This window comes from Phoxinus phoxinus (genome assembly GCF_949152265.1).
Source record: "Phoxinus phoxinus genome assembly, chromosome: 15".
Taxonomy (NCBI): domain Eukaryota; kingdom Metazoa; phylum Chordata; class Actinopteri; order Cypriniformes; family Leuciscidae; genus Phoxinus; species Phoxinus phoxinus.
In genome coordinates this window covers 5,013,726-5,085,814 of record NC_136890.1, presented here as the reverse complement: position 1 = coordinate 5,085,814, position 72,089 = coordinate 5,013,726, and positions in this window count along the sequence as shown.

Sequence of the window (72,089 nt, the reverse complement as noted above, 5' to 3'; positions counted from 1 at the left end):
TTCAAGAACATGTTAATAACATTTGTTCACTTCAAGTAAAATCTTTATGACGATGCTTTGTCAAGCCAACATCAAAGTTTGTTCATGAGATCTAATTTTCATATTTGATATATAAGTAATTTCCCTTCACCAAACTAACTGCACTCAACAATCAGTTAATTTTTACACTTAATAGACAGTATCAGCAAAACAGCAAAAGGTTTCTGAAGGTGATTGACTCCATGAATCATTTTGATACTGTAGGTCATCCTTGAATTAATTATCAACCATGAACTGAGTGGTTTAAGAACGTAAGCTATAATTGTAATCCAAATATATATTTAAATCCAATTGGAACACCTACTGTAATTCCAATAATATTAGTCATCAACTAATATCAACTAATGAAAAGTAAACAACACCTGCATGTCTTGTTGAATGCAGAGATACAGACAGACAGACAGACAGACAGACAGACAGACAGACAGACAGACAGACAGACAGACAGACAGACAGACAGACAGACAGACAGATATAGTTTGTTTATGTGAGCAGGCACAGGAATTGTAAAAATGTGCAAGACGATCTCTGAAGGAAACAACAGCTTGAACACATTGTACTTTTATGTTATGTTTGTACTGATGTTCCATGGCGCTCCTCAAGGATAAAACTCATTAATCCATACTGATCACAGGCTTATATCCCAGAATTCACTGTAGTACAGCTGCTCCTGTGGGAAGTTAGGGCTTGTTCTGAGCATTACAGGCAGGATACACGTGGGAGGCATTACGGCAGGAGCAAGGAAGTGGCGTTAAACTTGGGAACTACAATGTCGTGTAAGGAATGTGTGGAGTTTGTAGGTCTTAATGTCTCCATGTCATGTGTGAGAAGGGTGAATGTGATTTTGCCAAGTATGACAAACATCATTGACGGTTCTGGGAGAATATTTTGTCATCATATTTTAGGACCAGGGAACCATCGGGTATGTTTAGGGCTGAGGTTGAGGCCTCAACAACATTCTTATCAACCTATCATTTCCCTTTGATTTTAGTCATAATTGATGGTTTGGGTTGGGGTTAGGCATGTTTCTCTGACAGGAATGTGGATCCAGAAACATGGAGACTGTGTGAGTAGATCAGTATAAACTGCAATATTTTAGAACAAAAGATAAAAATCTAATATTGCAAGAGCTGTATCTGATATGCTCTAGCTTTCTCCTAACACTTTAGCCAACAAGTTCAGCCTTTTTGGTTTCTATATATGATAACAATTTTCCTCAAGGCAACAAACATATTTATTTACTCAGATTAGTAAAACTGTTCCGAGTAGACTTTCAAACATGTCCTGCCAAAGAATGTACTCCTTTAAAGCCACAGACATCTAAATTAATGCTATCAAATATTTTGCCATTCATTTGAGGCATTAGTTCTGGGCAGCAGGACTAAAAGAATCAGTGAGGAAAGTATTGACTATATTGATGTTTTAGCACTGATATACAGCCTTTCCTGTAGCTCAAACAGTAGTGTGGTGTTAGTACAACCAAGGTCTGGGTTCCATTCCCATGAAGTGAAAAAAAAGGAAATATAGCTTCATTATAGTTAAATATATTTGGATAAAATTGTCTGACAAAAGCATAAAAAAAATGAAGTTTGACAACTATATCACATGGCAAAATCTGTCTCAAGGGCCAGTGTTCATCAATACATGCGGTGGAAAGTCCCTTTATCATTTTGAATTTTAAGATGCCATTTTAGCATTTGAATCCCAGTTCTACCAGAAAGACTCGGGAGATAAATTGATATAACAGCGCATATTTATTAACAGCCCAGCAAGCATGAATTTATAAAGTTCTTTGGCGTAGGCCCCGTCCTTAGAGAGCAATGCGAGGGTAGCGGAATCTGCATATCCTGCCTGAAGACGAAGGCAGGGGCGCAGCCGACCCCCCCTGGAGGTTAAGGAAGGGACCATCCTGGTGGTGGTGGGGAGGATGAAGGGGAAGGTACCATCTTGGTGGTGGTTGGGGAGGATGGAGGTACTTGGCAGCGTCAGCATCTGCGAACTCAGACGAATGTAAGTACCGATCTTTTATACTGTAAGTGTTAGCACATGATTGGTTAGAAGAGAAGTAATACGTGGCACGCTGATTGAGTCTTCCTGGCAGAACCTACGCTAAAGCTGTCATTTCCATGAAATTTCCCTCAGTTCTTCTTCAATGTAATCAGACACTGTCCTACGGTCTGGATTGAAAATCTTGGCCACACAGCAAAGAAATGCCTGTTATGTAAGAAATTAAATTATTAGCCTACTCAAAAAGTCACTTCAGTGAAATGCATTCTGTGCAACCAAGAACATGGTGAATGTTTCTGTTTGTTTATTTGGTGGGAAATAACAGGAGGCAGTGAAAAAAATGATTTATAATTGAGTCGTGTTGTACAGCTGTTGATCGAGTTTGATAATAGCAGCCAAAAATCTGGTCTCAACAAATGAAAGAATGTCCCACAGCTTAGCACATAATGAGAAAACAAAATTACTGACATATAAATTGACAAAACAAACATGATGAGAAGCTGCATCTTGTCACGGACTGCATTCCCCATGTTCATCGCTGGCTCTTAACAATGCACACTCTGTCACTCATCAGCCCTCATCACAAGCACTATAGAACCAGAGCCCGTCTACAGAGAGCCTGGCCACTTCCTATTAAGTCCTATTGTACCGAATTTTTGTTGTAGTTCCACCAGAGTTCCACTGGGGAAGATCGCCCATGAGTGCAAAATAAATGGGAGTCTATGGAGCTAGACGGCTAAATTTGTCTCTTTCATCCGATTGCCGTTGATAAATCTCAGATTTGATTGTAGGTTTTGCAAGTTCAACATGGGTTATAGGTCGAAAGTTGAATGAAAGAGTTCTTATGTCCTTTTGATTTCTTACAGGTTGAGTTGTTGTTGCCCATAACCCGCTAGCATTCTGCTAATAAACGCTGATTGGTCAGTGAAGGACTGATTACGACCAGAGTTACCGCTTGATGGCATCGTGGCATCCGAAGCGGGACCAGAATGTCTTCTAGCAGAAACTCTTTTAGCATGTGTGTTTACCTGTGTCAGCTGTGTTGTGTGTTTACCTGTGTCCACTGTGTTGTGTGTTTACCTGTGTCAGCTGTGTTGTGTGTTTACCTGTGTCCGCTGTGTTGTGTGTTTACCTGTGTCTGCTGTGTTGTGTGTTTACCTGTGTCCACTGTGTTGTGTGTTTACCTGTGTCAGCTGTGTTGTGTGTTTACCTGTGTCCGCTGTGTTGTGTGTTTACCTGTGTCCGCTGTGTTGTGTGTTTACCTGTGTCCGCTGTGTTGTGTTTACCTGTGTCAGCTGTGTTGTGTGTTTACCTGTGTAAGGTTTGTTGTGTGTTTACCTGTGTCAGCTGTGTTGTGTGTTTACCTGTGTCCGCTGTGTTGTGTGTTTACCTGTGTCAGCTGTGTTGTGTGTTTACCTGTGTCAGCTGTGTTGTGTGTTTACCTGTGTCCGCTGTGTTTTGTGTTTACCTGTGTCCGCTGTGTTGTATGTTTACCTGTGTCAGCTGTGTTGTGTGTTTACCTGTGTCCGCTGTGTTGTGTGTTTACCTGTGTCCGCTGTGTTGTGTGTTTACCTGTGTCAGCTGTGTTGTGTGTTTACCTGTGTCCGCTGTGTTGTGTGATTACCTGTGTCCGCTGTGTTGTGTTTAACTGTGTCCACTGTGTTGTGTGTTTACCTGTGTCCGCTGTGTTGTGTGTTTACCTGTGTCCACTGTGTTGTGTGTTTACCTGTGTCAGCTGTGTTGTGTTTACCTGTGTCCGCTGTGTTGTGTGTTTACCTGTGTCCGCTGTGTTGTGTGTTTACCTGTGTCAGCTGTGTTGTGTGTTTACCTGTGTCCGCTGTGTTGTGTGTTTACCTGTGTCCGCTGTGTTGTGTTTTTACCTGTGTCCGCTGTGTTGTGTGTTTACCTGTTTCAGCTGTGTTGTGTTTTTACCTGCGTCCGCTGTGTTGTGTGTTTACCTGTGTCCGCTGTGTTGTGTGTTTACCTGTGTCAGGTTTGTTGTGTGTTTACCTGTGTCCGCTGTGTTGTGTGTTTACCTGTGTCCGCTGTGTTGTGTGTTTACCTGTGTCCGCTGTGTTGTGTGTTTACCTGTGTCCGCTGTGTTGAGTGTTTACCTGTGTCAGCTGTGTTGTGTGTTTACCTGTGTCAGGTGTGTTGTGTGTTTACCTGTGTCAGCTGTGTTGTGTGTTTACCTGTGTCAGGTGTGTTGTGTGTTTACCTGTGTCAGGTGTGTTTTGTGTTTACCTGTGTCCGCTGTGTTGTGTGTTTACCTGTGTCAGCTGTGTTGTGTGTTTACCTGTGTCCGCTGTGTTGTGTGTTTACCTGTGACCGCTGTGTTGTGTGTTTACCTGTGTCAGCTGTGTTGTGTGTTTACCTGTGTCCGCTGTGTTGTGTGATTACCTGTGTCCGCTGTGTTGTGTTTAACTGTGCCCGCTGTGTTGTGTGTTTACCTGTGTCCGCTGTGTTGTGTGTTTACCTGTGTCAGCTGTGTTGTGTGTTTACCTGTGTCCGCTGTGTTGTGTTTACCTGTGTCTGCTGTGTTGTGTGTTTACCTGTGTCCACTGTGTTGTGTGTTTACCTGTGTCAGCTGTGTTGTGTGTTTACCTGTGTCCGCTGTGTTGTGTGTTTACCTGTGTCCGCTGTGTTGTGTGTTTACCTGTGTCCGCTGTGTTGTGTGTACCTGTGTCAGCTGTGTTGTGTGTTTACCTGTGTCAGGTTTGTTGTGTGTTTACCTGTGTCAGCTGTGTTGTGTGTTTACCTGTGTCCGCTGTGTTGTGTGTTTACCTGTGTCAGCTGTGTTGTGTTTACCTGTGTCCGCTGTGTTGTGTGTTTACCTGTGTCAGCTGTGTTGTGTTTAACTGTGTCCGCTGTGTTGTGTGATTACCTGTGTCCGCTGTGTTGTGTGTTTACCTGTGTCCGCTGTGTTGTGTTTACCTGTGTCAGCTGTGTTGAGTGTTTACCTGTGTCCGCTGTGTTGTGTGTTTACCTGTGTCCGCTGTGTTGTGTTTACCTGTGTCCGCTGTGTTGTGTGTTTACCTGTGTCAGCTGTGTTGTGTGTTTACCTGTGTCCGCTGTGTTGTGTTTACCTGTGTCCGCTGTGTTGTGTTTACCTGTGTCAGCTGTGTTGTGTGTTTACCTGTGTCCGCTGTGTTGTGTGTTTACCTGTGTCCGCTGTATTGTGTTTAACTGTGTCCGCAGTGTTGTGTGTTTACCTGTGTCCGCTGTGTTGTGTTTACCTGTGTCCGCTGTGTTGTGTGTTTACCTGTGTCAGCTGTGTTGTGTGTTTACCTGTGTCCGCTGTGTTTTGTGTTTACCTGTGTCCGCTGTGTTGTGTGTTTACCTGTGTCAGCTGTGTTGTGTGTTTACCTGTGTCCGCTGTGTTGTGTGTTTACCTGTGTCCGCTGTGTTGTGTGTTTACCTGTGTCCGCTGTGTTGTGTTTTTACCTGTGTCCGCTGTGTTGTGTGTTTACCTGTTTCAGCTGTTTTGTGTTTTTACCTGTGTCCGCTGTGTTGTGTGTTTACCTGTTTCAGCTGTGTTGTGTTTTTACCTGTGTCCGCTGTGTTGTGTGTTTACCTGTGTCCGCTGTGTTGTGTTTACCTGTGTCAGCTGTGTTGTGTGTTTACCTGTGTCAGGTTTGTTGTGTGTTTACCTGTGTCCGCTGTGTTGTGTGTTTACCTGTGTCCGCTGTGTTGTGTTTACCTGTGTCTGCTGTGTTGTGTGTTTACCTGTGTCCGCTGTGTTGTGTGTTTACCTGTGTCAGCTGTGTTGTGTGTTTACCTGTGTCAGCTGTGTTGTGTGTTTACCTGTGTCCGCTGTGTTGTGTGTTTACATGTGTCAGCTGTCTTGTGTGTTTACCTGTGTCCGCTGTGTTGTGTGTTTACCTGTGTCAGCTGTGTTGTGTGTTTACCTGTGTCCGCTGTGTTGTGTGTTTACCTGTGTCCGCTGTGTTGTGTTTTTACCTGTTTCAGCTGTGTTGTGTTTTTACCTGTGTCCGCTGTGTTGTGTGTTTACCTGTGTCCGCTGTGTTGTGTTTACCTGTGTCAGCTGTGTTGTGTGTTTACCTGTGTCAGGTTTGTTGTGTGTTTACCTGTGTCCGCTGTGTTGTGTGTTTACCTGTGTCCGCTGTGTTGTGTGTTTACCTGTGTCAGGTTTGTTGTGTGTTTACCTGTGTCCGCTGTGTTGTGTTTTTACCTGTTTCAGCTGTGTTGTGTGTTTACCTGTGTCCGCTGTGTTGTGTGTTTACCTGTGTCCGCTGTGTTGTGTTTACCTGTGTCAGCTGTGTTGTGTGTTTACCTGTGTCAGGTTTGTTGTGTGTTTACCTGTGTCCGCTGTGTTGTGTGTTTACCTGTGTCCGCTGTGTTGTGTGTTTACCTGTGTCAGGTTTGTTGTGTGTTTACCTGTGTCCGCTGTGTTGTGTTTACACCTGTGTCAGCTGTGTTGTGTGTTTACCTGTGTCAGGTTTGTTGTGTGTTTACCTGTGTCCGCTGTGTTGTGTTTACACCTGTGTCCGCTGTGTTGTGTGTTTACCTGTGTCCGCTGTGTTGTGTGTTTACCTGTGTCAGCTGTGTTGTGTGTTTACCTGTGTCAGGTGTGTTGTGTGTTTACCTGTGTCAGGTGTGTTGTGTGTTTACCTGTGTCCGCTGTGTTGTGTTTACCTGTGTCAGCTGTGTTGTGTGTTTACCTGTGTCCGCTGTGTTGTGTGTTTACCTCTGACCGCTGTGTTGTGTGTTTACCTGTGTCAGCTGTGTTGTGTGTTTACCTGTGTCCGCTGTGTTGTGTGATTACCTGTGTCCGCTGTGTTGTGTGTTTACCTGTGTCCGCTGTGTTGTGTTTACCTGTGTCAGCTGTGTTGAGTGTTTACCTGTGTCCGCTGTGTTGTGTGTTTACCTGTGTCCGCTGTGTTGTGTTTACCTGTGTCCGCTGTGTTGTGTGTTTACCTGTGTCAGCTGTGTTGTGTGTTTACCTGTGTCCGCTGTGTTGTGTTTACCTGTGTCCGCTGTGTTGTGTTTACCTGTGTCAGCTGTGTTGTGTGTTTACCTGTGTCCGCTGTGTTGTGTGTTTACCTGTGTCCGCTGTATTGTGTTTAACTGTGTCCGCAGTGTTGTGTGTTTACCTGTGTCCGCTGTGTTGTGTTTACCTGTGTCCGCTGTGTTGTGTGTTTACCTGTGTCAGCTGTGTTGTGTGTTTACCTGTGTCCGCTGTGTTTTGTGTTTACCTGTGTCCGCTGTGTTGTGTGTTTACCTGTGTCAGCTGTGTTGTGTGTTTACCTGTGTCCGCTGTGTTGTGTGTTTACCTGTGTCCGCTGTGTTGTGTGTTTACCTGTGTCCGCTGTGTTGTGTTTTTACCTGTGTCCGCTGTGTTGTGTGTTTACCTGTTTCAGCTGTTTTGTGTTTTTACCTGTGTCCGCTGTGTTGTGTGTTTACCTGTTTCAGCTGTGTTGTGTTTTTACCTGTGTCCGCTGTGTTGTGTGTTTACCTGTGTCCGCTGTGTTGTGTTTACCTGTGTCAGCTGTGTTGTGTGTTTACCTGTGTCAGGTTTGTTGTGTGTTTACCTGTGTCCGCTGTGTTGTGTGTTTACCTGTGTCCGCTGTGTTGTGTTTACCTGTGTCTGCTGTGTTGTGTGTTTACCTGTGTCCGCTGTGTTGTGTGTTTACCTGTGTCAGCTGTGTTGTGTGTTTACCTGTGTCAGCTGTGTTGTGTGTTTACCTGTGTCCGCTGTGTTGTGTGTTTACATGTGTCAGCTGTCTTGTGTGTTTACCTGTGTCCGCTGTGTTTTGTGTTTACCTGTGTCCGCTGTGTTGTGTGTTTACCTGTGTCAGCTGTGTTGTGTGTTTACCTGTGTCCGCTGTGTTGTGTGTTTACCTGTGTCCGCTGTGTTGTGTTTTTACCTGTTTCAGCTGTGTTGTGTTTTTACCTGTGTCCGCTGTGTTGTGTGTTTACCTGTGTCCGCTGTGTTGTGTTTACCTGTGTCAGCTGTGTTGTGTGTTTACCTGTGTCAGGTTTGTTGTGTGTTTACCTGTGTCCGCTGTGTTGTGTGTTTACCTGTGTCCGCTGTGTTGTGTGTTTACCTGTGTCAGGTTTGTTGTGTGTTTACCTGTGTCCGCTGTGTTGTGTTTTTACCTGTTTCAGCTGTGTTGTGTGTTTACCTGTGTCCGCTGTGTTGTGTGTTTACCTGTGTCCGCTGTGTTGTGTTTACCTGTGTCAGCTGTGTTGTGTGTTTACCTGTGTCAGGTTTGTTGTGTGTTTACCTGTGTCCGCTGTGTTGTGTGTTTACCTGTGTCCGCTGTGTTGTGTGTTTACCTGTGTCAGGTTTGTTGTGTGTTTACCTGTGTCCGCTGTGTTGTGTTTACACCTGTGTCAGCTGTGTTGTGTGTTTACCTGTGTCAGGTTTGTTGTGTGTTTACCTGTGTCCGCTGTGTTGTGTTTACACCTGTGTCCGCTGTGTTGTGTGTTTACCTGTGTCCGCTGTGTTGTGTGTTTACCTGTGTCAGGTTTGTTGTGTTGTGTTTACCTGTGTCCGCTGTGTTGTGTGTTTACCTGTGTCAGGTGTGTTGTGTGTTTACCTGTGTCCGCTGTGTTGTGTTTACCTGTGTCAGCTGTGTTGTGTGTTTACCTGTGTCCGCTGTGTTGTGTGTTTACCTCTGACCGCTGTGTTGTGTGTTTACCTGTGTCAGCTGTGTTGTGTGTTTACCTGTGTCCGCTGTGTTGTGTGATTACCTGTGTCCGCTGTGTTGTGTTTAACTGTGCCCGCTGTGTTGTGTGTTTACCTGTGTCCGCTGTGTTGTGTGTTTACCTGTGTCAGCTGTGTTGTGTGTTTACCTGTGTCCGCTGTGTTGTGTTTACCTGTGTCTGCTGTGTTGTGTGTTTACCTGTGTCCACTGTGTTGTGTGTTTACCTGTGTCAGCTGTGTTGTGTGTTTACCTGTGTCCGCTGTGTTGTGTGTTTACCTGTGTCCGCTGTGTTGTGTGTTTACCTGTGTCCGCTGTGTTGTGTGTACCTGTGTCAGCTGTGTTGTGTGTTTACCTGTGTCAGGTTTGTTGTGTGTTTACCTGTGTCAGCTGTGTTGTGTGTTTACCTGTGTCCGCTGTGTTGTGTGTTTACCTGTGTCAGCTGTGTTGTGTTTACCTGTGTCCGCTGTGTTGTGTGTTTACCTGTGTCAGCTGTGTTGTGTGTTTACCTGTGTCCGCTGTGTTGTGTGATTACCTGTGTCCGCTGTGTTGTGTTTAACTGTGTCCGCTGTGTTGTGTGATTACCTGTGTCCGCTGTGTTGTGTGTTTACCTGTGTCCGCTGTGTTGTGTTTACCTGTGTCAGCTGTGTTGAGTGTTTACCTGTGTCCGCTGTGTTGTGTGTTTACCTGTGTCCGCTGTGTTGTGTTTACCTGTGTCCGCTGTGTTGTGTGTTTACCTGTGTCAGCTGTGTTGTGTGTTTACCTGTGTCCGCTGTGTTGTGTTTACCTGTGTCCGCTGTGTTGTGTTTACCTGTGTCAGCTGTGTTGTGTGTTTACCTGTGTCCGCTGTGTTGTGTGTTTACCTGTGTCCGCTGTATTGTGTTTAACTGTGTCCGCAGTGTTGTGTGTTTACCTGTGTCTGCTGTGTTGTGTTTACCTGTGTCCGCTGTGTTGTGTGTTTACCTGTGTCAGCTGTGTTGTGTGTTTACCTGCGTCCGCTGTGTTTTGTGTTTACCTGTGTCCGCTGTGTTGTGTGTTTACCTGTGTCAGCTGTGTTGTGTGTTTACCTGTGTCCGCTGTGTTGTGTGTTTACCTGTGTCCGCTGTGTTGTGTGTTTACCTGTGTCCGCTGTGTTGTGTTTTTACCTGTGTCCGCTGTGTTGTGTGTTTACCTGTTTCAGCTGTTTTGTGTTATTACCTGTGTCCGCTGTGTTGTGTGTTTACCTGTTTCAGCTGTGTTGTGTTTTTACCTGTGTCCGCTGTGTTGTGTGTTTACCTGTGTCCGCTGTGTTGTGTTTACCTGTGTCAGCTGTGTTGTGTGTTTACCTGTGTCAGGTTTGTTGTGTGTTTACCTGTGTCCGCTGTGTTGTGTGTTTACCTGTGTCCGCTGTGTTGTGTTTACCTGTGTCTGCTGTGTTGTGTGTTTACCTGTGTCCGCTGTGTTGTGTGTTTACCTGTGTCAGCTGTGTTGTGTGTTTACCTGTGTCAGCTGTGTTGTGTGTTTACCTGTGTCCGCTGTGTTGTGTGTTTACCTGTGTCAGCTGTCTTGTGTGTTTACCTGTGTCCGCTGTGTTTTGTGTTTACCTGTGTCCGCTGTGTTGTGTGTTTACCTGTGTCAGCTGTGTTGTGTGTTTACCTGTGTCCGCTGTGTTGTGTGTTTACCTGTGTCCGCTGTGTTGTGTTTTTACCTGTTTCAGCTGTGTTGTGTTTTTACCTGTGTCCGCTGTGTTGTGTGTTTACCTGTGTCCGCTGTGTTGTGTTTACCTGTGTCAGCTGTGTTGTGTGTTTACCTGTGTCCGCTGTGTTGTGTGTTTACCTGTGTCCGCTGTGTTGTGTTTTTACCTGTTTCAGCTGTGTTGTGTTTTTACCTGTGTCCGCTGTGTTGTGTGTTTACCTGTGTCCGCTGTGTTGTGTTTACCTGTGTCAGCTGTGTTGTGTGTTTACCTGTGTCAGGTTTGTTGTGTTGTGTTTACCTGTGTCCGCTGTGTTGTGTGTTTACCTGTGTCCGCTGTGTTGTGTGTTTACCTGTGTCAGGTTTGTTGTGTGTTTACCTGTGTCCGCTGTGTTGTGTTTTTACCTGTTTCAGCTGTGTTGTGTGTTTACCTGTGTCCGCTGTGTTGTGTGTTTACCTGTGTCCGCTGTGTTGTGTTTACCTGTGTCAGCTGTGTTGTGTGTTTACCTGTGTCAGGTTTGTTGTGTGTTTACCTGTGTCCGCTGTGTTGTGTGTTTACCTGTGTCCGCTGTGTTGTGTGTTTACCTGTGTCAGGTTTGTTGTGTGTTTACCTGTGTCCGCTGTGTTGTGTTTACACCTGTGTCAGCTGTGTTGTGTGTTTACCTGTGTCAGGTTTGTTGTGTGTTTACCTGTGTCCGCTGTGTTGTGTTTACACCTGTGTCCGCTGTGTTGTGTGTTTACCTGTGTCCGCTGTGTTGTGTGTTTACCTGTGTCAGCTGTGTTGTGTGTTTACCTGTGTCAGGTGTGTTGTGTGTTTACCTGTGTCAGGTGTGTTGTGTGTTTACCTGTGTCCGCTGTGTTGTGTTTACCTGTGTCAGCTGTGTTGTGTGTTTACCTGTGTCCGCTGTGTTGTGTGTTTACCTCTGACCGCTGTGTTGTGTGTTTACCTGTGTCAGCTGTGTTGTGTGTTTACCTGTGTCCGCTGTGTTGTGTGATTACCTGTGTCCGCTGTGTTGTGTTTAACTGTGCCCGCTGTGTTGTGTGTTTACCTGTGTCCGCTGTGTTGTGTGTTTACCTGTGTCAGCTGTGTTGTGTGTTTACCTGTGTCCGCTGTGTTGTGTTTACCTGTGTCTGCTGTGTTGTGTGTTTACCTGTGTCCACTGTGTTGTGTGTTTACCTGTGTCAGCTGTGTTGTGTGTTTACCTGTGTCCGCTGTGTTGTGTGTTTACCTGTGTCCGCTGTGTTGTGTGTTTACCTGTGTCCGCTGTGTTGTGTGTACCTGTGTCAGCTGTGTTGTGTGTTTACCTGTGTCAGGTTTGTTGTGTGTTTACCTGTGTCAGCTGTGTTGTGTGTTTACCTGTGTCCGCTGTGTTGTGTGTTTACCTGTGTCAGCTGTGTTGTGTTTACCTGTGTCCGCTGTGTTGTGTGTTTACCTGTGTCAGCTGTGTTGTGTGTTTACCTGTGTCCGCTGTGTTGTGTGATTACCTGTGTCCGCTGTGTTGTGTTTAACTGTGTCCGCTGTGTTGTGTGATTACCTGTGTCCGCTGTGTTGTGTGTTTACCTGTGTCCGCTGTGTTGTGTTTACCTGTGTCAGCTGTGTTGAGTGTTTACCTGTGTCCGCTGTGTTGTGTGTTTACCTGTGTCCGCTGTGTTGTGTTTACCTGTGTCCGCTGTGTTGTGTGTTTACCTGTGTCAGCTGTGTTGTGTGTTTACCTGTGTCCGCTGTGTTGTGTTTACCTGTGTCCGCTGTGTTGTGTTTACCTGTGTCAGCTGTGTTGTGTGTTTACCTGTGTCCGCTGTGTTGTGTGTTTACCTGTGTCCGCTGTATTGTGTTTAACTGTGTCCGCAGTGTTGTGTGTTTACCTGTGTCTGCTGTGTTGTGTTTACCTGTGTCCGCTGTGTTGTGTGTTTACCTGTGTCAGCTGTGTTGTGTGTTTACCTGCGTCCGCTGTGTTTTGTGTTTACCTGTGTCCGCTGTGTTGTGTGTTTACCTGTGTCAGCTGTGTTGTGTGTTTACCTGTGTCCGCTGTGTTGTGTGTTTACCTGTGTCCGCTGTGTTGTGTGTTTACCTGTGTCCGCTGTGTTGTGTTTTTACCTGTGTCCGCTGTGTTGTGTGTTTACCTGTTTCAGCTGTTTTGTGTTATTACCTGTGTCCGCTGTGTTGTGTGTTTACCTGTTTCAGCTGTGTTGTGTTTTTACCTGTGTCCGCTGTGTTGTGTGTTTACCTGTGTCCGCTGTGTTGTGTTTACCTGTGTCAGCTGTGTTGTGTGTTTACCTGTGTCAGGTTTGTTGTGTGTTTACCTGTGTCCGCTGTGTTGTGTGTTTACCTGTGTCCGCTGTGTTGTGTTTACCTGTGTCTGCTGTGTTGTGTGTTTACCTGTGTCCGCTGTGTTGTGTGTTTACCTGTGTCAGCTGTGTTGTGTGTTTACCTGTGTCAGCTGTGTTGTGTGTTTACCTGTGTCCGCTGTGTTGTGTGTTTACCTGTGTCAGCTGTCTTGTGTGTTTACCTGTGTCCGCTGTGTTTTGTGTTTACCTGTGTCCGCTGTGTTGTGTGTTTACCTGTGTCAGCTGTGTTGTGTGTTTACCTGTGTCCGCTGTGTTGTGTGTTTACCTGTGTCCGCTGTGTTGTGTTTTTACCTGTTTCAGCTGTGTTGTGTTTTTACCTGTGTCCGCTGTGTTGTGTTTACCTGTGTCAGCTGTGTTGTGTGTTTACCTGTGTCAGGTTTGTTGTGTGTTTACCTGTGTCCGCTGTGTTGTGTGTTTACCTGTGTCCGCTGTGTTGTGTGTTTACCTGTGTCAGCTGTGTTGTGTGTTTACCTGTGTCAGGTGTGTTGTGTGTTTACCTGTGTCAGGTGTGTTGTGTGTTTACCTGTGTCTGCTGTGTTGTGTTTACCTGTGTCCGCTGTGTTGTGTGTTTACCTGTGTCCGCTGTGTTGTGTGTTTACCTGTGTCAGCTGTGTTGTGTGTTTACCTGTGTCCGCTGTGTTGTGTGTTTACCTGTGTCAGCTGTGTTGTGTGTTTATCTGTGTCAGCTGTGTTGTGTGTTTACCTGTGTCAGCTGTGTTGTGTGTTTATCTGTGTCAGCTGTGTTGTGTGTTTACCTGTGTCCGCTGTGTTGTGTGTTTATCTGTGTCCGCTGTGTTGTGTTTTTACCCGTGTCCGCTGTGTTGTGTGTTTACCTGTTTCAGCTGTGTTGTGTTTTTACCTGTGTCCGCTGTGTTGTGTGTTTACCTGTGTCCGCTGTGTTGTTTACCTGTGTCAGCTGTGTTGTGTGTTTACCTGTGTCAGGTTTGTTGTGTGTTTACCTGTGTCCGCTGTGTTGTGTTTACACCTGTGTCCGCTGTGTTGTGTGTTTACCTGTGTCCGCTGTGTTGTGTGTTTACCTGTGTCAGCTGTGTTGTGTGTTTACCTGTGTCAGGTGTGTTGTGTGTTTACCTGTGTCAGGTGTGTTGTGTGTTTACCTGTGTCCGCTGTGTTGTGTTTACCTGTGTCAGCTGTGTTGTGTGTTTACCTGTGTCCGCTGTGTTGTGTGTTTATCTGTGTCCGCTGTGTTGTGTTTTTACCCGTGTCCGCTGTGTTGTGTGTTTACCTGTTTCAGCTGTGTTGTGTTTTTACCTGTGTCCGCTGTGTTGTGTGTTTACCTGTGTCCGCTGTGTTGTGTTTACCTGTGTCAGCTGTGTTGTGTGTTTACCTGTGTCAGGTTTGTTGTGTGTTTACCTGTGTCCGCTGTGTTGTGTTTACACCTGTGTCCGCTGTGTTGTGTGTTTACCTGTGTCCGTTGTGTTGTGTGTTTACCTGTGTCAGCTGTGTTGTGTGTTTACCTGTGTCAGGTGTGTTGTGTGTTTACCTGTGTCAGGTGTGTTGTGTGTTTACCTGTGTCCGCTGTGTTGTGTTTACCTGTGTCAGCTGTGTTGTGTGTTTACCTGTGTCCGCTGTGTTGTGTGTTTACCTGTGACCGCTGTGTTGTGTGTTTACCTGTGTCAGCTGTGTTGTGTGTTTACCTGTGTCCGCTGTGTTGTGTGATTACCTGTGTCCGCTGTGTTGTGTTTAACTGTGCCCGCTGTGTTGTGTGTTTACCTGTGTCCGCTGTGTTGTGTGTTTACCTGTGTCAGCTGTGTTGTGTGTTTACCTGTGTCCGCTGTGTTGTGTTTACCTGTGTCTGCTGTGTTGTGTGTTTACCTGTGTCCACTGTGTTGTGTGTTTACCTGTGTCAGCTGTGTTGTGTGTTTACCTGTGTCCGCTGTGTTGTGTGTTTACCTGTGTCCGCTGTGTTGTGTGTTTACCTGTGTCCGCTGTGTTGTGTGTACCTGTGTCAGCTGTGTTGTGTGTTTACCTGTGTCAGGTTTGTTGTGTGTTTACCTGTGTCAGCTGTGTTGTGTGTTTACCTGTGTCCGCTGTGTTGTGTGTTTACCTGTGTCAGCTGTGTTGTGTTTACCTGTGTCCGCTGTGTTGTGTGTTTACCTGTGTCAGCTGTGTTGTGTGTTTACCTGTGTCCGCTGTGTTGTGTGATTACCTGTGTCCGCTGTGTTGTGTTTAACTGTGTCCGCTGTGTTGTGTGATTACCTGTGTCCGCTGTGTTGTGTGTTTACCTGTGTCCGCTGTGTTGTGTTTACCTGTGTCAGCTGTGTTGAGTGTTTACCTGTGTCCGCTGTGTTGTGTGTTTACCTGTGTCCGCTGTGTTGTGTTTACCTGTGTCCGCTGTGTTGTGTGTTTACCTGTGTCCGCTGTGTTGTGTTTACCTGTGTCCGCTGTGTTGTGTTTACCTGTGTCAGCTGTGTTGTGTGTTTACCTGTGTCCGCTGTATTGTGTTTAACTGTGTCCGCAGTGTTGTGTGTTTACCTGTGTCTGCTGTGTTGTGTTTACCTGTGTCCGCTGTGTTGTGTGTTTACCTGTGTCAGCTGTGTTGTGTGTTTACATGTGTCCGCTGTGTTTTGTGTTTACCTGTGTCCGCTGTGTTGTGTGTTTACCTGTGTCAGCTGTGTTGTGTGTTTACCTGTGTCCGCTGTGTTGTGTGTTTACCTGTGTCCGCTGTGTTGTGTGTTTACCTGTGTCCGCTGTGTTGTGTTTTTACCTGTGTCCGCTGTGTTGTGTGTTTACCTGTTTAAGCTGTTTTGTGTTTTTACCTGTGTCCGCTGTGTTGTGTGTTTACCTGTTTCAGCTGTGTTGTGTTTTTACCTGTGTCCGCTGTGTTGTGTGTTTACCTGTGTCAGGTGTGTTGTGTGTTTACCTGTGTCTGCTGTGTTGTGTTTACCTGTGTCCGCTGTGTTGTGTGTTTACCTGTGTCCGCTGTGTTGTGTGTTTACCTGTGTCAGCTGTGTTGTGTGTTTACCTGTGTCCGCTGTGTTGTGTGTTTACCTGTGTCAGCTGTGTTGTGTGTTTATCTGTGTCAGCTGTGTTGTGTGTTTACCTGTGTCAGCTGTGTTGTGTGTTTATCTGTGTCAGCTGTGTTGTGTGTTTACCTGTGTCCGCTGTGTTGTGTGTTTATCTGTGTCCGCTGTGTTGTGTTTTTACCCGTGTCCGCTGTGTTGTGTGTTTACCTGTTTCAGCTGTGTTGTGTTTTTACCTGTGTCCGCTGTGTTGTGTGTTTACCTGTGTCCGCTGTGTTGTGTGTTTACCTTTGTCCGCTGTGTTGTGTTTTTACCTGTGTCCGCTGTGTTGTGTGTTTACCTGTTTCAGCTGTGTTGTGTTTTTACCTGTGTCCGCTGTGTTGTGTGTTTACCTGTGTCCGCTGTGTTGTGTTTACCTGTGTCAGCTGTGTTGTGTGTTTACCTGTGTCAGGTTTGTTGTGTGTTTACCTGTGTCCGCTGTGTTGTGTGTTTACCTGTGTCCGCTGTGTTGTGTGTTTACCTGTGTCAGCTGTGTTGTGTGTTTACCTGTGTCAGGTGTGTTGTGTGTTTACCTGTGTCAGGTGTGTTGTGTGTTTACCTTTGTCCGCTGTGTTGTGTTTACCTGTGTCCGCTGTGTTGTGTGTTTACCTGTGTCCGCTGTGTTGTGTGTTTACCTGTGTCAGCTGTGTTGTGTGTTTACCTGTGTCCGCTGTGTTGTGTGTTTACCTGTGTCAGCTGTGTTGTGTGTTTATCTGTGTCAGCTGTGTTGTGTGTTTACCTGTGTCAGCTGTGTTGTGTGTTTATCTGTGTCAGCTGTGTTGTGTGTTTACCTGTGTCCGCTGTGTTGTGTGTTTATCTGTGTCCGCTGTGTTGTGTTTTTACCCGTGTCCGCTGTGTTGTGTGTTTACCTGTTTCAGCTGTGTTGTGTTTTTACCTGTGTCCGCTGTGTTGTGTGTTTACCTGTGTCCGCTGTGTTGTGTTTACCTGTGTCAGCTGTGTTGTGTGTTTACCTGTGTCAGGTTTGTTGTGTGTTTACCTGTGTCCGCTGTGTTGTGTTTACACCTGTGTCCGCTGTGTTGTGTGTTTACCTGTGTCCGCTGTGTTGTGTGTTTACCTGTGTCAGCTGTGTTGTGTGTTTACCTGTGTCAGGTGTGTTGTGTGTTTACCTGTGTCAGGTGTGTTGTGTGTTTACCTGTGTCCGCTGTGTTGTGTTTACCTGTGTCAGCTGTGTTGTGTGTTTACCTGTGTCCGCTGTGTTGTCGATGCCTCGAGAGAAAAGAAAGTGCAGAGCGCGAAAGCACCAAAGTGACTGAAGGATTGCTGTAAAGCAGTATCTCTGGTCGTACGATGTGTGACATCATTGACATTTTAAAAGACTTTTTAAAGCAAATAAGTGACTCTAAAAAAATCGAACACCCAGCAATGTGTACTTTCTTTCCATCTCCTTTCGAATACAACTTTCAAATTACTAGACAAAAAATTATATCCTGAGAAAAGTGGATTTTGAGGGGTATAGCTCCATAGACCTCCATTCATTCTGCACTCGTCCTGTGAGCGCCCTCATATGGAGCCAGAGTGGAACTGCAACCAGTTCAGAAGCCGGAAGTTTACTGAGAGTGGCAGTTCTCCCCTTATTCGACATTCTCTGATCGCACACACACACCATCACAAGTTGTCTGGCCTTGTCAAGAGAACACAGACTCTACCTGAGAATATCCTGCCATAACCTTTTGTGATCTTCTGCAAACTCTGTTATGCCGGGTTCAGACTGCACGATATCAGCCTGAATTTAGCACGAAACATTTGACATTGTTGTGATTCATAAACAATGGGCGTCCGAACACAAGAATCAATAGTTTTATCTCGTATAGTGAGTCATAATGGATTACAACTGACTCTGCGTCTGAGACGCTTCACAACGTCATGACAGAAATACGGTCCTCTTTTTCCCCCAGTACTCCACAACGGATTCCGTCACTAGCTTGACCAGTAAGAGCACAGAAGCTCTTCAGTACACATCTTTAAATCATGTCAAAATGAAAGACAGACAAATGATATTAGTCCTGCTAGGTGGAATAATGCAATAGAGGAAAGGATCATGGAGCAATGGAAAAATAATCCTGCTGTTATGATGTTTCCTCAAGGTAGTACCACGAGACAGAGTGAAAAAGATCAATGTGCAACCGGATGAGTACTGGGATTAGCATTAAGCTAGCACGCCGCTACAGTAGCCTGTTTGTTTACGTTCTTGTTTACGGAAGTCAGTTGCTTGTTCCGCCTTCTTGATGACATCACGCATTTAGGAGTCAAAATCGCATAATCAGACACAGTGACTATCGTAATAGACAAAAATATTGTGCAGTCTGAACCTGGCATTACCTCACTCCAAGTCATCTTATGGTCATCTCCTCGTCATCCAAGTCAGATATCTCCTTGTCACTTCTGCTCTCTTGTGTGCAGAGGTGGAAAAAGTACACAACTTCTTTACTTAAGTGAAAGTACAGATACTACTGGTCAAATATTATTCCGTTACAAGTAAAATTTGTAAAGACTGATTTTTACTTAAGTAAAAGTACAAAAGTACTTGTTTTTTAAAAAGTATTTAAGAGTCAATACATTGTTTTATTATTGTTGCATTGTTGTATGTAATACGTACAGTAGCCTACCTCATGCCTCTGAAGCAACCTAGTAAATGCACCTACCAGTTAGTAGAATCTGTGGAAAAAAGAGCTTTTAGAATGTTATAAAACCTATAGAAATTAAACGACTCAATTGACCAAAAAAAGACATATAATCATCTTCATTTTTTTTAACACTCCTACCACCCCCCAAAAAGAAGTACACATCTATGTGTTTCCATTCATGCACATTTCAATCAAGTGGTCTGTAAAAACCCAGCCTGCTTTAAAACCCAGCTACACCACAGCTGTAACTGCCCAACAGCAATAGGCCTACTGCTTTAACAAACAGCAAAACAGAAAGATCTCTCTGCCATGGATGTGCGCACTGCGCCAAGGATCTGTCTTCGTCCATTTTGCCACCAGTTGATTAGTGTTCAAAGAAAAATATAGGAAAACGCTGAAATGAAGCTCTAGCGTAAGTTCTGCAGGGAAGATTCAATTGTTATGTAACTTATACCTTCTCATCTATCCAATCATATCCTAATACTTTTGGTATAAAAGGTTGGTACTTACACACGTCTGAGTTCACAGATGCTGTCGCTCCATTCACCTCCACCCTCCCCACCACCTCCAAGATGGGACCTTCCCCCTCCCCACCACCTCCAAGATGGGACCTTCCCCCTCTCCACCACCTCCAAGATGGGACCTTCCCCCTCCCCACCACCTCCAAGATGGGACCTTCCCCCTCCCCACCACCTCCAAGATGGGACCTTCCCCCTCCCCACCACCTCCAAGATGGCACCTTCCACCTCCCCACCACCTCCAAGATGGGACCTTCCACCTCCCCACCACCTCCAAGATGGGACCTTCCCCCTCCCCCCCACCTCCAAGATGGGACCTTCCCCCTCCCCCCCACCTCCAAGATGGGACCTTCCCCCTCCCCACCACCTCCAAGATGGGACCTTCCCCCTCCCCACCACCTCCAAGATGGCACCTTCCACCTCCCCACCACCTCCAAGATGGGACCTTCCACCTCCCCACCACCTCCAAGATGGGACCTTCCCCCTCCCCCCCACCTCCAAGATGGGACCTTCCCCCTCCCCCCCACCTCCAAGATGGGACCTTCCACCTCCCCACCACCTCCAAGATGGGACCTTCCCCCTCCCCACCACCTCCAAGATGGGACCTTCCCCCTCCCCACCACCTCCAAGATGGGACCTTCCCTTCATCTTCCCTATCACCACCAAGACGGGTCCTTCCCTCCATCCTCCACATAACACCAAGATGTCTTTCTCCTCCATCCACCCCACCACCATCAGATGGCCCCTTCCCTTACTTCGCAGGGGGTCGGCTGCGCGCCTGCCTTCGTCTTCAGGCAGGATATGCAGAGTCCGAACCCTAGGATTGCAAGCTACGGACGGGTCCTATACGCCAAAGAACTTAATTGCTTGCTGGGCTCTTAATAAATGTTAATTGTCACAGTATTTATTCTCCCGAGTCTTTCTGGTAGAACTTCACGACACGTGACCCTACAAGAGTGATTACTGATAGACTATCTGTCACCTGCAAAAAAAACCTATCATGTTTTAAAGATGAAAAAAAAATAATCTCCTGAGTCCTGACTGACGTTACTACTCTCTACTCAAGGACCTTGACAGAAATGTAGTGAAGTAAAAAGTATGATAAGTGTGTGTGTGTGTGTGTGTGTGTGTGTGTGTGTGCGTGCGTGCGTGCGTCCGCATGTCCGTCTGTCTCCATGTGTCCGGATCATCTGTAAGACAGAACCAGTTATTTACACTTGGCATTAACATGCGACCTGTATCCGGATGTTGTCCACACACACATTGAAAAGACAAGTGTAAACGCGTTTCTGATCAGAATGTTATCCGATCAGCGTGTCCTGGTCCAGAGGTAGTGTAATGGATCTCAGTGTAATGTAAACGCAATCCAGCCGTTGTGTCTGCATTCACAGGTGGACGTCATATAAATCCCCACCCAGTCTCGCCACGTGCTGTCAGAAAATAATGGCCAGACGCAGTTTAGACAAATGAAACTTATTTGAACCTTACAATAAACATCAATATTTAAAACAGTTTATTTAGACTTACATGATACTGTGTGCGTCGTTTTTCATTTGAATTGTGCAACATTATCTGAACGAGACGGTCGCCCCTACAATAACAGCTGTGATCAGTCATGAGATCTTGCACTGCTTTGCCAGAGGAACAATGGGAATACATTTTTTATTTTTTTATGTTTTAAATGTTGAATGTTTTTATTGTTTCAGAATGTTTATTAATCTCCCATTTCTGTTAATATAGTCATTGCACGCTATAACCCCGATGATCGATGATGTGACTTATTTAACATGATCAACCCAGTTATTTTTGTATGATCAACTCTGGAAGTATTCCTTCATTCGAAAAACGTAATTTGATCTAAGACTGGAGATTGCACAGGAAAGTAAAGTGAGTGAGTGAAAGCAATTGGGACATTGCTTAATTTGTATCATCTTTACTCTTAATTTGGTGTCGTGCTACAGACCTAATTTAAATATTATGCAGAAACAGAAATCCGATCGGTTATCCAGATACAGAGGCTACTTAGGCCCCGTTTACCTAATAACCATGGTTATTTTGAAAAACAGAGACATTTCGCTTCGTTTGTGCCCTTCGTTTACACGCAAACGGTGAATTCTCCTCTGAAAACGATTCTTTCTAAAAACTCCGGCCAGAGTGGAGATTTTGGAAAACTTAGTTTGCACGTTTACACTGCCACCTACAGGTTTGGCGTGCTCTAGACACGGGTTCGTGTAACGAACACTTTTCGGAAAACTGACAGGTGTGCACGATGTTATTTTTGAAAACGGAGAGGGGTGAAATGTCCGATTATGAAAAAAGCCGTCCACGTGTAAACGTAGCCTTAATAGGTATGAACAAATGTAAATGCACCGTGTCCTGATTGGCTAATGATCCGGATCATGGTGATCGCATGTTAATGCAAAGTGTAAACGCAGCCCATTGTTGTTTATTTGTGATCGCTGCAATTCTTACCTGCATTGGATTGTGTTCATGCTGCTTTTATAATAAAACTTACTAGTTTGTTTTTCCTCAACATCTGCTATCGTTATTGTGTTCAAGTCTATCTTGATACATCTAAACTGAATTGGAATACAAGGGCAAAAGGAAATCAGATAACATTTTTCACAAATTATTTTATAATAATATATAGAACTTTAGATTCAATTAATACGTTTGTTTTTTATTTTATTTAACAATGTGATTAAATATGTTCAATGGGATGACATGTATTTAAAGAATTTACTTTATCTTTATGACCATTTGTATGTAGACCTATATAGCATATATACAGTAATAGCATATTTCGACTAAATGTATTGTCACGTTTGTGAAAAAGTACACTTCATTGTATTGAATGTGCACCTGTAGTTTACTTTAAATCTCAAAAGTATATACTGAAAGAACAAACTGTACTTGCAGATAATATCATTTTAATTCAATAAAAGGCCACTTAAGTGTACTCAAAGAGTCCACTTTTATGCTTCTTAACACAAAAGACTTTTACACTTTTAAAAAGTTCCAGTTGTAATGTCAAAATTAAAGGTTTACTTAAAAGTACATTTCAATTCATTATATTTTAATAATCTTTTGTCATGTTTTAAAGAAGTATACTTATTTTGATGTATTGGCTAATATACTTCATTATAACTTGTATAACATGTTTAAAGGTAATATATTAAAGGTACTAAATTAGAACTAAGATTATTACAAATCTGCAATTATAATTATATTTTAATCATGGCATACAAGTTCAATAGAAGTGATGAGTAAAGATTTGTAAATTTCTAAACACTGTGCATATACAAACTTCTACATGTGAGATATTGTTTGGATTAACAGGGTGAATAACTAATCACATAATTAAAATTTCTGAGGTAAACTAAGCTTATTAAATTGCATTTATTAGTGGAAAGTGCAAAGAATCATTCGCATTTTAAATGTCATAACATAACATTTCCTGTAATTCCAATGCCGTCCACTCCTATACATACCTCCACACATTCACATTAAACCATTTTTATACTGCCACCTGCCTAAAATAAATCTCTGCAATAATAATATCCCATCCAGGAACATCAAGACATGGTGTCTGGCCAATCCTAACACAATGAATTCCAGCAGTCTGAGAATTATGCGAGAATTACGCCAACAATTTACGGCTTCTGCCCACTCCTCTTTGCAATATTTAAGAGTCAGTGATGACATGTCTTCAAACAATATACCCTCTCTCTGTAAGACTCATGTAGTGTTAGGTCAGTGTTGTTTTGCAATCAAAACCCCCGTCATTTTCACATCAGTCCCTCTCTGTTTCACACGCTAAAGAAAAGCATGTTGCTGCGTCATCCGAGAGTTTGAATCTAGGCCTCAGTGCTTTGGAGCTCTGGCAGTCTGGTCTATAAAACCTAATTGCCCTGAACAAAATCTTGTAACAACGTGGTGCGCTGCGACCTGAATGGCACATTTATAATTTTTGTTACTTAATAAATTCTGCTCTCATCAACGTCACTTACTCAAACTCTAAATTCCCCCCTTCATAAGAATTCAAACATTCTCTCTCTCCTTGTGTCCCTCTTTCTCTCTCCTCTCTCATTAAGGCCAGTGGAAAATTCTTTCTCCAGATTTATCAGCATGTTAATGAAGAGAACAGAATAAAGAGGGTGGGAATCAAAAAAGCAACTTCATGCCAAACATTTCCAGAAAATACTTTGCAGCAGTGGTTCTCAGCTGGTGGGTTGTGACCCAAAATGGCACCAAGGTCTGTTCTAAATGCAAATAATACAATATAATCGTGCATATTATGATTTTATTAACTTTTTTATTAGCTTATTAACTTAAAAAAAAAAAAAAATAGTGTGTTTTCCTATTCATCCTGGATAGGGGTCAGTAAGATTTGTTTCTATCCTGAAAAAAGCACGTAGCATAGAGGGTGAAAAACAACGGCCCTAGTACTGAGCCTTGCAGTATTCCACACTGAAGTTGTAAACTATACGACACCTCTTAATTTCCTGCTACAAATTGAGAATGGTAAGATAAATACAATTTAAACCATGCAAATGCAATTCCACTTACGCCAACACAGTTTTTAAGCCTATCCAACAAAATGTTGTGGTCGATATCAAAGGCAGCACTAAGGTCCAGTAATACTAATAGAGAGATGCATCCATGATCAGCAATTAATTTGTAACTCTGAGTAGTCTAAGTACTATGATACTGTCTAAATCCTAACTGGAATTCCTCACAGATACAATTTTTTTCCAAGAAGAAACATAGTTCTGAGGATGCAGCTTTTTTTTTTTTTTACATTTTAGTTAGTTACTTCTTACCTCACGCTCTTTTGCCCTCAAAAACTCAAGAGTTGAGCTAGAATTCATGTTTGGTATCGGTGAAGAGTAAAGCCTGCCTTCTTTTAATTTGATTGTCCCTCATTTCTATGGTGTCTATTGTAGTCCTGACCTAAAGTCATGCCATTGGTTGAGTCCGTGTTGCTAGTTCTAGTTGTCTCTGCATTTTAAGATGAAATACAAGAAAGTATTTTAAAACATTTATCTTCTTTTAAAACAATGATTTCTGGGCCAATCAAGTCTCTGCACTGCTTATTAAAAACTCAAGATCTTCAAATAATCCAAGCCATTTTATTTGTTTTGTTTTTTTTCTTGATTTTTCAATTGACAAAAATCTTAATAACAAGGATCCAGAGAACAACAAAGATCAAGGCTTAACAACAAACACTCCAAATATGTTTATGTTCAGTTTCAGATTAAACTCGTTTCTGGAACACTGTCACTCTCTTCCATGGTAATTGTGAATGAGTGAGTGGGAAGGAAATGTAGCGTTATTACAATTGACAGGAATGAATGGCGATAAAGAGTAAATTGTTCATTCGTCCTGGTCTTTGATCAAGCTCTGTTAACAGGATGAAGTATTTCAAGGAAAATCTGAGCAGTTCACAAAATGTGCTGCAATTTTTGGAAGACAACAATAACTTGAAATGTTTATTGTGATTAGACATGCTTTGGAAAATTTTAAGAATGTGTCAGCACTGTGGAACTCATTGAAATTAAAGGAATTGTTCACCAAAAAATAAAGGATTGAGGTTTTGCTGATTAGTTGCCCTGTTACAGCTTCTACCGGTTACAGTTGATGCCATAACTACACCATGGAGATCCGAAAATCATCTTTCTCTGCTGACAGCAATATTATATATTGGTATATACAGTGCATCCGGAAAGTATTCACAGCACTTCACTTTTTCCAAATTTAAAGCAACTTAAAAAAGTCAGTAACTAATCCGAGACTCTTAGTGTTCAAGTAGAGCCCCTGATGAACCTTTCAGGACCACACAAAGATCCCAAGAAGGAACTCGCTACCTGCAGATAGGCCTCAGTTGTCTGGCACAGCGAAAAATGGAGACACAAAGGAGTGCCTGCCTTCAGAAGCTCTGAAAAAAAGGTATGTGGCTAGGGGAAATAGCTGCCATATATACTTTAAAGGGGTCATGACATGTTTTTTATTTATTTTATTATTATGTTCCCTTAGGTGCAATTATAGTATTACTATAGTTTTTTTTACAAAAAACTTTTAAAATGTAGTGATTTATGACCTTTTCCCACCCTGTTTCTCATCCTCTGATTCAAACAGTCTGTTTTGGGGGTGTTTCCCCTTTAAGAGTTCAGTGTTAACGCCCACTGTTATGATTGGCTAACGTCAGTGCCTATGCAGCAATTATTAACGCCCCCAGCCAGAGGATTCAGCGTATTTAAAAAGTAGTTTAAAGTTTTAAATACATTACTTACAGTTTGCGTCATCGTTGTTGAGCCCAGAATAGTCGGCACGGACTTATCTTTGAGCAACAGTTTTCTGGCAAAGCTCAAAACAGTCTGTTCTCAAAACAGTCATCCTTCAAATGTATAGAACAAACGCTTAAACTAACACTGCCGTGACTGAGACGTCCGCAAAAAATGAAGTGCATCCATTTTTCCCTGACGACTGGATCTTTCGCAGCGTATTCAAAGATGTTGTTTGTCCACAGCCAGGAACAGCACATCTGCGTGGCATCGTAATTTCCCTGTACACAGACCCACTCGCTGTCCGTCGACTGAACACTTGTGAGGCGTGCAGCGTGCGGGCGCGACAACGATACGAAACGAGCGTAGTTGCCTTGCGCTTAAAGCGTAGTTGTCTTGTGCTGGAGGCGGTCTATATGCAAACGCTGGTACGTCACTTCGTACCGTGACGTCACTTCTTACCATGGATCCAGAACGAGCTGTATTTAGAGCTTGATTAAATAAATGATTCGTTTATAATGGGGAGGACGTCTTAAGCTATGAAACTTGCAGGACGTTTTAATGGTACAAAGACCTCTTATATACCAAAAGATCAATGCAAATTTGGTTTCTCATGTCATGACCCATTTAAGGCCAGCAGGTGCTAACACTTCTGACAGATGCTCTTGAAGGAACTCCAGCACTTTAACAACTGAGCAGTTGGGTTCTGGGGACTGCGTTCAAGTGGCGTTTTTCACACTATGACTTGATGAGCATTCAATTTAGGACTTACGATCTTGAACTCAGAATGGTCTCAACAACCTCAGTTGAGAGACTGGAATCTATGAGCTGGTGCTCATTTGGGGCCAAACATAAAAAAAGTTTTCAGATCCCCGGCCGGGGGTGAAAGATCGATCCCTGCACTTGAGAAAGGAGGTCTCTCTGGAAAGAATCTCCAAAAGAGTGCCATCTAGGGGAGACAGCAGATCCTAAAACCAGACTCGGGCTGGCAAAAATGGACCCAATAATAATAATAGGTGGATTCAGTCTTGGCGAACCCTCATTAGAACTCCCAGGAGTAGAGCTATCGAAGGATAGGTGTACAGACAAAGCCTCTGCCATGTCTGTAACATGGCATCCAGCCCCAAAGGATCTCTAGGTGCGAGGGCGAACAAGTGGGGACAGTGGGCCGACTCCTTGGAGGTGAAAAAGACCACTTCCCCTTAGCCTTACCTCTACCATATGGACTCAACTACCTCTGGGTAGAGTCACCATTCTCCAGGCCTCAGCCCCTGTCTCAACAGTATGCCTGCTCCCAGATTTGCATGCCCTATAATAAAGACTGCCCTAATATAGATTTTTTTTTAAACTCTTAAAAAAATAGCATACCGAAGCTAAAATAGATCTCTTTTAGAAACCCCCCATCTTCATCAGCTCCAGCTGTATAGATCTGCTACAGGTAATTCATGTACGCTATATTGTACAGCAGCAGCATATCTTACATGCTCACAGCAACGTTACGTGTATGTATTGTCAGAAGCAAGTCCCGTACTTGCAGCAGCAGCATAGCAGATATATTCCGCCAAGACCAAATATATCAACATTGTCATACTCATTACCATGCCAAACACTCAGAGTTGTCATGACAAAAATACAGTTCATGAAGCCTTTGCACTACAAGCATAAGTGTGTTCTGAAAGCAGACACTTAGCAGTTTGTTGTCATCAAGTCAGAAATAATTATTAACAGAATAAAAAAAAAATATTTGGGACATAAATGTATTGTGAAGTTATTAAAAATGTATTTGTCTGAAATGTCTTTATGGAAAATATGAAATTTGCCTGGCTGTAGCCTAAAAATGCACTGCAGCTAAAGCCACAAGACTGATCGTGTTTTATTTCAAATATGAAGATGATAACTCTAAAACTCAGAGTTTTATGAAATACTTTTAATACCATATCATATGATTTTATTTAGAGAAGACTCTAAAATGCTAACTGATGTTTATTCACATATTTTAAGCATCCATTCAGTCTACTGTTTTGTGGTGCATCTACCCCATTCAGTTTCAGTCTCCACAGCACACATTCACACCTCTCTGGCTGGGATGTGTCTCTTATTATTATTATTATTATTTTGTCTTTATTATATTTACTGATGATTTTCTATTCACACTGTTCTAATCCCTCATTTTCTAGATTAAATTTCTCACTTTACGTTCTTTGGCTTTGTATCAAATGCCCTTTTTAAAAAAAAGAAGCATTTCAATTATCTTCACTTTTCAAAATTAGTCATAAAACATAATCACTCCTGGTAACAGGTGCTTAAAGGGATGGTTCGGAGTAATTTCAACCTAGGGTCCTTTGCACTATGACCTCGAGCCAAACCTGCTAAACCTGACGTCGAGGTCACTTCCGTGATTTGTCTTGTCTTTTTCAGCTTGTTGCTGAAAAAGTTTTTGGGTATATCTGAAAGACATATATATATATATATATATATATATATATATATATTTACGGGCTTTTCCCAAATCACGGAAGTGACTTTGACGTCCAGGTTAGCGGTAGCATAAGATATCTATGATATATAAATAAACTCATGATGTACTTACAAACTTTCCAATGCCTCATTTTCTGAGTACAGAATCTACAATTTGTACTACTGTAGAAGTTTGATACCATTCCGGGCATTATTAGGGGGGTAATTTACGAGATACAACATTGGATCCATTAGCGCTTGCACTAAGCCATTCGGCTGATATCTCTATCAGGGGGGGGGGACTAAGCTTAAGTCTTAGACCTTTTTAATGATGTATAGTTTGTCATGCTAATTCTGTCATGACAACTTTAATGAGTTTGGAATGGTAATAAAGATTGGCATGGTAATGGATATGACAATATTAATGTATTTGGTCTTGTCGGAATAGAGCAAGTACAGAGACTTGCTACAGCGAATACATTCACAGACATTGCTATGAGCATGTAAGTCATGCTCCTGCTGCTGCACATGTAACATACATGAATAGATCATCGTAGCTGATCTATACAGGTGGAGCTGGGGAAGCGTTCTGAAAGGGTTCAAAACTAAGATACTTCCTGAGCTAAATACAAAACTGGACGCAACGCCCTGTCCCACTTGCTGGCATGAACAATTGAATGTAATAAATGGGGGACTTGTTGAAAGGAGAGGCCCATTATTTTTTAGAGGGGCAGACAGCCCTAACAACCTTGTGCTCAATGTAAGCAGGTGCCACATACTCTGGGCAGAATCCCGCTGGAGACTGTTTCTTTACAAAATGCGGAACGTGTTGGGATAGCAAGACAGCTCCCATGTGGGCAATGAGGATGAGTGAGCACCGATTTTATTGTGGTCTGACACTTCTCCGCCGAGGCGGCTTGCCGGTAGGCCACTGAATGCCGTAGAATTAAGACTTGTAGATAATGGGGAATTGCTCTGTTCGGTTCCCTGAAACAGCTCACTGACTGGGAACAGCCTGATCTTCACAACCAGGGGACTAATTGAAAATGACAAAGCCCTGCTTTATCCCTGGTGTAAACTGCCTTAACCTTTATTGTCCCAATATCCACTGAAGAGGGAAAAGGGGCAGGTGCCACACTCCGGCAGCAAAGCTGGGCAAACGCCTGTTAAAGACTACTGCTTTCCAAGCACAAATGTGGTGGGTTACCGAAACAGCCCCTTGCTTTTTTTCAGTGTCCCCACAAGTATTTAACCGCAGATGCCGCTTCGTGATTATCAAATTAGCTAAGAGAGATGGCCGAGAGCGTTCATAAGCCTTCTGCTTGAAGCCGCCATATCGCCTCAGCAAACTCGGGATCAGAACCACGAGGCACACACACCTGACTCTGATTGTTCGAGAAGAGAGCCAGGCAGGAGCTGAGCTTCCTCTAACAGGAAACGCTCACAAAGAGGACAGTCAGGCATTTCGAGGGCTGACCGAGCGTGCCTCACTCCCAAACACACAGATCTTGCATATATTAATATTAAAAAGTTGGTTTGTTTTAAAAAATATATATTTTACATGTGATACAAACATAGTTTTGGTGACAATATTTACTGATAGCATGTTACCGCAATTACCATAATCGTATTAGTTACAATGACATTGGGGTCACATTTACCTTTGTCCGGCGAGTTTTTGAGGTCAAAATCCAGTCATTCCGAAAATAATTCACATGACCAGTTTTGAGTTTAGCTTGAGGGCAAAAGATTTCCGCATTCAGATTTCACTTGTTGGTCACACGGTTTTGCCACATTGACCATCAGAAAGCTTCTTGGTTTGAAAGTGATCTCTGTGTTTGCATTAAGATGAAGAGGTGAACAAGGAGGCTATGGGTGCATGCAGACAAGTGCTATAGCCAATAGGAACAAAGCATACATTGTCTCTGACATGTGATTGGTTCACAGCAAAACATAAGAATACTACGTGTGAGCTGTGCTATCACTACACTATTGACAATTACCTTTTGTGTCCAAAAGTTTTTACAGAGCCTAAGACTATAATGGTTACCATATTTTGTTTATTTTTTAATTTTTTTTGTTCTGAAAGACAAAAACACTGATAAAAAGATACATTTTTGCAGTGTTGCCTCATGAACTTATGAAAATATGGATGGAATGAGGGAACATGGTAACAGAGACAGAGCAACATTCCTGCTTTTGGATGCGCACACAAAACTTTTCTGAAGTGAACAGTGCTTCCTCTAGCAAAAAATAAAAAAAAAATGAATAAAAATCCAATGCAAAGCATCTCAGGATTGCTTCCATACCTGTACAAATACAAACAAGTGTTGCATATATTGGCACACACACACACACACGCACGCACGCACGCACGCACATACTCATGCAAAGCCATGCTCTGTGGAAATATCAGTCCATGACTCATATGCGTCAAATGCTTCAGCATTTTTCCAAAATCTGGCCTTTATTACGAACAACAATGGCAACATTGCAAATCAGGTACATCTGCAACAGCTCTACAGAGAAAGATCTGCCCAAACACTGGGGCGTTTCAAACTAAAAATATCCATACAACATTCATTCAATCAAGTAGTACATTTTACTGGGATCCCTTCAGTTGCAATATCAGTACTTTAGGTTATTAAAGGTATTCTGGTGGTGGAAAAATATACATGACACGTCAATGGTTTAGACACACATTTACTATACACACATTTTCTTTAATATTATTCTAAAATTAGAAAACTAGTAATAAAGCACTAAAACAACACAAATGGATGATGATGATTAAGGTTATTATACACTTCAAAACAAATAATATTTATATTAATAATAATAATAATAATAGCACCATTAGTAAAAGTATTAATATTACTACAAATAAAAACAATAATAAAATAATCTAAAATTATATGTAATAATAATTCTAAATATTATTTTAGCTTATAGGCCTACTATTTATAAAATATTTTGAGTTTATTATTATTATTTGTAATAATAATAGTCAAGTCATGTTTCTTTATAAAGCGCTTTTAGCAGTGTGGATTATTTCAAAGCAGCTTTACAGTAATGATAGAAATTACCGAAACCGATAACAATACTAGTATCATCATCAATAATAATACAAATAATAATAGTGTAAAAGTTATGTTTACTTAAGTTTAATTTTCATAGTCTTTAAGTTTGTTTATCTGTTTCCTGTGTCCTTTGATCCAGTTTCCCGCCACTATCTGTTGTCTTGGTGATTCATTTAACACAGCTGTCTGCATTCAGTTCATTATCATTGTGTATTTAAGTCCCCCAGTTTGTTTTCTTACAGGGTCCGGTTTTGTTTGTGTCTACTGACTGTTTCGTTTGCAATTTTTGGATCTACCTATGTCTGCTTTATTTTAATAAAGACTGTTGCTACTTGAAACTTCTTTGTCATCCTTGGAACTAAAGTGTGTTAAATGGAGCTTTTTTTGTCTAGATTCCAGTAATGCACACGTTGAACATCCACTTAACCAACTACAAGGTGCCTTTTGCTCTTTTTAAGCAGTATTGACAGAGTTTTTGTTTTATTTAATTTATTTTGTTAAGCTTTACATAAAAATCATATGTACAATTAGCAGAATATACTGTAAATGTATCTACAAAATAATTTTCAAACATTTAATCATAAATGTTTAAATAGAAGAAAGTTAAACCCAAATACCACTTGTGTTTATGTGTTTGTGTGTGTGTGTTGTTAACTTACTATAATCTAGAAACAAACAGCACAACAATAGCTGCAATCTTAGATCATTATTTGTGTTTTTCTATTTTTAGCACTCATATTAATTAAATTTAGCTCAGAGGTATACAGGAATTATTGTGAGCATTCCAAGTCTGGGAAAATTAGACAGGAAAACAAGTGCATGAACAATACAAAAAGCAGCGTAAATAAAACAACAGATTTACGCCACAGGTTAAGTGATCCAGTGTGTGTTTTGTGAAATCATACTGTTATTTACAGAAAGATAAACAACCTTATGTTTCCTGGAACACTCACTAGCAAAAAGAAGAAAAAAAAAATCTTGAAATAAATGACTATTTCTTTAAATAGTTTCTTTACAACTTTATTTCTTGAGAAATATGTGTAACTTTGCACAACCCCTCCACATTTTTAAAGGGTTACTGTAGCGCACACCTCCTCACATCTTGTATCCTGATCATGTGACCTGTGGGAAGTTGAACATCCATGTTGCGCTCCAACCACATCCACCTTGTGGACGCTTGTGCCTCCGTGTTGTGGGAATGGATGAAAGGAGCGGCGGAGGACTACTGGCTGCAGTCCCATTCACAAATTACTCCTTACCCTTCTCTCGGAAGCCATGTTTCGCCAAGATAAAGAGAGACTCTGTCCTTTCCTGTTTCCATCCAGGAGTCAATCTACAAGTGTGGGAATTTCTGTGTGTTTTGTGGCGATGGTAATGGCTTCACAGCACATTTGTAAGGAACTCTTTGAGAGGAATTCTGACACTGCCTAGCCACATCTCAAAGTTTGAATTTTCTCATGAATCGCAACGCTTCACAAACATGTTACCTACTCAAAATATGCTATTACTATAATTACTAACTTATACTATTCTGAAACTTGTATTGCGAGCACTGCTCATTTTATTGCCTCCTTAAGATGAATCACATGTTGTATACCTCATTTGTAGGGCACTTTAGATAAAAGTGTCTACAAAAACGAATAAATGTAAATAATTATTCAGGTGACTGCTAAAGTCGACTTGATATCAAAATTTACCCTATTTTTAAAATGCATGCAATTTATCTTATTGTGAACGATTCATCCATAAGTATATTTCACTTTTTAAAATTTGTTCTAACCTCGTAATTCTTAATCAAAATGTGACATGCCGAACTTCTACAGTCATTTACCCTGCCCCTTTATTTCAATTGACTGAAAGCTCACATTTAGATCTGCCTTCATCCAATCAATAACTGATAGATAGAGCAAAGTTTTTTTTATAATCCATATTCACAATAAGCAAGAAAAGAGTTACACTTTATTTTGATGGTCCACTTTAGTCATTCTACTAACTATAAATGATTTACGACTACATGTCAGCTAACACTCATTAGAGTATTAGTAGACTGTTAGTAAACTGTTAGATTAGGGTCCGGGTTAGTGGAACAAGTTGAAATGTACTTGTTAATGTACAAAGTTACTTATAGTCCGTAGAATGTCTGTTGGGGAGCATCAAAATAAAGTGTTACCAAGATCTGTTGGTGCTCACACTTGAACATGAATTTAAACTGAATTTGAACTAATTCACGTTTAAGGTACAAGGGAATGCATTATGTTGCAGTTTCCATTGATCATCCATCCAGAGGTGTATTCCAGAAAGCAAGGTTAACTAACTGTAACATGTCTCGTTGATAAGGAAAGGAGGCGGGAACCGACGAACATTTCAACACATTAATAATCACAAAACAAAAATAAAAGAGGCAGCCCCTCAAGGAAGACTGCCACACACACATAAACAAAACATAACGTAAAATGGCCCAGGCCTAGTCCTCTCTCGTCCTTCACTGTCGTTGCTCCTTTTATGCTTCCGTAGCTCCTCTGTGAGAAACTCAAGACCAATGAGGCGCACAGGTGACGCTCATTATCAATCACGCCCCCGACTTCGCCCCGTTCTCATGGCCCTCAGCCTCGTCCCTCAAAGGCCGGGGGGGGGGGGGGGTACCCACGAGACACCCGTTCTCTGCGAGCCCCCAAACATGCCGGACGGCAGCAGACTCCGGCCTCCAGACAAACAACGCCGACTCATCCGCTCCCTCTGGGACATAAGCTACCCCTCCTTGACCCAGGAGCATGGCAGCGATCTATACGTCCTACCTGTTCTTCCATCGCTCCAGCACCACCACCTCGGGCAGCCACCGGCGATCCCTGCTCCTTCGTGCTGACCAACCTTCCCCTCAGCAGCGAGGGCTCACCGACAGCATGTCCCTCTGTCCTCCCGGGTTTCGGCACCAATGTAACACGGTTTGTTGATAAGGGTAGAAGGAGACGGGAACCGGCGAACGTTCAACAACTTTAATAATCACAAAATAAACCAAAAAAAACAAAAAAAAAATTGTTTACACACATAAACAAAACTTAACTTAAATGTCCAGCCCTGGTCCTCTCTCGTCCTTCACTGTCATCGCTCCTTCTTTTATGCTTCCGAAGCTCCTCCGTGAGAAACTCAAGACCGGTCATTATCCATCATGCCACCGGCCTCGCCCTGTTCTCACGTATACCCAAAACTCTGCTGAATACCTCTGAAACAAACTAACCCTGGAACATAACCTGCTCCGGAGCTGGTTATGTTCAGAAAGTAAGTTGCTTTGGCTTCCTACCCTGAAAGATACCTTCATTTTTTGGAACTGAAAGTTGAGTAAACTTAACCTGGTATGTCAAATAACCTTCTTTCTGGAATGCCCCCAGGTGTTTTTTGTTTGTTTTGTTTTTGTTAGGGCTCCAAACAGAGGGTGCTGGACCCCTATTTGTACTCATTTACTGCTTATTATTTTTCTGCCTTAAAAGTGTCTGGGTATAACAGACCATAAGATGTACTGTTCCCCCAAAACTATACTTAGAAGAAAAGGTTCTACTTAGAAAGGGGTTCTGCACACACTTCATATATAGAACCTTTTAGAGGTTCCCATCATAGGACCAATTAATAATTTATATATATATATATATATATATATATATATACAGGTCCTTCTCAAAAAAATAGCATATTGTGATAAAGTTCATTATTGTCCATAATGTAATGATAAAAATTAAACTTTCATATATTTTAGATTCACGAGTTCACACTTACGAATGATCAGAGAGTAAATGGTTATGCGTATTTGGCGTGCTGTCCGGGGGAGGGCTCCGAGCTCGGAAATTGGGCCCGAACCCAGAGTACTCCCCCGTCTCTGGTTAGGAAGATAGCCATGCAGATGTGAGGAGATGGGGTGGTGGAGGGATGCTGAAAACTGTCGAGGAATAAGGGTGAGTTGACTGTGAATATTTATGGGTTTTACTCATGCTGATTGAGTAGATCTGTTGATTACTGATTGATGACAGCTGGTTGGAGTGACTTGATTGCTTGATCATTAGAACGTGTTCCTCCCGAACCTTGTTAATAAAACATCATTTCATTGCACACCAACTGAAATATTTCAGGTCTTTTATTGTTTTAATACTGATGTTTTTGGCATACAGCTCATGAAAACCCAAAATTCCTATCTCAAAAAATGAGCATATCATGAAAAGGTTCTCTACACGAGCTATTAACCTAATCATCTGAATCAACTAATTAACTCTAAACACCTGCAAAAGATTCCTGAGGCTTTTAAAAACTTAGAAAACTTAAAAACAGCCTGGTTCATTACTCAAAACCGCAATCATGGGTAAGACTGCCGACCTGACTGCTGTCCAGAAGGCCATCATTGACACCCTCAAGCAAGAGGGTAAGACACAGAAAGAAATTTCTGAACGAATAGGCTGTTCCCAGAGTGCTGTATCAAGGCACCTCAGTGGGAAGTCTGTGGGAAGGAAAAAGTGTGGCAAAAAACGCTACACAACGAGAAGAGGTGACCGGACCCTGAGGAAGATTGTGGAGAAGGACCGATTCCAGACCTTGGGGGACCTGCGGAAGCAGTGGACTGAGTCTGGAGTAGAAACATCCAGAGCTACCGTGCACAGGCGTGTGCAGGAAATGGGCTACAGGTGCCGCATTCCCCAGGTCAAGCCACTTTTGAACCAGAAACAGCGAAGAGAAGCAGCACTGGACTGTTGCTCAGTGGTCCAAAGTACTTTTTTCGGCTGAAAGCAAATTTTGCATGTCATTCGGAAATCAAGGTGCCAGAGTCTGGAAGAAGACTGGGGAGAAGGAAATGCCAAAATGCCTAAAGTCCAGTGTCAAGTACCCACAGTCAGTGATGGTCTGGGGTGCCATGTCAGCTGCTGGTGTTGGTCCACTGTGTTTTATCAAGGGCAGGGTCAATGCAGCTAGCTATCAGGAGATTTTGGAGCACTTCATGCTTCCATCTTCTGAAAAGCTTTATGGAGATGAAGATTTCATTTTTCAGCACGACCTGGCACCTGCTCACAGTGCCAAAACCACTGGTAAATGGTTTACTGACCATGGTATTACTGTGCTCAATTGGCCTGCCAACTCTCCTGACCTGAACCCCATAGAGAATCTGTGGGATATTATGAAGAGAAAGTTGAGAGACGCAAGACCCAACACTCTGGATGAGCTTAAAGCCGCTATCGAAGCATCCTGGGCCTCCAGAACACCTCAGCAGTGCCACAGGCTGATTGCCTCCATGCCACGCCGTATTGAAGCAGTCATTTCTGCAAAAGGATTCCCGACCAAGTATTGAGTGCATAACTGAACATAATTATTTGAAGGTTGACTTTTTTTGTATGAAAAACCCTTTTCTTTTATTGGTTGGATGAAATATGCAAATTTTTTGAGATAGGAATTTTGGTTTTTCATGAGCTGTATGCCAAAATCATCTGTATTAAAACAATAAAATACCTGAAATATTTCAGTTGGTGTGCAATGAATCTAAAATATATGAACGTTTAATTTGTATCATTACATTATGGACAATAATGAACTTTATCACAATATGCTAATTTTTTGAGAAGGACCTGTATATATATATTAATTCATTTATTTAGACTGAATTATGAATTAAACAGCTCATATACATAATTTATCACTAGAATTTTGACTCTCTTCATTGACTGGCCAAGGGAATCCCAATGCTGCTAATCTCTTTGATACTAACCAGGAAATGCTGTACGTCAACACTTCTTTCTCTGTCGGCTGCACACAAGACGAGATCCTTGAATAATGGCCCAGTTTTCAGCACTCCGTAAACAGGAGGGCTAAATTTACTGATTACACTTCCAGTGCGAGTTGAGAGGAAGGACTGGCTGCAGTCAACCAGAAAAGCAGAGGAACTCTGAATCTTCTAAATGAGCAACCATATGAGTAAGTGAGGAGAGAGTTGTTTTCAGCACACAGGAACACATTTAGGAAAGTGTGAACATTAGAGGACCAAAAACAGAACAAAACACAGTAGATGAGTGGGTAGATGAGTAGTTTGAGACTTGTAATAACCAACACAGGAACAGGTAGCTTGTGCTTAAAGGTATAGTTCACCCACCAAAAAAATATATTTACTCACCCTCCTGTTGTTCCAAATCTGTATGACTTTCCTTCTGTGGAACACAAAGGCATAAAACAAGACAAACAAATATTATAAAAGTTGTCCATTGTGACCCAATCATTTGTTATTCACTCAAAATCCTGTCATTCGCCCAATATTTCCTGTTGTGTTCATAAAAGAAGTTGTAAATTAATCTCTCTTTTGATTTGATTCTTCTTAAAAACAGAGGACTGATTCAGTTCTCAAGTTCAACTCATTGATCCAACTGATTCCAATTACACAGCTCTCTGGAATTCTTGAATCTGATTGGTCAATCTCGGCATTCAGCGATCAGACATTTCCAAATATTTATCAGCATCCATGGCACTGCTGTCTATCAGTTGTTTATCACTCATCCAGGTACCTGAATCTGGCGGCACTTTCATGTCTCTCATAACACACAGGGGACTCGCTTTCTCCTTTCATACAAATGCACACTGCAATATTATTGGAATGTTTTGTGTCTTGTTGCTAGGCCAATTGTTTCATAAATTGCAGTGGACTATTTCTTTTTTTTTTTTTGTAGAGGAAGCTTTAAGATAATAGGCCTATAGAGGCATCAGTGATTGTATTGGTTCAGAATACTTAAAATATATTGTACAAGTTGTATGAACCATTTTTATGGTTTTATGGTATTCTTTGCATGGTTTTTAAATACTCCTTTTGTGTTCCACGGAAGAAAGTCAACGACCTGAGGGTGAGTAAATGATGACAGAACTTTCATTTTTGCGTCAACAACTCATTTAAGTATGAATCAATATGCGTGTGAACAGAGAATAAGCATGAGGAGGACAAAGTGGAAAACAATGCTATAGCAATAACCCGGACAGGAAATGAGGTCAAACGAAGAGGAAGTCCAGCAACTTCCTGACAATGCAGTGGATGATTAGTGCTGATGACTCTAGTGCTAAAACATACACTCAAACACTCATAAACACAAACATGCAAATATCCACATGCACATTCTGTACATTCTTGGACAGGTGTTCATTTGGACAATTTCTCTCAGTTAAACAAACATGACACTTAAGTAACTCATTTATGTAATAACCTAAAAAATATCATGACGTAAAATTGATTGATTTCTTTTTAAAAATTACGAATGATTTGTGAGCTTACTAAACTTCAAATGTAGCGCCTTCAAGCTCGCCATAGTCAGTGCCCCCGGTGGTCTGGGAGCTCTTCCCTTTGTCCTAGGTGTTCCCAGTGATGGCTACTGCCATTTTATGTGTCTGGGCTGCACACACGTCTCCTGAGGCGGTGGCGCCTGCCACAGCCATGGGGGGAATGATATAAAGTATTTGAGTAAATGTAATTAGTTAGCATTATTGAATAAGTATAGGTACTATTTACTCCAATATATTTGTGAAGAGTAATGCAATTATTCGTTAAATTTTAGCATGGTGTCTCTTAGGTGTTAAGGACTAGTGCATCTTTCTGAACTCTCTGAGCTTTCTATTAACTCTGTTACAGCCACTGAGGGCTTCCCTGAACTTCCAGTGCTCCCTGTTGGCTCAGTTACAGTCAAAAAGGCCAAACTTTTATGAACTCTCTGGAATCCCTGTCCCTGCCGAGGAGGCCATTTCTGAACCCTGTGTCTGCTCTGTTAAACCCACCGAGACTGTACCTGAACTCTGTGCTCTCTGACAAAGCCAGGGAGGACATACAAACTGTCTGGGCTCTCTGACTTAGAGCCGCCATCTCCGCCGGCTCTACCGTGGCCTCCATTTCTGCTGGCTCCACCTTCTCAAGCTTCGCCTGCTTTGCCTTGGGGGTCTCCAGCTCCGGCTTGGTGGTCTCCAGCGCTTCTTGCTCCACCATGGTGGTCTCCAGCGCTTCTTGCTCCACCATGGGGGTCTCCAGCTCTTCTTGCTCCACCTTGGGGGTCTCCAGCTTCACCTGCTTTGTTGTGAGGGTCTCTAGGTCAAGCTTGGTGGTCTCCAGCTCTGCCTGCTCCAGCCTTGGGGGTCTCCAGCTTCACCTGCTTTGTATTGGTGGCCTCCAGCTCCTACCTGGCTTCCCACCTAGCTGGCTCAACCCTGGCCCCTAATCTGACTTGGTTTCCAGGCCCAACTTCACCACCTTCCATGTTCCCTGTGTTGTGTTTGGACTTTTACATTATTTCCTGTCCTGAGTGCCATGTTTGTAGCTCTATGTAGTTTTATTTTTTGATAAGTCTGATTGTTCACAGGTGTGTGTGTTGTTAGCTTGTTACCCCTTGTGTGTATATAGCCCTTGTTTGAATATAGCCCTTGTGTTTCCCTTGTTCCTTGTCAGTCAGTGTTTACCGTTTATGTGGATACCTGGTCACCATGCTCCCCATGTTCCTTGATGTTGATTCATTAAAATCATTAATAAACCCTGCACATAGCTCTGCTTGACGTCAGCCATCTTGCTTGTTCCTGTCAGCGTTACAATAGGTTGTCTTGCCCTTGCACCAGCAAGTCCTCAGAGAATAAATGGGAGTGAAGGTTATTTGATCGAAGATTTCAAGTTCAAATGAATTTAAAATCTTTTATAATAAATACTGCAATATTCCATGAAAAATAAGAATGTCAATTTTGATTTCATGGAGACTTTAACGAACGGTTATGAAAAAAAAAAAATGTGACAAGGTAACAGGACACCTATGCAAATTTGGGATGTCTTTTGTGACACTGAAGGGGTTTATTTTGCAACCATGGCTGACTGTACTTTACGCCACTTATTACAAGCTAAACTTAAATAAATAAATACATAACTAGAGTTAGAATTATTTTGTAAGCTTACTTTTCTCTTTAGTTTCTAGTGCATTATTTTAACTTTAAAATAATATTACCATTTAAATCTGTGCAAACAGGGTAAGATTTTTTCTGATTGAAGTTAGCACAGTTCAAAAACATACTACAGTTTTGGTGCAAACGTTTAGCATATCCATAACTTACAGCCTAACACACAGCCTTTTAAAGTCTACGCATTTTGATAGTGTGTGCAAACACAGGAGTTCGGCACATGTACACTGGTAAGTTTAATTTGTATCCAGTGTCTGCACTATTTCTGTCCAGAAATTTTGAGCAATAAAAATGGCTTTGTACTTGTTAAAATCTAAGTTGAGTTTATTTCTTAACCCCCTCACAAAAAAGCTCACAAATAAGCAACCAATGAATTTATTAGTGCAAAAAATTCAAGGTGCAAGTGTGAGTTGAGCTGATGACGAAATTTACTCCGCATGTAGAATACACACACTAGCGTACATGTAAAAACTGAAATATATTTTGAGCATAACTTTGGTAGCCCTAAAATGCCAAAACTAAAATGAAGACCTAGTTAGTACCTAGTTACTACCAAGTTATTGCAATTACTACAATACACATGGGGAATAGGAATGTAAAAATAAAATGCTACCGAAAATACTATTTCACTTGTTCACTTTCTACTTCAAAATTTCACATTTAATTCAGTGTGATACTTGCCCTTTCATTGTAATAATTAGTGAAATTTACCTGCAAATTCTGAGTGAAAATACAAATAAAAACTAAACTTCTATAAAATATAAATAAAAACTAAATTATAACAATCCTGCCGCAATGAAATAAATTCAGTGCTGTCTGGCACAGTGTACTTTATGAGATAAATGAAGTTAAATTGTTCATTTGATTACGCTATTACGAGACTTCTTCTGCCAAAAAAATTAACTTCCCATCAAACTCTGTCACTGGAGGCATTCCAGCTAAAACAATTGCGGTTTAAGCGTTCAAAAGCGTTCCAGCTCTACGACAGCTCAGTTAATGATAAGTTTTATTCAAATGGCCTTGGCATATTTTGTAATGAGAATTTCATTGTGGAGGACTGCATTAATTGAGGTTTGACAATTTGGTACAGACAATTCATCTGGCAAAAATGTGTCTGCCAAGAAAGCATAATTTGCTTTTGCTCTCAGGGTAAATAATTGTCATTAAAATTATTTTGGCAACTTTACAGAGTCACTTAGAGTTATTGTCTCACAGCAGTGGGGATGTGAAAAGCTCAAACTGCTTGCCAGCCATCATACAGTATGAAAGTGTGGGCGGCTCTCATATTCCCAGCGGCCAGCCTCAGCCGGACATGTGCCTTAATGTTGCAGAAAAGTGTTAGTCATAATCACCAAATCCAGGAAAGCATCAGTTTGATAAAGTGTTGCGTTTGTAATGGCTCATTCTGACAGACTCATGCTGATCTTCCATACAGGATACACTCAACAATCCGCAGATGCTCTCTGATTCTACAAGCAATCTGGATGTCACCCAAAATAAAGATTGACTGTGTTTTTTGTTTCTGAACATGCTTGGAGGACGTCAAAATCACATAAATAGTCAAACAAACAATGTACTTTAATGTAATATTGACTGCACTTTATTGATTGTACAGTTTATCGATCTAAAAATATCCTAGTGTGGTTCTCTTTTAGCATCCCTGAGCAGTGATGCATGTCCACATGTGCAAGTACAGAATCCAGAATGTTACTATCCATTTGGTGCTGACACTACCATGTATTTATTGTTGTAGGTATTATTATTTGTGTGAACAGGCCTTTGGGGAAATATAAAACATATTACTGCCAATTACACAAATGAAATCGAGGTCTGTATCCAGAACTTTTACAATAAACAATCTACAACTATATATATATATAAAAAAAAAACCTACAAATACCTTGCATGAAATTCTAGATGGCACAGGCTGATTGGTCCTTAACTCATTTGGTAGTGATCAAATCGTTATCTGCATAGCGCAGCTGATTGGATGCTGTTGCATCAGCAGCCAATGAGCTGCGGCTCAACATTTAAATACTGGTGGTGTTTTCTGTAGCAGTCTGCAGTGCACTTTCAGAAACCCTCCATCTTCCCCAGCTCCACCTGTATAGATCTGCTACGGGGTTAATTCATGTATGTGTCTTACATGCTCACAGCAATGTCTGTGAATGTATTGGCAGTAGCAAGTCTCGGTACTCGCTCTACAGCAGTAGCAGCGTATAGCAGATCTATTCCGCCAAGATTACCATGCTAATCTTTCAGAGAGTTGTCATGACAGAACTATAGGTAAAGATCAGAGTGGCTATTTACACCAAGACCAAGTACAAATAGCCCACCTAGTTGGCAGAGGCTATTTACACTAACTCCGCCAACCAATTGTCAGTGATGTGAAAAATAAAGTGAGTGGCTTTAGCCTTTGACGTGAGCAACCCACGTTCGGATCCTTTTTCCAAAATCATTATTCTCCCTTTTTCCATCGCATATCAATTAATAAATTTAAATTTGAAAAAAAAAATGTATGTATATATATATATATATATATATATATATATATATATATATATATATATATATATATATATATATATATATATATATATATATTTAAAGTGGAAATGAAGAATAAAGTGCCTAACAGGTATATATGTATAGGTATATATTGATGATCGTCAATATTTTTTGATTAATAGAAAGTTACATTACATGCTTAACATTATACATGGCTTGCCAGCTCAAAAGCTCAGCTAAAAGTTACATGCTACAGAAAATACTTTTTCTCATGTTTGTTTTTGTAAAATGAAATTACATTTTCTCTTGCACGTTTCGCAGCTCTTTCAAAGTACAATGTCCACTGGGTTACAACATTTTATTGCGCTAGTTCTTGTACGCATTGCAGTGGTTTAGAAATAAAAGGTCTAGTGCTAGAAGAGGGAGGGATCATTTAATCTGACTGCATACTTTCTACATACATGTGAAAGTGCAGATCTTCTCTGTATAATATCACTGCCTGTTTCATGTTCAATGTTCATTATGATATCAGGGCAGTTTCATTCATAAATTAAAAACATGGGTTTCAAAGCAGATGCTTATGAAAGTATTAACATTTACAGCACCTAAGACTGACAGCTCATCTCTATGGTGACAGAGCTATTTATTACTGTCCACATCACTGACAGCAATGCCTTTTACAACTTCCACTTACTGAGAGAGAGAGAGAGAGAGAGAGAGAGAGAGAGAGAGAGAGAGAGAGAGAGAGAGAGAGAGAGAGAGAGAGAGAGAGAGAGAGAGAGAGAGAGAGAGAGAGAGAGAGAGAGAGAGAGAGAGAGAGAGAGAGAGAGAGAGGTTGGCATGCTTTTTCCACCAATCCATCAAAGCTCCATGTATATCTGGTGAAAAAACAAAACACAAAGGCAGGTTCCCATTTGATTTGTTTAGTCCGGATATTAGATGATATGATTTTGAAAGGCAAAATGGAGATAAGAGGAAAACAAGTGAAAAGAGTACACAGCAGAGGAGATGAAGGATTTGATGGAACTTGAATGATATTGAAATGTTATTTTTGCCACATGTCTCTCATCTTAGAATCATAAATGAGACCTGGCAGCGTTTGCAAAAGATATCTCTCGAAAGAGATGATGAAGTAAACTAATTAATTTTGTTATGGGGAAATATGTCACAGAAGAATTAATCATTTACCCACCCTCATATCGTTCCAAACTATTTTGGAATAGAACCACCTTGGGTTGCTTTTTTCTTCTTCTATACACTGAAATTGCACTGAGCAGCATAAACATTATACAAAATTTCTGCATTTGTGTTATATTGACAAACGAAACATCTAGTTAACTGAAAAGTGAGGGTGCATAAATTATGAACTCTTAATTTGTAGGTGAAAATTGATCTATGTGAACCTTAGGATACGTAACTCTCTTTCCTATGAAACATATCATTTTACAGATTTATAGTGATTACCATTTCTTGGACAAATGTTGTGAAAACCCCACATGAATGTGCAGCTTTCAGGGAATAGTTCCACTGCCCCTTCTCATGTGACTTGGGATCTCAGAGATACCAGCTCTGACAAATGCTTTTCATTATACTTCATATGTTAAAAGGTACAATATGTAGGATTTTTTGCCGCCAGGGGTCGCTAACCTCTTACAAGAACAAAGGCGTATATTGATGACGCAAAGCATTAAGTGGAATTATGGATCTTGTCGTCAAGCTGTTGGATCTTTTATGGATGAGTGAATACATTAGGGTTGCCACCTTCAGTGTGGCAAAATAAGGGACACCCATTCACCCCCCCCCCCCCCCCCCCCCAATGCTCAACTTTGACAAAGTCATTTTGTTATAATTGTGATTTCATAATATGTAGATATGAATCCAACTAAAAGCTATTGAAAATATGTATTTTAGTCAAATAGCAAATGGTGTAGCTCTGCAGCCATCTACTAAAGTGATAATTTCTTTACTTTTAAAACAGCATTTTCCAAAAGATGGGCAAAAATCTTACACTAAACCATGTCAAATTATCTATATCCATGAACGTTAGAAATGTGGGTCTTTTATAAAGTGAATTTAACTTCTTCTTTTTTTTACTGTTTTTGTTTAAAAAATATTTATTTATATAGCCTAAAGTAAAAAAAATATATAATAAATCCTCCTAAAACTATAAATCCTAAAAAAAATAACTATTATGTTTCAAAATGACATTTTGTTGAAACAACACAAGTGTGACTTTTTCCCCCCACACTAACATAAAAAACAGATATTATTCAAATTTATTTAATTTTTTTTGTAGATGTAGAAAGTGTTGTCAACCGTGCAAAGTCTCACATCATTTGGACAAATATAATGTTTTATTTATTTCAGCAAACGTCATTTGGGGTCGAGGACCCGAACAGCGCACGAGGGGTTAAACACGTGCAGGTTTACAGCGCATGTTCACGAGACTCAGTCGCTATAGAAACAAAGACGCTAAAATGCAATCACGCAATGAGCTTCTCTACTAAGAAATTGATTTCTTTATATTTGCTATTAGTATTATCCATACTGCAAAATCCTTATGTTTTTATTCAACTATATGTGGGCCTAATGTAAAATACGGGACAAATCGCGTCCCTTATTGATTTGATACGGGACGCATCATCTTACTTGTAAATACGGGACGATTCCGTATTTTAAGGGACGGGTGGCAACCCTAGAATACATTTATGTTTTTAACATGACTGTGGTATAAATCAGAGCGCGATTGCTAATGAGAGATGTAACGCTAGCCTATACCAGCGCCACACGCAACGCGAATCCCGCAGATATAAATGAATATGGACATTTCATTCTACCGAACTACCGGCAAGTGCTGAATTACTACTCACACAGGTCAGTTTATTAGACGAGTTAAACTTGTGAGGTAACGCAGCGCTGTTTCACTCGCTCTAGCAGTTACACTATCACACTACACGGCATTTGATTGTGTTGAATGTTGTTAGTTAGGTTGTCTGTTGGCTATATGAGACTAGCAGTAAGCTAGATCAACATTAAAGGAGAACTCCGGCGCAAAATTAACCTTTGGTCTAATTACACATTGTTACCTAGTCAACCGTTATCTGAGATTTGTTTTCATGATTATCGAATGTAAATAGTTTTATCTCTAAAAACAGTTTAGCCTATAACGCTAGTATAATGCTAGTATATAGGGCATTGAGTAATGACAAATAAAAATCACTTGTTAATACCACTAACAAGGCTCAAAATAGCCCCACACTAACACGGTAGCATAATGAGGGTCCCTACCTGCAAACCGACGCATTTAGAACTTTGACCGTGTCCAGATAGTTTAATAAGAAGATATTTTATACAGTACATACAGTCAACTTCACGTATACAAGCAGAAGCCATCTTTGAAAAACAGACTCTATCAGTCGATCTAGGAACTCCGTTCCAAATGCGCTGAACTGTGTAGAATCTCATATGGTCCAGCGCATTTGGATCGGAGTTCCTAGATCGACTGATAGAGTCTGTTTTTCAAAGATGGCAACGCAAAGTTGACTGTATGTACTGAATAAAATATCTTCTTATTAAACTGTCTGGACACTGTCAAAGTTCTCAATGCTTCGGTTTGCATGTAGGGACCCTCATTATGCTACCGTGTTAGTGTGGGGCTATTTTGAGCCTTGTTAGTGGTATTAACAAGCGATTTTTATTTGTCATTACTCAATGCCCTATATACTAGCGTTATACTAGCGTTATACTAGCGTTATAGGCTAAACTGTTTTTCAGATAACGGTTGACTAGGTAACAATGTGTAATTAGACCAAAGGTTCATTTTGCGCCGGAGTTCTCCTTTAAAATAACATACAGATCATATTCTAACATGTCATCATGTTGAACTAAATAACATTGATTAGTTGTGTACATTTGCTCACCTGTCTAATAAAGTACATGCAACACTCGCGTCTCTGTCAAGTCGAAGTTAGTCGCGGAGCTCTCGGCATCTCGAAAGATGTTGATCTTAGTCCTCTTTTTGTCTCAAAGTCTGCTTGCCATAGTCCATAATGTTTGAACAAAACAACAACAGCGTGAGCGTCCTGCTAGGCATAACCCAGTTGTCCACCGGTTACCCAATCTGTCGCCATGGTTACTATGGCTGTACGAGCGGAAACCGAGGGTAACGTGTATATAACGCGGATATGACATTGACTGGTGACACCCTCACCCCTGCTCACACGCCCCGTTTCCTTGGTTAAAATCACAATTTTCTCTTGATTTACAAATAGTTGGAGGCATTTGGGATATTGTAAGTAATCAACTAAACAAAATATATAACATTGGCCTAGTGGTTTTTGGATATTTTACTGCAAAAATCCTATATATTGTACCTTTAAACTATTTCACGTTTTCTATTCTGATACATTGCAGAATGCCCCATGCACACTACACACACTCGAGCATTGTGAGGGTCTCGGCGCGCTGTGTCTGGAATGGAAAGCTAGCATCCTGCTTACTACATCCTATGCACTATACACTCTACATTGCATTCCATATTGAAAAATAATAATAAATCAAACAATAAAACAATATGCATCATGAAACATTTAGTCTGATGACTAGTCAAAACATAGACTAAACGGCAAAAGGTCTGATCACCTAAGTTAATAACGTCTCGGTTACGGATGTAACCCTCGTTCCCTGAGTAGGGAACGGAGACGTTACGTCGAAATGACGACGAATGGGGTTCGCTTAGAAGCCTATCCTCTCCGAATATTAATAAAACGAGCCAATGGCAAGTAAATGCCATGGGTCTGCTGAATTTGCATAGCGTAACTCCGCCCCACAGTGTGGGTATATAAGGAAGTGAGCCGGCAACATGCAGATATGTTTCTTCGCTGAAGGAGCCAAGCTGAACTCAGGCTGTTCCAGCGGTACAGCGGAAGTGGCAGGAAGACGTAACGTCTCCGTTCCCTACTCAGGGAACGAGGGTTACATCCGTAACCGAGACGTTCCCTTTCGTTGTCACTTCGAGTTACGTCGAAATGACGACGAATGGGGTTCCCAGTCCAATCACGCCACCTCGGCTGTCTTCCAGTGCCCTGCGTAAGTCTGAGCTCCCTGTCGTGAGACTAGCACGGACGAAGGACTCCTACTTAACACAGGAATACCAAGGTACACTGGGAAGCATATCACAGTGGAAATATGCAATCAGTGCCCGCCCGAAGGGGGGGGACTTAAGAAAACACATATGACCCGGAGGGGGGAGCATACGGAGAACACTGGGGTGTCCAGCCCGTAGGGTGGAGTATTTCAACCCCAGGGGTGGCAGACTGGCTTGCCAAGGGAAAGACACATGCTCGAAGGAGGCTTACAGTGGAAATACACACGTGGGGGTCGCCCAGCGGGGGAACCATGCACATGGTGGCACCTAGCCAACGCGAAAGCTGCCGGAGGCATAACTCTGGCGTTGACGTCAACAGCGCTGGAGGAACTCAGGGCTTATCAGGCTCACCTGAGGAGAATATCGCACGTATCCAGTCCGTGGAGTGGAATGGCGAGCAAGCGAAGACACCTGAGCGGGTCCTAGCACCGGCTGGTTGAAGCGAGTACTCGGGAGGACACTGGCTCCACTCGGAGATTGTAGAATCTGGCGAATGTGTTGGGTGTCGCCCAGCCTGCAGCTCTGCAGATGTCTGTTAGCGAGGCGCCATGCGCTAGAGCCCAAGAGGAGGCCACACTCCGGGTGGAGTGGGCCGTCACACCAAGGGGGCACGGTCGACCTTGCTGCTGGTAAGCCAAAGCAATGGCGTCCACTATCCAGTGAGACAACCTTTGCTTGGAGAGAGCCCTTCCCTTCAGCTTCCCACCATAACAGACAAAGAGCTGGTCTGAGGTCCTGAAACATTGCGTTCTGTCTACGTAAGCACGGAGGGCGCGTACTGGACAGAGCAATGCCAAGGCTGGGTCTGCCTCCTCCAGGGGCAGCGCTTGCAGGTTCACCACCTGGTCCCGGAAGGGAGTGGTGGGAACCTTGGGCACATATCCAGGCCGGGGTCTCAGGATCACGTGAGAAAAGGCCGGCCCGAATTCCAGGCACGCTTCGTCTACAGAAAATGCGTGCAGGTCCCCTACCCTCTTGATGGAGGCCAAAGCAACCAGGAGCGCTGTCTTAACGGACAGGAACTTAAGCTCCACTGATTGCAGAGGCTCAAAGGGAGCACTCTGCAGGGCAGTTAGTACCACTGAGAGGTCCCAAGAGGGCACGAGAGGAGGGCGAGGAGGCTGTAGTCTCCTCGCTCCTCTCAGGAACCTGATGACCAGGTCGTGCTTTCCCACGGACTTACCATCAACTGCATCATGATGTGCGGCGATAGCGGCAACATATACTTTCAGGGTGGAGGGAGACAGCCTTCGCTCCAACCCATCCTGCAGGAAGGAAAGCACGACACTGATCGGGCATGATCTGGGGTCTTCTGAGTGAGAAGAGCACCAAGAGACGAAGAGGTTCCACTTCAACGCGTAGGCATGTCTAGTGGACGACGCTCTAGCGGAAGTGATGGTAGCCACCACCGCTGGTGGTAGGGTACTCAAACCTGCCTCGTCCCGTCCAGGAGCCACACGTGGAGGTTCCAGAGATCGGGACGAGGGTGCCAAAGGGTGCCCCGTCCCTGAGAAAGGAGGTCCTTCCTCAGAGGAATTGGCCAGGGAGGTGCTGTCGCGAGGAGTACAAGTTCGGAGAACCAGGTTCGGGTGGGCCAGTGCGGCGCAACCAATATGACCTGCTCCTCGTCCTCCCTGATCTTGCACAGGGTCTGTGCAAGAAGGCTCACTGGGGGAAACGCATACTTGCGGAGGCCCCGGGGCCAGCTGTGCGCCAGAGCGTCCGTGCCGAGCGTGCCCTCGGTCAGGGAGTAAAACTGGGCGCAGTGGGACGAGTCGTGGGAGGCAAACAGGTCTACTTGTGCGTCCCCGAACTGATCCCAAATCAGCTGGACCGCCTGGGGATGGAGTCTCCATTCTCCCGGAAGAGGCTGAAACCGTGAGAGCTCGTCGGCCGCACAGTTCAGGTCTCCCGGAATATAAATGGCTCGAAGCGACCTCAGATGCTTCTGACTCCATAAGAGGAGGTGGCGGGCGAGTTGCGACATACGGCGGGAGCGTAGACCACCCTGTCGGTTGATGTACGCTACTGTCGCGGTATTGTCTGAGCGGACTAGTACGTGCTGGTTCTTGAGCAGCGCCCGGAAGCGGTGCAGAGCGAGACGTACTGCCAGCAACTCGAGGCAATTGACATGCCATAGGCGGTGGGGTCCTGTCCAGGAGCCCGCGGCAGCATGTCCATTGCACATGGCACCCCAGCCCGTGGAGGAGGCATCCGTTGACACAACAACATGCCTGGAAACTCGTTCTAAGGGCACTCCGGCCCGTAGAAAGCTGAGGTTCGTCCACGGGGAGAAGGTCTGACGGCAGGTCGGAGTAACTGGTACTCGGAGCTTGCCCTGGTGCCATGCCCACCTCGGGACTCGATCGTGAAGCCAGTGCTGAAGCGGTCTCATATGAAGTAATCCGAGCGGCGTTACCGCGGCTGCAGATGCCATATGCCCCAGGAGCCTCTGAAAAAGTTTCAGTGGAACCGCACTCTTGCCCTCGATTTGTCTCAGGCAAGTCAGCAGTGACTGCGCGCGCTCGCTCGTAAGCTGCGCGCACATGGCGACCGAGTCGATTTCCATACCGAGAAAAGAGATCCTCTGCACGGGGCAAAGTTTGCTCTTCTCCCAGTTGACCCGAAGGCCCAGACGAGCTAGGTGCCGGAGCACTAGGTCCCTGTGTTCGCAAACCTGGTCCCGAGAGTGAGCTAGGATTAGCCAGTCGTCGAGATAATTCAGGATGCGAACCCCGTGTTGCCGTAGCGGCACAAGGGCTGCCTCGACGACCTTCGTGAAGACGCGAGGAGACAGGGCCAGCCCGAATGGGAGAACCGCGTACTGGTATGCCTGCCCCTCGAAAGCAAACCGTAGGAACGGTCTGTGTTGAGGAAGAATGGAGACATGGAAGTAGGCGTCCTTCAGGTCGATCGCTGCAAACCAATCCTGTGGCTGCACACATTCGAAAATGTGCTTGGCCGTGAGCATCTTGAAAGGAAGCCTGTGAAGGGAACGGTTCAAGACGCGCAGATCCAGGATTGGCCGTAACCCACCGGTTTTCTTGGGGACAATGAAGTAGGGGCTGTAGAAGCCGGACCTCATTGCGGCTGGAGGGACGGTCTCGATCGCACCCTTCGCCAGCAGGGTGGCGACCTCCGCTCTCATGACAGGGGCATTGCCACCGACCATAGTGAAGCGGACTCCCCTGAAGCGGGGAGGAGACCGCGCGAACTGAATCGCATAGCCGAGCCTGATGGTCCGCGCGAGCCAGCGGGACAGGTTGGGAAGCTCTAACCAGGCTCCCAAGGACTGTGCCAGCGGGGTCATGCGGACGACAGACGTCCCCGCGGGGGTGCAGCGAAGCGGAATGACCGGCCCGGACGTGGGTGGCATAGCGGCCCGGTGTGGGGGCACGGTCATTAGCCGCGTCCTGCCAGAGGAGGCCAGGGAAGGACCAGCGTTCCACGGGGGCGTGCTCTGGCAGGGGTCTGGCGACAGAAGGGGATGAGAGCGGCGGGGCCCGTGGGCGGCGCGCACTGTCATTCCCTTCTGGGGGCTCAGAGATGGGGATATCAGTTCTTTCTTTAACCACATTAGGGTGCTGCCCACCCGTGGGTGAGCAGCGGGGAGTGGAGAACAAAAGATTCTCCCCCGGCCCTCCACCGGGGGAAGGAGTGGTCCTGCTACCATCTCCTGCGAAGAACTGGTCGCCATCTCTGAGCAGCCCGTCTCAGGAGCGCCGCTTGGCCTGGCGTTTAGCGGGGCGCGGGGCTGGAGAGGGCTGTGGCGCCTGCCTGCGGCGTCCTCCACGACGCGGCCCGGGTGAAGGCTGCTGCTGGGGCCGTGCGGGAGGGGCGGGAGCCGCGGGAGGGCGCCCTCGGCGGCGAGCAGGCTGAGGCGTCTGAACCGACGGCTGGGTGGAGGCAGCAGCGGGCCGTCGGGGCAGAATGTGTTTAATAGCCTCAGTCTGCTTCTGGGCGGTTGAAAACTGTTGGGCAAAATCTTCAACCGCTCCGCCGAAGAGGCCAGCCTGGGATATGGGGGCGTCAAGCAGACGAGTCCGCTCAGCGTCCCTCATATCGGCCAGGTTGAGCCAGAGGTGTCTCTCCTGGACCACACTAGTGGACATCACCTGGCCCAGGGAGCGTGCGGTCACTTTCGTCGCCCGGAGAGCGAGGTCAGTGGCGGCACGCAGCTCATTGAAGAGCCCTGGGTCAGTCCTCCCCTCGTGCATGTCCCTGAGCATCTGGGCCTGGTAGACCTGCAGAGTGGCCATGGCATGCAAAGAGGCGGCTGCCTGCCCCGCAGCTCTATAGGTCTTCGCCACCAGGGTCGACGAAAACCTACAGGCCTTGGAGGGGTGCTTAGGATCACCACGGGAAGAAGCACTCTGTGGACACAGTTGCATCGCAACAGAGCGTTCAACCATAGGTACCCCAGTGTACCCGTAAACAGCCGCCTGATCGAGAGGAGGAAAGGCGGAGGAGGTCGCCGAGCGATCACGGGAAGACAAGGGTGCCTTCCAGGACCTCGAGACCTCCTCATGCACATCCGGGAAGAAAGGCATTGGGGTTGGACGCCGACGTGAATCGGCGGCCGCGCCCAAAAACCAATCGTCCAGACGCGAGCGCTCGGGGCAGGGTGGCGGATTGCACTCTAACCCGATGCTCGCGGCTGCCCGGGAAAGCATGGCCGTCAGCTCGGGATCAGGATCGGGCAATGCTGACGCGCCCGGAGGCGGCAGCACAGCCGACCCCTCATCTCCCGAGGACTCCTGCCCACCTTGTGATGCTGTGATCGACATAGCATCGTCATTAGGAGCGCCAGACGGCGCGCTCGGTCCGCCGCCGACCGTTGGCCGGGACTGATCGAGCGCATCATCTGGTCGGCTCGCGGGTTGCGGCACTTGAGAGGGGGATGTGGCCCGAGGACGAATCGTCGGTTGTTGTTGCCACACCGTCACCCTCAGGTCACCCTGGCCACCAGCCGAAGTACCAGCTCTATTTGCACTAGAGCTGGTAGATCGGGGTGTGGATGAGGGGACTCTCACTCTTTCGAGATCACTGAGTCTCGACCGTAGTGTCGCGATGGTCATGTTTCCGCAATGAAAACATGAGTCATCCACAAGCGCTGCTTTGGCGTGCTCTAAGCCCAAACACGCAAAACAGCGATTGTGCCCATCTAAATCAGACAGCCAGTGACCACAACCAGAAGGGCACGGGCGATGCATCTTTAAAAAGACGTGCCACGCGCTTTGCTCTTTTAGAGAGAAGGAGAAATCCCCGCAGATGCTGAAGCGACCAGGGAGAGAACACACACACACTGGCAGATCACTGCTCAGATCGCAGGGAATGTGCACTCGCTGGAACTCGCTGTCACACCAACACCTGGAGGGAAGCTCGTCTCGAAGAGGAATAAAGAGATGATACTCAGGATGGCTTGTGGAGTGAAGAATTAACTTGGCTCCGAAAGCGAAAACATATCTGCATGTTGCCGGCTCACTTCCTTATATACCCACACTGTGGGGCGGAGTTACGCTATGCAAATTCAGCAGACCCATGGCATTTGCTTGCCATTGGCTCGTTTTATTAATATTCGGAGAGGATAGGCTTCTAAGCGAACCCCATTCGTCGTCATTTCGACGTAACTCGAAGTGACAACGAAAGGGAACTAATGGTCTTTGCGACCAGTGAATCCAATCTAACTTTAGCTGGACAATAACTTTATTCTAGAGCTGCTGTAAAGCCAAAACAATCCCTGTTACTTTAATTTCCTATTATCTCTGTAAAGCTGCTTTGAAACAATCTATATTGTTAAAAGCTATATAAATGAAGGTGACTTGACCTGACATGTACACCGAACAACCTCATTTAGGGAGAGGATTTACCTTAAATGGGTTTTAGCACAATAATAGACTGCTGTAGTTTACTGAGAGTGTATTTCACAGATTTGAAGCCAAACCTGAAAGCACACTGATAAACATCTCAAACAGTTGTCCAGGTATGCCATGCTGTATCACATGACCTAATCAAAATAATAGAAAATGCGTTTTGAATCTTAAAGCGATAGTTCACCCAAAAACGAAAAGATCTTTTTGATGAAATCTGAGAGCTGTCTGTCTCTCCATTGACAGCTGTGCAACTACCACTTTGACGCTTCAAAAAGTTCATAAAGTGATCATAAAACGAATCCATATGAATTGAGCGGTTTAGTCAAAATTTAAACATTCATCAGTTATGGTAAACAGAAGCCAAGGAAGTTCGCTTGACGTGCAAGACCAATGAGGTTCATTCTGATGTTACGCATCACACTTGAGCTTCAGCAAGAACCAATGAGGTTCATTCTCGTTTTACGCATCACACTTGAGCTTCAGCAAGAACCAATGAGGTTCATTCTCGTTTTACGCATCACACTTGAGCTTCAGCAAGAACCAATGAGGTTCATTCTCGCATGTCAAGGTTCGGTTGAGCTTCTGTTTATGCTCGCTGATCAATGTTTAAATGTGATTAAAAGCCTAAAATAAATCTGTTCATCATGTAAAGTGACCGTGTCTCTTCAGTAATATCTCAGATTACATCAAAAAGATCTTCATTTGTGTTCTGTCTTGCGTGTTTGGAACGATATGAGGGAGAGTATGACAGAATTTAAATTTTTGGGTGAACTAATACTTTAATGCATTCATGACACTGAAAATGGAAGGTCAGGTCAAGTACAACGCATTGTGTGATAAACTATACTTAAAATTACATTTTATATAATATATATAAAACCTAATACCATCAGCAAAAATAAAGTCATCCGGTTGTTCTACAAATATATAAAATGCATGTTGTAGCCACTACATTTATTTGGTTTCATATTTTTGTTACAATTTTATGATATTATTTGTTTGTTTTGTTTTCATTTAATCTGTTGGATAAGAAAGAAAATATCGAAAATGGGATATGTCATAAAGGGCGTAGAAATGGATTGAATACAATATGTCGGGAGATATGGAGTGGGTCACAGATGATTTTTGACCACTTCATACGTTTGTTTTAAGTTTTTTGTTTTGTATGATTTGTACCTTCATTTCAATCTATGTTTTTTTTAAATCAATTGTCTGGATTTAAATAAATAAGAAGAAAACAAACAACGCTTGGTGCAATGCGTAACAAAACACAAGCCCACTACCATGCTTCCGCGGCCTTGAGAAAAGGCCGAAACAATAATGCATATAGAAAAACACATGTACTTCATACTGCAATAATATGCTTTTCAAACCAGCTTATTTTTCTGAAATGAATTGATTAAGTAACACTTGAGACTGTAAATGATGCAGAGTCCATTACAGCAGCCTGTAAGGGTATAGTGAGGGTGTGGATGAAACACTGGCCGGGGGGAGCTAAGGTAATGGAAACTTCCCGTGGACAAACTTCACTTCCACATGTGACGGGAAAAGCTGGCTGTATCCATCAAAGCAATGAAAGCTCCATCAGAGATGTTTTTCATACATCAAGATGTATGAAGGTCATCAACTGGTGTCAGTAAATGCTGTGAATTGTTTCCACTGAGGGTTCTACAAGAGAACAGATATATTGTTCCATTATAATGCAACATGGTTAGGATTTAGGACGAAGGAATAAAATGTACTTGAAATATGGATGCTTCATTTTAACAATGGAAGCATCCACAATTCTGTCTACTGTAGATTGAAATCTGTGATGATTGATCTTAATATTTTGTGATGTTTCTCATAATTACAGGCATATCATTTCTCACTCTATGAGAAGATATACCTGCATAAATGTGTTATATTGGGGCTTATTAACATTCTGATGACAAACTGCAGCCATTATTTAGTGAAATGTTATGACAATATTCACGTTATATTTGTCGTATCGGTCACATTGTGAGTTTATTTGTTCATGTTTAGAGTTTGTTTTTTATCTAATTTTCTGTTCTGTTCGTGTCTGAGTGTCTTTGATAATCGAAGGGTACGTTTACACGACAACGATATGCTTAAATATATGTGATATGCAATATTCTAGTTAACTAGCCCCCTCTTGTTTGCTGTGCACTTAAAGGGATACTTCAGCATTTAGCATTAAGCTTTGTATTAGTAGAAAACCTGTAGTATTTTCAAATTACCATGCTTCCCTCCCTCATGTCCCCCTGAGACGAGAGATTTATGTATTTTTTGTCTGGAAAAAATCCTCAGATGACGCAAAAATCGACATTTTGCGTCATCTGAGGATTTTTTGGCCAGAGGCTAGAGACTACAGCCAGTAGTAGTAGCTAGTACCGCATGTTTTCAACCCGCCCATAGAGGGTGGGATCTCACTCACAGAATGTACAAATTGTGTCAGCCATCTTTTTTTGGAAGCTAATCTAACTTGTTCTGTAGAGAAAGCTGAGTAGTAGGGGTTACCACACATCCTTTTTCCCGGACATGTCCACCCGTCGAGATCGTCCAAAATGTCCGGGATTCGGCTTTTGCTTTCTGCAGTCGCCATTCATTGTTTACATGCACACCTTTTGTTTCAATCAAACTGAATTCATTCTGATTGGTGAATCTGAAAGTAGTGTTTACATGAATGCTAAAGAAGTGATCGGTTGATGTGCGTTTTAGCATTGCTAAGAAAATTCCCGCTCCTCCCTGAGAGATAGCCTACGAGACCGGTGCGTCTCACAGGTGCCGCTCATCAGTAATCACGCCACCGGCCTCGCGTCGTTCTACCGCGGTCCTCAGCCTTGTCCTGCTCGCCACAGTAAACATAATGAATGGCGACTGTAGAACACAAAAGCCGAATTCTGGACATTTTGGGCCAATCCCGGCCAGACTTGTCACGGAGAATCACGATAAAACGGCGTCTTTTAAGTTTCGAGTCAACTAGTAGCCTAGCCTAGTTGTTTAACTGCACTCTTACCGGTAGGCGTGGCTTGCGAGTGGCCTCGTAGGGCAGCGAAGCAAGAGCATTCTGGGAGTTGTTGTCTTTCATCCACATGAGACAAAAATACATTTTCTGGCTTTTCTCAGTCTAGAAGGCTCCAAATTAAAAAATAATTTCACATTTCTACTACATAAATGACCCATTTTAAATACACATTCATCTTTCCAGAGGTGAAGTATCCCTTTAAGCCCTGTGGGGTTTTTTTCAGTTCATTGTCAGGTCTACGTTGCGTATGGTTAGGCTGTTTATGTGTATTGTTCCTGAGTTTTGTGTAAATAAATACTGTGTTTAGATCCTGTATTCATCCTTCACTGCAACCAACTTTGACAGTAGAACTGACCTTAAATATGGATCTAGTAGCAGTGAAGATTCTCCTCCTCTCCTAGGGGGATCTGTCCCTCGCGGCCCACAAACAGAGGTATTTGACACAGGTCCCTTTCGTCCATCACTGTGTATTTTTCAGGGCAGGTCTCAACACTGAGACAAGAGCACGCCTGCCCGGAGATGGACCTCAGGGGAGCTTCCAGGACTTTGTGGAATGGGTACTTGTCCACAATGGATCTACCTTTACCATCATGGAAAGTAGGTAGAAAGACAGTGTGCCAGCCCCAAGCCAAGAGGTGGGAATTCCCGAGTCTGTTCCAGAGATTGATATCCCCTTATCCACTCCAGAGAGTGAAATGCCCCGAATCCGCTCCAGAGAGTGTCACCCCTGAATCCTCTCCAGAGCTTAAGACCCCAGAGATTGTTCCAGTGAGAGAAGTTCCCGAGTCCGTTCCAGTGAGAGAAGTTCCCGAGTCCGTTCCATTGAGAGAAGTTCCCGAGTCCGTTCCAGTGAGAGAAGTTCCCGATACCGTTCCAGTGAAAGAAGTTCCCGAGTCCGTTCCATTGAGAGAAGTTACCGAGTCCGTTCCAGTGAGAGAAGTTCCCGAGTCCGTTCCAGTGAAAGAAGTTCCCGAGTCCGTTCCATTGAGAGAAGTTACCGAGTCCGTTCCAGTGAAAGAAGTTACCGAGTCCGTTCCAGTGAGAGAAGTTACCGAGTCCGTTCCAGTGAGAGAAGTTACCGAGTCCGTTCCAGTGAAAGAAGTTACCAAGTCTGTTCTAGTGATAGAAATTCCCGGTTCTATACATCCCCAGCCAAGCTACCAAGTCCTCCCTGGCTCCCCTCTTGTTTGCGGTGTAAGCCCTTCGTAGAATTTAGTAGGGACGCTAGGGACGTGTCCCTACCAATATCCAGTGGCACTGATATATCCCTAGCAATAATTTCGATCAAAACTTAAAATATATATATATATATATATTGATGTCCCCGTCCCTTTCAAAATCAAACCTACGCCACTGCTTGCAACCAACAGTGAGAGTATCAGATTTGGCACGGTAATTTGCTTGCAAAAGATGAGAATATAGCGGTCTTTGCATAGTCACATGGATCTTGTCGCTTTGCTCATATTCCCACAGTTCTCAAAAGAATCAGACTCTGTCATCAGCAAATGATAGAGAATCATCTCAGAGAAAGCCCTCCTTAAAATGCCAGTATTATGCTTTTTCAGATATTATCTTTTATGCAGTTTGTATTATAGCTGTTTGTGAATGTAAAAGGTCTGTAAAGATCCAAGTGCACGACAAATGGAGTTTCTCCTAAAAGAACGAATCGATTCTGAACTGCCTAAAACGAGTCGTCAGTAATTCCAGTCTTACTCCCTGTTCAAACCTACATAGGTTTGTAACAAATTTGCATAATGCCAGTCTATGGTGTTCATTGGCTGCCCGTGAGCAGTGTCTATTTTGACCCGCTCTCAAAACTTTAGTTGCAGCTGAGACTGGGTCCATTCTTCGAACATTGTTTAGTACATCTGAAATTATTTGACAGATGCCAGATCTTTTAATCCTTCTAGTAAATGTTGGTTTATTATTAAACTTACCCACATCCAAGGGTTCAAAAACACTTTTATTTTTTTAAGCAGAGGCTCTGTTCTTTCTTTTGATATATACTGCATACATATCAAAATATTCTGGGGGCCATTAAAGTTTTGTGGAAAAAAAAAAATAGTTCTGGGGGGTGGCTGGCATCTTTAAAATAAAATGCTGGTGGGGAAAGAGTTCATATGGGCACTTTAAAAATGATATATGAAATCCTTACACAAAATATAAGTACCTGCAGCAGAGTATTTATGGTAACCTGATGCTGCTCCTAAATTGAGACACTGATATTAAAACAATTATTAAACAATTCATGAAACAGCAAACATAGGAAAGTTACCAAACCCTTGCTGAATTAGAAATCTTATAATTATAAATGTGAAAACCTGCCTATTTTGTGAAAACCTGACATTTTTTGAAAAATATCCTTGTCCTGAGAACACAGCTTAAACTGATCGGTTAATGTAAAAAAAAATCGTGAGATTAATTACGTTTTGTATTCATTCGAATCTTCTGAAAGCCCTATATGAATATATAAAACACTGTGAGGTCCACACTTCAGGGAATGTAACACCTCAAACAGGACAAGCATTTTACTGTAATCACCTCTCTTGGACTGCAATGAGCCTCCCATTGTTAGTCATTAACCTCAGTGTGATGGCATAAGGGACTTGCCTTTTTGGTTCAACGTGATAAGCCATATTTGGTCACTGACCTCAGAGTAGCTTTGATCCTCATATACATGTGTAAACAGATTGAATCTAGAGCCAACACCTGTTCCCAGATCACGGCCTGATGAAAGTCGACCCCCCGCAGATGTTTTCAAGCTTGACGGCATGGTTAAACCGTAGCGTGCGGGAAGCCGCTTTCTCATGAAGATGAATGGTCGCTCTGCTGCTGTACCTGATGAAAAGTCAGAATCTCGGTAAGATCAAAAGCTACGGTCTCGCTCTGTTAATTTATTATGTGATGATAAACAACCAGCTCTGAATTTAATATCTCAAAAGACTATTAACTTTATACAAGGATCAAATAGCCGAATCTTTTTATGCTTTTACGAACAAATAAGCAAACATATAAATTAAGCATTAAATGAGGGTGAGTAATTTTTTTGTTGTTGTTGTTGTTGGCCTGATGGATACTAACTAAATAAATAAAAATAATAGAAAGCCAGCATGCAATGAAATACAATATCTGTAGGATCTGAGCACAAACTCTGCTATTAACAAATACGCAAACACCCACACACTGCTGATGTTTGTTAACAGAACTGTTTGCATTCCTGTGTACAATGACAGACAACCCAAAAATAGTTTGCTTGAAAAGGAGGTCTGGACTAAGAGGAAAATGACTTTTATAGTGTGTTTGTGTCCTCAGTGAACCTACTGTGTGTAAAGCAGATGTGGATCAGTCACAGCTATGGTCACTTAACTTTACACAATCATCATCTACAGTTTGATCCAAACAGATGCTGTGTTTTCAGCAGGAGGATTAAATAAATGTAAAAAAGTAAATAAATGAATAAACGTTATGCGCATACAAATAAATAATTGATTAATGATTTGGTAAGGTTAGCATCAGTTTTGATATTGCTTATACAATTACATTTAAGCTCCCCACACTATTTGTGCTGCAGAAATAATAAAAAGAATCATGCTGCTTACAGAGGAAACATTAACTGTTACCTTTACGGTTACTAAGCAATTTCAAGTGTCATTCTGCGGGTGATAAAATGGTAAATAAACCCCTTAAGACTTGCATTGATATAGAGATCCAAGCCATATAGAGTCATCAGAGACTTGAGGGTGGGCTCTGACTTCAGTCAATAACTCTAGCGTTTTTTTTTTTTTTTGCCAGGGCCAGGCATTTTTTAACATTTTCATAAAAATGTCATGGCCCCTAGAATATTTTGAATATAGTGAAATATACAAAATATTTATATCTGAAAATGCAATATAAAAGGAAAGAACAGAGCCTCTGCTTTGAAACAATCAAATAAAAATGATTCTAGCTTCATGCTTTATTTTTTCTCAACACTTGAATTTTCATAAAAACTTGCAACACTTGTAAGTTTCATAAAAAAAGCAACATTTTGAGCACAAAGCTGAGAAATCACGTTTTTGTCAAAATCCAGATGGGATTCAGAATGAAGATCAAACATAGATGGAGTAGATCGAGTCCATCAACATCCCCAAAGCGTCGAAGTCATGTAGCTTGTCAGGTCGACATTTCATTCAATAACATTAGGCAGTTTTGATTTATATGCTGTTTTATGTTGATGATCGCGTTATTTTACATATGCATCTGCTTACATATGTTATCACTTGTTTCTGCATCTTCTTCGCATGTGTTTTGATCAGGAGATTCAGTACTCTTTCAGAAGATGCCTGATAGCGCCCCCTACCGTATAACAGTGAAAACATGGAAAAAGCAGGAAAATTCTGTCAATGGCGGGGAAGCGTTGTCACAGAATAAAAAAAATACTTTTTATCTCAGATTTGCAATATATACACTCACAATTGCAAGTTATAAAGTCGTAATTTGGCAATCCTTAATATATCCACTGATAGACAGCTGATAAACACTTGCTTTCAAATGCTCCCGTGTATACACACATGTGTAAGCGCTCGGTGAAGACTACATATTTGTGAAGCGTTAATCATTGTAGTCAATACATACAGTATATGTTGAGCGTGTGAACACAGTGGCCAATCAGAGATATATATGTTGAGCGCGTGAACACAGTGGCCAATCAGAGATATATATGTTGAGCGCGTGAACACAATGGCCAATCAGAGATATATATGTTGAGTGCGTGAACACAGTGGCCAATCAGAGATATATATGTTGAGCACGTGAACACAATGGCCAATCAGAGATATATATGTTGAGCGCGTGAACACAGTGGCCAATCAGAGATATATATGTTGAGCGCGTGAACACAATGGCCAATCAGAGATATATATGTTGAGCATGTGAACACAGTGGCCAATCAGAGATATATATGTTGAGCGCGTGAACACAGTGGCCAATCAGAGATATATATGTTGAGCGCGTGAACACAGTGGCCAATCAGAGATATATATGTTGAGTGTGTGAACACAGTGGCCAATCAGAGATATATATGTTGAGCGCGTGAACACAGTGGCCAATCAGAGATATATATGTTGAGCGCGTGAACACAGTGGCCAATCAGAGATATATATGTTGAGTGTGTGAACACAGTGGCCAATCAGAGATATATATGTTGAGCGCGTGAACACAGTGGCCAATCAGAGATATATATGTTGAGCGCGTGAACACAGTGGCCAATCAGAGATATATATGTTGAGTGCGTGAACACAGTGGCCAATCAGAGATATATATGTTGAGTGTGTGAACACAGTGGCCAATCAGAGATATATATGTTGAGCGCGTGAACACAGTGGCCAATCAGAGATATATATGTTGAGTGTGTGAACACAATGGCCAATCAGAGATATATATGTTGAGCGCGTGAACACAGTGGCCAATCAGAGATATATATGTTGAGCGCGTGAACACAGTGGCCAATCAGAGATATATATGTTGAGCGCGTGAACACAGTGGCCAATCAGAGATATATATGTTGAGCGCGTGAACACAGTGGCCAATCAGAGATATATATGTTGAGCGCGTGAACACAGTGGCCAATCAGAGATATATATGTTGAGCGCGTGAACACAATGGCCAATCAGAGATATATATGTTGAGTGCGTGAACACAATGGCCAATCAGAGATATATATGTTGAGCGCGTGAACACAGTGGCCAATCAGAGATATATATGTTGAGCGCGTGAACACAGTGGCCAATCAGAGATATATATGTTGAGCGCGTGAACACAGTGGCCAATCAGAGATATATATGTTGAGCGCGTGAACACAGTGGCCAATCAGAGATATATATGTTGAGCGCGTGAACACAGTGGCCAATCAGAGATATATATGTTGAGCGCGTGAACACAATGGCCAATCAGAGATATATATGTTGAGTGCGTGAACACAATGGCCAATCAGAGATATATATGTTGAGCGCGTGAACACAATGGCCAATCAGAGATATATATGTTGAGCGCGTGAACACAATGGCCAATCAGAGATATATATGTTGAGCGCGTGAACACAATGGCCAATCAGAGATATATATGTTGAGCGCGTGAACACAATGGCCAATCAGAGATATATATGTTGAGCGCGTGAACACAGTGGCCAATCAGAGATATATATGTTGAGCGCGTGAACACAATGGCCAATCAGAGATATATATGTTGAGCGCGTGAACACAGTGGCCAATCAGAGATATATATGTTGAGCGCGTGAACACAGTGGCCAATCAGAGATATATATGTTGAGCGCGTGAACACAATGGCCAATCAGAGATATATATGTTGAGCGCGTGAACACAGTGGCCAATCAGAGATATATATGTTGAGCGCGTGAACACAATGGCCAATCTAAGGTGTTTAAGAATCCGTTCAACAGCGCTCAAAATTCTAGAGGGAAATGCTGGTATCATCACATTTTTTAAATGTAAAAAAAGTCTGTACTTTTGACAACATTATCTGAAAGAATCATGGCGGTGAGTTTACTTGGGGAAGTGCCACACGCATTTTCTAAAAGAAAAAAAAAGTACATTTATAACAAAATTACTAAATTGACTAAATGTATAGCTAGTCATGAGAATAAAAATTAGATGAATTACAAGCCTACTGTACAACAGTTACAATACAACAGACATTTATTTCCCACTATGAAATAAAGCAAAATTTGTAAATATGAAAAACACAGCCTATTCATTAGAAATATGACTATCAAAGAAATCTCAATGGCACTTCATGGATCAAATGGATCCACACCTGGCCTACACATCTTCCATATTCATTGTTGTTGTCTTCAGGTTTTTTGGGTGAGTAAGTGTGTTACTAACGCACAGACTTTTTGTGAGTCACTTGTTAGCCCAGCTACAGGTGCAACGGAAACTCTCTTATTTGGACAGCTCAGCCTTCTTGAAGGGTCTCCACCCAGTGGGAAAAACACCAATAAATCCCATAGAGATCTGGGATTGCTTACACCAGCCATTCGTAAATTACAACTTTGCATTGCTATAGTGTAAATGCACTCTATGTTACTCCCTAAACACTACAAAATGTTAGTGTGTTGAACTATTAAAGATAACTGGAACTACAGTACGCGTGCCACTACTTGTGTATGCCGGGTTTCAACACATTTAAAATAAATAAATAAATATATTTAATTACAAAATACATTAGAATCTTCAAATGTAACAGCATAAACATTAAAGATGGGCTACTACTCAGAAACACTACTTTATTTTTACAAATCTGAAGGCAGATGATTGATTAAATAAATGTCATTACCAAAATACACACAATTTACAGAGAGCCTACATACCTTAAAGAAACTGATTACCCAAAAATGTCCTCATCAAATATAGCCTCCCTGTAGAGTCAGGAGAATGAGAAGCACTCTTTCATATCTGTTTCTCCTTCTGGGTGCAGTATTATAAAATCACATGCCTCTAAAATTGAAGATATGTAAGGAATGATGTCTGGATTAGAACTGAAACAACCTCAAGTACTGCACTTAATGAGGGCAATTTGCTTCTGTCCTTACAACAAGACTCTCCAAAACTTTGAAAGCATATTAAATGAGCCTCCCTTAAATCCAAACCAGAATGTGCAGACACGCTCTGCTGCAGGAATCTTTCTGACCAGATACTTCTGCGGGAATTCACAAATTGTTTATTTACACGCACTTACTCCATCGTTTTAAACACCCGATCACGTAAAGGTGCAAACGTGATATGCCACGGTTCCAGTGTAGCATTGCTGCACCACTATAATCCAGGCCCAAATAGCCCTTAAAATGGTCATATGGTGCTTTTTAATGTTGTCCTTTTCCTTTAGTGTGTAATGCATCTGTTTGTGCATGTAACACATTTGTAAAGTTACAAAGATCATATTCTCCCACAAATAGATTTAGTCTAACAGAGAAGACTGATCCAGACCTGCCTAAAATGCTTCGATCAAAGTCCAGATAATACTTCCTCAAACATCTACATCACAATAGGGCTTTTCACACTGTGCTTAACCCTGGGTTATTGTCGTTCTAAACACCAATTTAATCCCCGGGTAAAGGAACGTTGAAACAATGCGGTGTTAGGGCCGGTTCATACAGAACGCGTTCTTGCTGTTAAAAACACGAGATGAAGCAAGGCCAGTGCTGCATCATAAACGTTTATCAGATGCACATGTTTTTAAGCCTTGTCAATTTAAATATTCAAGCACATGAAGACGGGAAAAAGAACTCAATTCAATAGTGTAAGAAGTTTTGTGAGCGCACATCCGCAGTTGCGCTTCGAGCGTCCCGAGTTTGAGTCCCGGCTCGTGGACCTTTCCCGATCCCGTCCCCCTCTTTCTCCTCAACTTCCTGTTAACTAACTATCCTATCATAATAAAAGGCAAAACATCCACACACACAAAACAATTACATAAGAAAATGGCAGTCTAGGCGAGAATCCTATAATCATAGTCTGTTATATCTTAAGTGACATAAACAGTTGAGAAATAAAATGCATGTGTAACCGTATATTGGATTATTAGATTATATTGGATTGTTAAAGTGACAGAAACCAAATAAACCTGCTGCTGTCTTTGTTTTAATGTCAATCAAACAACAAGGAAAAAGAAAAATAATATCACTCCCTCTCCTTTACTAAAATAAAATCCTATTTTATTACTGACAGTTTACTTCTCTTTAACAATATCTGAAATTTATATGAGTTAGGCTAGTTTTTGGTGTAACCACCTTATTTATAAAGGTTATGGTTTAAAACCAACGAAGACAATAACTAGGCCTGTTTTATTTATCTATTACTTTTTTATCATCTCTTACTAGTGGACACACGAAAGTGAAAAATGGCGGACGGAGAGACATCTATGGATATACAACCTGCACCATCATGTATTAGTGTATCATTCAACTTTTACCCATGGTCTAGATAAAAAAGCAAACAAAAACCGCAATAGAAATTCTTAAAAATCACAATACATGTCATATCGGCACCCAAGATAGGTGTATCGTCTCAACCCTATTGGCCATTTGTTGGTTTTTGACCATAACATAAAAATAATGACTGTTTTATCATAGCGTCAGGTCTTTTTAATATGTTATAAAGTAATGCTTTTAAGATTGGATGTCTTGGTGGCGAAATGAGTCGCTCTGTTTTTTTTTTATATAGTGGCACCTATAGCGGTGCGGCTGTGCGCAGGAGCTGCTGGGTTTTATGTGGAAAAGGCAAGGTGAGGCCGAGATTGCTCCACCAGAGATGGAAGTGTGGGGGAGCGCACTGATTTTCCATGATCAACATTATTACCTTGTAAACACCAGCTTGTCTTGAGCTGGAAGGGGCTGTGAAGAGTATCTGTACAGACTCGCTGGAGAGGGAAAGCTGCACATGCACTCTGAGCTCATGCTTTGTAACATATTAAAACAACAATTGTCAGTTATATTTAAATATAGCCCTGGTACTATTGGTCAGGATCTGTGCCAAACTAACCCAGGCAAAGTGTTAGACAGGCCTGGCTGTGTGGTGGGTGGCCGGTTTTATAACGTCTTTATGAGAGAATATTAAACTGTCCTCTCAAATAATTTATGGCCAGCTAACATGGATCACATATCATCATACATGTTGTAAAAGCGTAACTATTAAATTTTACTGGTCCAGGCTCAAGAAAATCAATCAATTTGCTTGCTTCGCCAACCTAAAACACTTGCTATTTGGGTCTCGAATTGACTGTGAAATTGTGATTGAGATGGCCAGTTTACAAATCGCTGGGAGACATTATTAACATTATTAGCAAAAAAGAAAAGAAAAAGAAAAACATAATAGGCTAACCTTGACTGATTGGAAGTAATGTAAGGTGTGACATTGGAGCTGTGCCAGTACATTTTAATGTGATTCTGAGTAGGTGTTTGTAATTGACTGCAAAGGTGCCAGAAGTCGAGACTTAGATTGCAACAGCCAGGCTAACTAATAGTTACTGTTACATACATTAATTTTAAAGTAATGTCAGAAAAATGAGCTGGCTACAAACATATTCCCAAATTGGTCCTCACTGAATTGAGCAAGCCTCCATTTCCCTGGATCAGCGTCAACTGATCAACTGATACATAAATGGACCTGAGTTTGGCTAATACGAAAAAAAAAAAAAGTAACTGGTTCTATAAAATACAATGCAGTTTTCAATTTCAAAGTTTTCAGGTAGAATATTGGGCAGTGCATCAATATTCATGGATCATTTAACTTCATGAGTTCAACAATTAGTCTATAGTGATGTGAATGAGTTGCCAATTAATAATGATGATAATATGCACATTTAACGTTTACATTTTGGAGGGATTAAGGAAAATAATAATTGTAATTTTAAATAACTTAAAACCAATTTAATCATGCCCCTGTTCAACATATGATAATTAACTAAATATACTATTTGTAATGTTTATCTAATGATTTATTCGAAATGTCCTTTGATGGTATTGATATATGAGAGATTATTGATGTATGTAATTTCATTGAAACAGGGATACAGTAAAAACATTTACTCACCCTCATGATGTTCCAAACCTTCTTATATAGAACACAAAAAGAAGAGATTTTAAAGAACATTGGGGTTCAAGCCACATTGGAGCCCACTGACTTTTATTTGTATTGACAAAAACAAAACAAACAAAAAAAACACATATTTCAAAAGATCTTCTTTTGTTCATTCAGGTTTGAAATGACATGAGGGTGAGTACATGATTGTTGTCTTGTAATTGTCTTTATAGGTATTTTGTCTTCTAATTTAAGAGACACGTGACGCTATAAAACATGAGTGTGCTTTTGTTCTTTCGTAGGGCCCCTACTCCAGTTTTGTTGACTCCACGCTTTTTTTAACCCCCAAAGTTAAACTTAATGGCCACTGAACATCAAATAGGTTTGGGTGTGTCATGGTGCCACTAACTCTTAGTCATACCACTGAAAGTTCTTTGCAAAGATTCCTGTTTTTTTTTCTATTCAAAGTGCCTATTAAAGTTTCCATTAGCAGTTTTGTTCACTTAACAGCAACCCTCCTTTCATTCAGCTCCAAACTGTTTTTCTTCTTTTCCCATATAGATCAATAATGACTCGCTCCTTTTGACAAATATTCTCCATTCCGTCATATACTAACAGCAATCCAGCTTAGTTAAACGATACTATATTGTTGCCATGTTTTGTACTGTGTTTCTGTTTGCAGGTGTACTGTGTCTTTTGTTGATCTGGTTTTATAGTAACTTGCGTTTTAGCTAGAGATAAAGATTAAGAGATAGACTACATGAGAACAAGCAACAAAGATGACGGCTGCTTCTAATGTTACTGTTAATGTCGAGTGTGGGTTGATGTCTGATTTATTTGTAAGAGGTTTTGTAGTGTATTTCTGTGTGATTAGGAAAGAACAAAGTGTTCTTAAATTCACATTGTGGTTGAGGACACCGTGCACTGATAAACCACACAGTTTTGACTTTTACACTTTAGCCAATAATCTGTGCAGTACCATCAAGGCCCGGAAAAATTAATTAATCATAAATAGAGGAATGAGGAATGAATCCTATTTTTTCAAGCACTTTTTGTAGATATAAGCTGATGGCTGTGAAATATGTACAATTCTTACAAATGCTGTTTCTGTATCATAGACAATAAAAACCACAAAAAAATCTAAATATACTCATAATAGTGTTTGCATTTTTGTAAACTAATGATTCTCTGTTGTTAAAATAACCAGAAAGTGCTCACAAAATAATGAATTAGCATAATTCATCAAAACAGTTGACATTCAGATCCTATAATCAAAAACATTTAGAGGCCTGTTCATAGCAAGGATGATAATTATAACTATAACCAGTGTTGGGGAAAGTTACTTTTAAAAGTAATGCATTACAAATATTGCGTTACTGGCCAAAAAAGTAATTTATTGCGTAACTTTTTAGAGAAAGTAATGCGTTACATTACTTCTGTGTTACTTTTTGTCACCTGGGCTTGCTTGTTTTTTTAGTTTTTTTTATAACAAACAAAAAAAAGTTCTACTTTTGGCAAATGTAAAGGCCCTTTCACACCAACAGTGAAATGAATAAGCCTCATGCTGAAGGAAATGTAAATCCATGCCCATACAGTAGGGGGCGCAGCTCAAGTAAACCTTTCAGCTGTGCTGCCAGTCTGGATTTCAGAAGAATAGGACTCAGGACAAGTTCAACACTCTTACTTCATAAATAAAAACAAAAAATCGGTAACACTTTAAAAGGTACACATATTCACTATTATGTTCCTTATAAGCATGCATATTACTAGCATATGAGCTGTTTATTAGTAGGCTATTTTAAAGCGCATATTAATGCCTTATTCTACATGACCATATTCTAGATCCCTTAACCCTACCCAATACCTAAAAAATAAACACTACAACAACTACCATACTTACTATCAATAAGCAGTAATTAGGAGTTTATTAAGGTAGAACTCCTGGTTAAGAGTGAATGTGTACTCTAATCTAAAGTGTTGACCAAAAATTAAACAAATGTGATTTTCTTGCTTATTGGTTGAATTGGATAATCGAATGTCAGCAGCAAAGACATTGGATAATAAAGTTAAAATGAAATACAAAAAGTATACTTGTGTTATTTAACATATTTATTCATTGCAGGTTTGCGTAATATTCTGAGTTTGCATTTCACTCTTTTTATTAATTTCAAGGAATACTGTAGAATTAAGGCAAGGGATGTAGAATATGGTCATGCAGAATAAGGCATTAATATGTGCTTTATATGTACTAATAAACAGCCAAAATCCTAGTAATATGCATGCTAATAAAGTGATAAAGCTAATAAAGTAAAGTTAATAGTGAGAATTGGACCCTAAACTAAAGTCTTACTGTAATGTCCTACTTCCCAGTTCTGAAGTTGTAATTACAAGCTGGTCCCATTCAAGTGCTTTGTTGTTGCAAATAAGTGAATTATTGAGCACACCATGGTTTATTCTTGCCTATTTATTGGCATTTATTAAATGATATTTAACGTCCCATTCATTGACAACCATAAACATTGACAGGTACTATCTTGATAGTCATCTCGTTGACGATTCTGGAATTTTGGTCAAATACAGGCTATTTTTGCTGTGTATAAAGCAAATAATACGCTCCAGATGATTATTCATGTAAATATGCATTACTTCAACGACAAGACAAAGAGATGTAGTTGTTGTGGAAAGAACTAATTGTCACACAACAGAAGGAAACAGACAGGTGAGTGAATGTAAAACGTAATGTTTATTAATAGCAGAGGGTGGACGGCAGGGAAGGCGAAGCCGGATATTACCGGTAGAGAGCCAAACCTTCTGTCGGACACGATATCTTCGGGCAAGCTGAAAGACTGGGTGGAATAAGAGCTCTGTGGCCTCAAACGTGGTGGGTAAACCGTTGATGGGGATCAGTTTACAGGCCTTGGAGAATCGGTCCACGATCACAAATTAGCATTTGATGGGGGTAGGTCAGTCATAAAGTCAATACTCACGTGAGATCAGAGGCGTCTAGGAATGGGAAGAGGTACTAGCTTTCCTTCTAGAAGTTTCCTTGGTGTGTTGGTGATGGCACAAACTGAGCACCCCTTGATGTACTGGGAGATATCCTGGGCCATGGTGGGCCACCAGGAGCGAGAGGGTTCGCTTGGCTACCTGGGTGTCCAGAGCCCGGAGACGTATGAGCTGAGTCCATGAGGGACAGACGGCAAGTGGATGGTACATACAACTGTCCCTCAGGACCTCCCGGCGGAGCAGGTTCAGTGAAGGTGGCTTGGGCCAGTTCTCGAGGAGTGACGTGAGGGGTGAGCTGAGGAGAGTAGACTATAGTTGTGGATGAATCGATGATAGAAGTTTGTGAAACCAAGAAACTGTTGCGACTATTTGACTGTGACAGGTTGGGGCCAGTTGTGGATGGTAGTTACCTTTCTCTGGTCCATCTGGATGCCTCATTGGTCAATGACGAGTGTGGAACTCGCACTTCTCTAACTTGAGGTACAGATGGTGCTATCTCAGCTTCTTAAGGACCTGCGTCATGTTTTAGTGATGTTCGATCAGGTTCCTGGAGTATATTAGAATATCGTCAATGTAGATGATGACGAATCGTTGGATGTACTCCTGGAACACTTCATTCATGTAGCCCATGGCATCACCTGTTACTCGTAGTGGCCTGGTGGTGTGATGAAGGCCGTCTTCCACTCATCACCCTTGTGCATTCGAATGAGGTTGTATGTGCTCCGCAGGTCCAATTTAGAGAAGATACGAGCCCCACAGAGCTGTTCCAATGCAGCAGAGACCAGAGGAAGGGAATAACTGTACTTAACAGTCTGTGCGTTGAGGGAGCGATGATCGATACACATCCGCAAGCCTACATCCTTCTTGACCACCAAGAAAAAGCTGGAAGCGGCAAGGGGATGTTGATGGTCGGAGCCTCCTGGATGTACTCCTCCATGGCCTTCTATTCCAGGATGGACAGAGGGTAAACCTTACCCTTAGGTGGAGTGGCCCCAGGCAGCAGGTCAATGGAGCAGTCCCATGGCCGATGAGGTGGTAAACGAGTTGACAACCGCTTGCTGAAGACATCCTGGAACGCCCAGTACTCTGGAGAAATTTTGACTTTGCTCTCGATCTCAGGACTTTCAACAGTAGTGGAGTTCAGGTGGACACAAGGTGCAGAACCTGCGAGGTGCAGACAGGCGTGCCGAGCAGGCAGTTTGACCACGGAAGACAGACAGTCCTTGAAGCAGGATTCACTCCATTGCAGAATCTCTTTGCAGTTCCAGTTGATGTTTGGATCATTTTGTGAAATCCAAGGGCGTCCCAGGATGAGGTCGGCGGTTGATCCTTCCAGCACCATGAACGATATTCTCTCTTCATGCAAGTAGATGCGGAGCGTTATGGTGGGGGAGAAGTGACGAATGTGACCACGGCTCAGCGGCTTAGCGAGGATGGTGTGAATGGCTAGTTCTTGGAAACAGCTTTCCTCTGGAGGTTGAGTCTTTGGAGAAGTTGATGGGAGATGAAGTTCCTTGCAGACCCAGAATCGATGAGAGCTTGCACTGAAACAATCATTTTAGGGGTGAGAATTTGGACAGGAGTACGAGTGAGAGGTAGATGGTGGTCGGATGGGACAGTTCGTTATGATCTGGCCTTCTCCCCCACAATATAGGCATAAGATGGTTTAAGAGTCGTCTTCGACGCTTGGTGTTGGTGAGATAGGAATCGACTTGCATGGGTTTAGGTTTATTTAACTTGCGTTATATCTGACCATCTGGTGGCGCACTTCCGGGTTCAAACCCTGGCAAAATGCTGTGAGGAGGGCCGTCTCATTCCAACTACTAGATCCTGCTAAGGTGCGGAATTGAAGAACGTATGCGTTGATTGAAGGATTAACTTTACATAGATTGAACAGTTGATCATGAATGGATAACACAGATGTAGTTTGCCCGAAGACCTCTTTGAAGTGGTTGGTGAATGAAGCTAACGAACTTGTGACCGGGTCATTAAAATGCCAGATGGATATAGCCCACTGCAGCGCTCGTCCAGATAGAAGAGAAATAATATACCGCTGTATATCGCTGGTCGGGCCATGGGACCAGCAGAGGCAGGGGGTGAAAGAGCGGGTAGTGCAGAGGGGAGATATTGCCAAACTGCCTGCACGAGATCGGCAAACGGATCAACTACACGCTCCTTGCTGGTTTCAGAAGTGCTCTGCATGGTGGTCTGGTCTTCTGTCACACAACACAAGGAAACCGATAGGTGTGTAAATGTAAAACGCAATGTTTATAAATAGCAGATGGTGGGGA